The sequence below is a fragment of the Oryx dammah genome, unplaced genomic scaffold, assembly GCF_014754425.2.
Source record: "Oryx dammah isolate SB20612 unplaced genomic scaffold, SCBI_Odam_1.1 HiC_scaffold_29, whole genome shotgun sequence".
Classification (NCBI taxonomy): Eukaryota; Metazoa; Chordata; class Mammalia; order Artiodactyla; family Bovidae; genus Oryx; species Oryx dammah.
In genome coordinates, this window is record NW_024070213.1 from 88,498,448 (window position 1) to 88,570,226 (window position 71,779).

Here is a 71,779-nt window from a genome sequence, read left to right on the forward strand (position 1 = left end):
TTCTATGGCAGTAAAAACTTGATCACCCAAAGCCTTGCTTTCTATAGGCACCCAATTAAGGGTCTCTGCAAAGTTTTGCTAACGCATGCCATGGACTGCCAGCATACTCTTTGCCACTGGAGTTGGGGGAAAGGCCATTAACACCTTATATCAGATCAAGAGAACCAACCCCAGATAACCCAGAATCCTAAGAGTTATGTTCCTCTGGAAGCTTCTAATACCAAATTTTGTTTCAGTCTGTTCAATCAGATAAGCAAAACTACTAGTTGTTTTGGTTGTTGTTTAGTTGTTAAGTTGTGTCCAATTCTTTTGCAATTCCATGGACTGTAGCCAGGTTTCTCCCTCCATGGGATTTCCCAGGCAAGAATACTGAAGTGGGTTGCCATTTCCTTCTAAAACTACTAGTAATGATATATAAAAAGAGATTTATTAAAAAGACAATACCTCAAGCAATTTGGGGAGCTGGTTAAACAGTCCGTGTTAGGCTGTTGGTTATATTTCTAATCCTGGTACCCAAAGTTAACAAGGCAGCAACTGAGAAGGAAAGAGAAACTAGAATCTGCAAGGATGAACTAGAACCACAAAGACAGGTGGAAACTTGAGTCAGAGTCTTGCTGACTCTAACCTTGATGGCATGACCTTTAGGAAAAGCTGGCAGCCTCTATCATGGAGCTAATTCACACCTGGCCCACGAGCCGTGGAAGAGATCCACAAGCAACTGAAGGATCTATGGGCCTGACTGCTGCCCAACAACAGTGCAGTGAGCCAGCAGATAAACAACACACACAAACTGTAACAGCATCTGGTGCTCTGTACCAAGCCTTCCAAGTGCAAAAATAATCTGGCAGCTGCTGCTTCACCTTTCACCTTCAAATCTCAAGCAAAATGCCACTCATGGCCAAGCTAACCCATAACTCTGCAGAGAAGGCAATTCTGGAAAACATAGTAACAGGTTAGCTAAACTGATATAAAACAAAGCCCCAATAGATTAACATGGTTGCTAGTTGAGGAGTAACAAGATGAAGTAAGCCACTGAAGAGTTTAAACAGGGGAGTGAAATAGAGTAGCAGTTGAGAAAGGTGCCTGCCTGGGGGATTTCCTTGGCAGTTCAGTGGTTAAACTCCCAATGCAGGGGGCACGGGTTCAGTTCCTGGTCAGTGGGAATTAAGATCCTGCATACCACACTGCAGAGCCAAAACCAAATCTAAAAATCTTTACCAGTAATAGACTGACTATAGCATATTTACGTGGTTTATAACTGCACATTTTGAGGGGCATGTTCAACACTTTTTTTAAATTACTTTACAATATTGTGGTGGTTTTTGCCATACATTCACATGAATCAACCATGGGTGTACATGTGTTCCCCATCCTGAACCTCCCTTCCACCTCCCTCCCCATCCCATCCCTCAGGGTCATCCCAGTGCACCAGCCCTGAGCATCGAACCTGGACTGACGATCTATTTCACACATGATAATATACATGTTTCAGTGCTATTCTCTCAAATCATCCCACCCTTGCCTTCTCCCAGAGTCCAAAAGTCTGTTCTTTACATCTGCGTCTCTTTTGCTGTCTTGCATATAGGGTCATCGTAACCATCTTTCTAAATTCCATATATATGGGTTAATATACTGTATTGGTGTTTTTCTTTCTGACTTACTCCGTTCTGTATAATAGGCTCGTTTCATCCACCTCATGACTGATTCAAATGCATTCTTTTTAATAGCTGAGTAACATTCCATTGTATATATGTACCACAGCTTTCTTATCCATTCGTCTACCGATGGACATCTAGGTTGCGTCTATGTCCTGGCTATTATTGTAAATAGCCACACACTTATTTATATACACCTACCTATGGGAGGCAGAAACGTCACATATAATATAATCTATATATAGGTCTCACACTCAGAAGACAGATCTAACTTGCTTACCAGTGAAGCAACAGGTGTGAGCGAGCTGAGAAAAGGGTTGGGAGAGCTCTGGGAAACACCTACATTTAAGAAGTAGTGTGAGTGTGGAGTCAGTCGTATCCAACTTTTTGCAACCCCGTGGACTGTAGCCCACCAGAAATTTTTGTCTGTGGAATTTTCCAGGCAAGAATACTGGGTTGGTCCAAGGGGGTTGCCATTTCCTACTCCAGGGGATCTTCCTGAATTAGGGATTGAACCTGAGTCTCCTACGTCTCCTGCATTGGAAGGCAGATTCTTTACCACTGTGCCACCTATAAAGCCTTAAGAGGTAGGCAAAAGGTTAATAACTGTGTCTAATAAGCACAGGCAAATGAGTCACATAATTCTCTTTGAACCTGAGAATGCTGTTTCCATAGATACCACGATTCAAGTTTAAACATGTTTTGGCTTGAATTTTATGCATCTTATGATAGTTACAGTACTATTTCATTAGAAAATGATGCAGACATCTGCCTCATTTTGCTATCTGATTGGGATGAGAACAATGAACTTACTGACACTATAGACTCTGTAGTTATTAACAAGAAGTGTCATAAATAAAGCAGAAAAAAAATGAAGCAAAGGCTTAGTTTAGACAACCTAAGATAGCTGATGCCTTGACAACTGTTATGGAATGCAGTTTAAATCTGCTGCTCCCTATCTTGCTTTGCGTATGAACATTTGCTGACTTCCCTGGAATTCACTGAATCAGCTCTTCCTCATGCAATTTTTCCAGGCCCTCCCCCATTTCTGCAGGGCCCTAGGACCTCATCCTTGGGGAAGATGTACACCTGTCTCATCTGCCTCAACACAGCTAATTCATCCACTGAATGGTAAATTCCTAGAAGCAGGGATTACAATCCATTCACTTTTCTTTTTATCAGAATACTAAGTACAATACTAAGAACAATAATGAATAGATGTTTGCTAAGTAGAAGTGTTTATTGTTTTTAATCTCAAGATCTTGCCAAATCTTCCCACTTCCCCTTCTAATATTTTAAAATTCAAACTTTAGGGTGGCATAATAACATCATAAACTCAGATTTATACTTATCCTAAAGGGCTCTTACATTTTTTTACCCCCAGTTCTGGAGTCAGCTGTATGATCCAAGCCAAAAAATAATAAGATAGAGGGTGTTTGCTTTCAATTGTTATAGAAAAAATACAAGTGATGAAATTCAGTGTTTGTTTCCTATCAATATTCTATTGATATACAACTTTTTGCTTATAGGTGTTCTCTACTCTATAAGAATTACCAAAAACTGAAGCCATATACAAGAAAAATAAGAAGTCTTCTGAAAAGTACTTAAGAAAAATGAATTTTCAATATGTAGCAAATTATACTGCAGAAATTTAAGTCAGAATTCTCACAGCCTTCAATTTTTTAAGATGTTGATTTCCAAATCAACTACCATAAATAGTCAACTCAAAAATACCTTTGTTGATGTCCTTTAGAACCTAGGACATGATTTTCTGACTTTTAAAATTTTTATTTTCTAGTTAGCAGCAGAAAACAATCTATATTATGCCAAATCAATCTGAAAATCAGGAGTTATATAATGGCTACAGAAAAACTTTCACTATCCATATTAGACATGACGCTCTATTCATCACTTAATTCTCTCCAAACAGGGCAAGGTAATTAAGGCTTTCATAAACTCCTTTTTAGAATGGGCAAAAATCACATCAGAGGCGAATGAACGGCCACATTGTTATTTAAATTTGGTTCAGCCGGGAGGCGGCATGTGGGAGTGTACCAGACAAGCACAGTGACACACGCAGGTTAGCACACTGCCTGAGGCTCAGTGAAGTTTCTTTTAAAAATTGGTTCATCGCTGTGCACCTCACTCTTATACAGAAACCTAATTTACCACAAACATAAATGTCTAATATTTAAATATTTGTGTATTCATCTTTATACTTCTCAAAAGTATTTCTGGGAATACAAAGGTAAATTCCAAAAAAAAAACCAAATCCCTTTCCCTTCAAATGGCAGTATTGTGGGAGTGGAAAGATTTAGTCCATTTGTGCTACTGCTAATCTGGCATGACACTGCAGAAAACACAAAAAACAAAGAAGATAATAAATGTGAAGTATACCTGAGGCCTCAAGCTCCTCTGTAAGCCTAGGGTTCTAGAAACTAGTTCCACCTTGTTGAAGTCATAACTGCTATACATCAGATTTATTCTGACTCCAGGCCTGGGAAAGAAATGTGCTTAGTGACTCAGTTGTGTTCAACTCATTGCAACCCCATGGAAGTATAGCCTGCCAGGCACTTCTGGGAAAGAAAACCAAAGGAAAAAAAAAGTACCCACTGAGATAAAATCAAGAATGCAAGGTAAAAAACAAAAAGTGCACTAAAATGCATGTAATATGATCTGTGGTAATGATTTCCTCTTCTTTATGTTTTCTGTAGTGCAGAAATACTCTGACTGGAAGGTCAAGTCTAGTATTTGGAAAAGGGAAAGATGCAACAATATTGAAAATATATCTGCATTCTAAACATTAACTCGTTGTTCTGTGTATTATATACTCTTCTCTACTGCTGCTGCTGCTAAGTCGCTTCAGTCATGTCCGACTCTGTGCAACCCCATAGACGGCAGCCCACCACGCTCCCCCGTCCCTGGGATTCTCCAGGCAAGAACACTGGAGTGGGTTGCCATTTCCTTCTCCAATGCATGAAAGTGAAAAGTGAAAGTGAAGTCACTCAGTCATGTCCAACTCTTCGCAATCCCGTGGACTGCAGCCCACCAGGCTCCTCCATCCATGGGATTTTCCAGGCAAGAGTACTGGAATGGGGTGCCACTGCCTTCTCTGCTTCTCTACTGGCTCAGGGTAATTATTTTTAAAGTTGCCATCTGCACGTACTAAGAGGCTCTTCAAGTGCCACCAACAAACAGACATGTTTCAATCAACACTGTCCTCTTTAGAAAACAGGCGAAGAAAGAATGCAACTACTCTACTACTCTACAGTAAACATTCCAGCAGTTGGCTATAATATTTTCCATGAAATCAGGAAATTTTAAGACCTCTGGCATAGAAATGTCATCCTTCATGTTGATTACACAATGAAGATACTTCTAATCAGGCTACCAGAAAGATCCCCCTCTCCCAAAACATGTTCAGCATTAAAAATAGATGAACTGAAGTGTTAACTCAGAAATGGGCTCTTCTCAAAACCCAAAAGATTCCAGAATTTTGTGATACCCTTACTCTGAAAGTACTAATGTATTCATTGCTCAGAAAAAAGCAATGAAAAATATTAAAAGTAGCTATACATAAGAGCTCAAAAATTATGCTTAAATTAAAACATAAAATCATTTATGGAGAAAAGTATGCAGGAAGCCCATTTACCCACATTAGCTTGGACAAAGGGAGGTCACTGAGAGAAGACCCTATAAACAGACACAAACCTGAATGTGCACAATACTTCTGGGGCAAAGGCTCGCTGCTTAATATCATGTTTAAAATTCAGGAACAGCAGCACTGGGCTCCTCTGCTGTCACCTCATCTTCATCAATGCCCAGGCCAAGCTTTATCATGCAGTAGATGCGCTTGGAGTGGGTCTGGGGATCCTCAAGTGAGAAGCCAGAGGAGAGCACAGTGCTGCTGTTCCTGATGAGATTCCCCCCCTTGAGGGTGACGAGGACGCCTCTCGCATGGAAGAAGTAGACTAGGAGTTTATACCTGCAGACTGCTCCCTCTGTATAGCGTCCCCATGAGTCCTGCCGCAGCAGCAGCCCCAGTGGCCCTGGCCCATGTGGTTCCCTCTGCTGATGTCTAGTGGTTTTATTTCTGTCCTTCTAAGGCAGGATACATGGGCCTCAAGCCCTATTCCTCTCCACGTTTGACATGGGGTTTAAATGTTGTGTGTTGTGTTTTTTCTGTTTATTTTGTTCTGAAATTAAAGTATTGAAAATAAAGAAGATGCAGGTTTTTTTACACGGTTAAAAAAAATAATAATAAAATAAAATAAAATTCAGAAGTCTATTTTTACCGGCTGCTATAACCTCTGATGCCTCTCTGACTATTGGGTATGCTCTGACTACTTTTTTATTAGGCCAGCACACAGTTATATAGCAGCAGCTGTTCAGTAACAACTATTTAATTGCATTTTTCTGATATCCTGGATATGTACTATCAGAGTACCCTTTTACAAACTGACTCCATAGTGTTAAACCTCAGAAACTGAGTGGGTATATGAATCGAGGTTAATCTTAAGATTGACTATATTGGGACTTCCCCTTGTGGTCCAGCGGTTAAGACTCTGCACTTCCACTGCAGGAGTGGTGGGGCACAAGTTCAATCCCTGATGGAGAATCCCACATTCCACACAGTGGGGTCAAAAAAAGTGGGGAGACTGAGTATATTATTTTCTATATAAACACGTATCATGAAATCCAGACTGTAAATCATAAGGAATGATTAAATATTAACTTAGCAAAAAAGTCTGTCCAAGACTTACTGTTAGACATCAGTCTCCTCCACTGGTTTTAGCATGATTCGGCTTGCTTTATTATAAAGTTTTCTGATTACAGGAGTTGTATGACCTGAGAGGTATACTTATAAATTTTTGCTGTAAACTCTAGTCTGTTCCTAATAAGATACAATTTAAGAATGGAGAAAAGCTACAGAAACCCCTCAAGTACTTAATCTCTATTTAACCAACCACCTTATCTTTTTATGAGCTGTAAAACAGGATTCTTTCTCCTTTTTTTTTTTTCTTTTCCCAAACATCCTCTGGTAATGAAACTACTGAGAAATGGAACTGCCCAGGGAGGGAGAAAAAAATGCAACAAACTGATTCATATAGAGTTGCTGTCTCTGTATAAAGAACCAAAACACTGAAACTCTTATTTTTGAAGTCTCTTTTTCAAATAAAAGCTGATAAATGATGTTAATTCAGTTTTACTTATAAGATCAGAAGGTCTCTAACCTGAGTTGCAAGGCTATTGTTCTTATCAGAAGTTTCAAGGGTCACAAATTAGAAATGAGGGAATTTTAAGAATCATCTTAGAAAAAAATCCGTGCCACTTACAGGATCATTATAAATGACCAAGGCAATGTAAAGTCTTACTGAAATGTGCAAAGTTTTAGAGTAAGGCAGTGAGGTTTATGCTCAAAGAGGAAAATGATGCTCAAACACAAAGGCTGCAGGGTTTGCAAACTCAAAGCCTTTGGGGCTGGAAGGAAATGAGAGAAGGCACAGACTGTATTCCATTAAAAATGGATAGCTGCCATTCAGTGTAGGTCAACTGCACTTCCATGAAGGGCTGTGAGCCTGGTGTTGAAAATGTTCTGACTTTTCAATCAGATCAATATGCAGAAACTTTCTGCAGAAAGTTTTAAGTATTAAATGTTTTATTATAAAAATGTTATAGAAAAAAATTCTGCTTAGGAAGAAGAGTCAAAATATCTATAATCCATACGTGGGCAGGCAGTTTATAACATGTGGACCAATCTTCCAAGTCCCAGTGTGGGTCTAATCTCATACTACTTGGTAGAAATAAACTTAAAATGCTTAGCATTCCCTTGGAGAGTCAGCATTAGAAACATCAGCCACTCCAGGAAACAGACTTTGGCCTAGAAATGGTGTCTGGAGTATTAATGGGAAAAGGGGGAAGACAAGACATGGTGGGACTATACACACATTAGAAAGAAAACTAATACCTCCATTATCTTCTGTTGGGCTTTATAAAGTTCAGTGTTAGAATTCTTTTTATACCTAAAATGCTAGAATGGGCTGAGTTACAATGCAGCATGGAAAACTGATTATTGGTTAAAGTATGATTTCTGGATATTGTTACTACGTAGTAAGCTCTTTGGAAAATACCATCATATCTCTGAAAAAAAAACTCAAGAAAAACAACAACAGAGAAAAATAATAATCACAGAGCACACCGACAACCAAGATGAAGTAAGACTGCCAAAGAAAAGAAATGTCTTCTTTTGGAAATGATGTGCTAGTACCAGTAGTTACCAAGGGTTGGTTGATTAAATCCAAGTCAAGTTTAACTGGCCACAGTCAAGTATCACTTTAAAAATCAGTCTATTTGACCAGTTCATTCTGAAAAAGAGCAGTGCTCTTTTTCCTTTGTTACATGTGATTTAGACAAAATAAATATGATTTATCTGAACAAATTTGTTTAAAAAATACAAAATATCATTTTTATATAAAACTCTACCCAAACCAGTAAGTTCAGGTTTACATAAACATACACACATATATATTTTTAAAATTCCCAAAGTCCAGACACAAGCCCATAGGGGTGTGTGGCCATCATAGGCTAATCATTTAACTCTGGCAGTTGTAGGGCTGTTGTGAGGTGGGTGGGTCTCTGACCTACACTTAACAGCTGTCAGCTTCAACACCCTTCCCATGAGGAAATTTTTACCTTTTGTTCAAAATGTTTGAACAAAACTCACCACTGAACAAACAAGAGAAATGTTAACAGGACACTTGGCACAAAAGGACTAAGACAAAGTGGGTCTTATATAGTCCCTCCGGCTGTCAGTCATCTAGACACAAGTGAGTCAGCATCCACGGTGTTCAGAAGGTAGAGTTCAGGTTGAACTGTCAATCCCAGATGGTACTGAGGACAAAAAGATGGAAAAGGGTTAGACTGATTTATAAGTATTTAAAATTGGCATTCAAGTATCTATAATCAGCATATAAAAGTAGCTCTTACTGCAGTTCTGCTATACTGGTTTTCTTTCAGAAAATAAATGGCTTATAAATACATGAATGGTTTACTATATATATAAGATAACTGACAGCAGCTGAAATAGTTAAGGATTTGTTAGTGCCAAATACAAAATTTGCACTTTAACTATTCTTGTGACATTACCTCTGCATGGGTGTTTCTGATCAGGATATTAAGAGCAAACGTACTGCGAGCTTTTATACCTTAATACTAAGTGTGTTAGAACTCAAATTTCAGGGAGTTCCCTGGCGGTCCAGTGATTAGGACTCTGTGCTTTCCCTGCAGAGGGTTCAGGTTCAATCCCAGGTCAGGGAACTAAGATCCCATTAGCTGCACAGAACGGCCCCCCCCCACCAAAAAAGAAAAGAAATCAAATTTCAAATAGTCTAAATTCTGAGCCCTATTGTCTGGGCCCTAATTATCCTTTGGCACCTGAGCAGAAAAAGCCTTTCATTAAACAAAAGAAAGAAACATAAAACGGCATGTGCTAAGAGAAAAGGATCCCAGACGTTTATCAGACTTTATAAGAATTACTTTAGCTGCCTTTAAAACACATTGCCAGGAACTTCCCTGGTGGTCCAGTGGTTAAGAATCCAACTTGCCAGGCAGAAGGTTTGACCCCTGGACAGGGAACTGTGATTGCAGATTCCTGGGGGCAACTAAGCAAGCTCTGGCTCTGGAACCCACAAGCAGCAACTAGAGAGAAGTCTGCATGTGGCAATGAAAGATCCCACAAGACGCAACCGAGACCCAAGGTGGACAAAAAATAAATATGAAAACAAAGCAAAAAAAATATTTGCCAGACTCACTCCAGGAGGCCTAATCCAGATGATTTTTATCAGCATTTGTGAAGTTGTAGCTTACTCTTTTCCTCTCCTTTGCATTCACCATGGGACCATCACTGAGTCTCCTTTTAGCCCTACTGGTACCAGGGGTTTTAAGAATGTTGCCCCTTGGTACCAACAGCCTCTTTTGGGCCTTTCAGTTGTCTCATCTCTATAGAGACTGAACCTTCTGTTGTAAGAATCAAATGAGATCATATGAGTGCTCAAGATGCCAAATGCACACTATAAATTCACAGAAATATTTCTAGTAGAATATAGTGCAAAAGGCACTGGGACTGGGATCAAGCTCCAACTCTTGCCATTTCCTATGACCTTGAGCAAGTTATGTATCCTTCTTGAGCCTTATCCTACTCATTTGTAAAACGGGAATAAATGCTGCACTTTAAAATGCCAAGGACATTAATAAACTATCTCATTTTGTGCGTGTGTGGGTGGGTGTGATGTCACGACCGACTCTGATCCCATGGACTGTATAGCCAGCTAGGTTCTTCTGTTCATGGAATTTTCCAGGCAGTAATACTGGAATGGGTTGCCATTTCCTAGTCCAGGGAATTTTCATGACCCAGGGATTGCACCACATCTCTTGCGTCTCCTGCACTGGCCGACCAATTCTTGACCACTGCGCCACCTGGGAAACCTATCTCATTTTAGTCTTCAGCAATTTTTTTAGACATTAAAAATGCCCATCAGAGGTTTACGATGACTGTGTGAAGATGAGGACAAAACAGGGCCCATGATAAAACTATTCTCAACTAGAAGGCTAGGAATTACTGAGTCACACTGGCCTTAGGGCAGAAGCACAGCACTTCAGATTTCAGCCTTTATACTCACTTCAGGGTTTTGTGACTCCAGTTTTAGTAACCAAGAGCAATTGTCAGATACACTGACAATCCACTGCGGCCTTTTCTTAAGTGAACTAAGGTGGTGGGGTGGGCGTGTAGTAAGCAAGGGCTGCATTTTTAGCTCCATGACCTCCAGGTTGTATCACTTCATGGCTTAGTAGAGAAAATTCCTTCATTGGAAAAGTTTGTTGTTATTGCTCAGGGACACTGAGAAATGGAGCTAAATAGCAGAGGAACTGGCTAAACCTTTCAAGGGCAGAGAGGTACGCAAATGAATAAACTATCGGTTCTTACTTATTGCTGGCCCTGCCCATTTTCCACACCCACCAGAAAAAGCATTCAGGTACTTTTGAAAATTTAGCACAGACCAAACAAAATTAGTCTATGAACTGGCAACTTTTGACCTAAAACATATTCTAGCACTCATCAGAGTATTAAGAGAAGTATCTTTGATATGGTACTATTCTTGGTGCTGCTTAACACCAAAGCTTGGTGTCTAAAGTGTACTATTAAGCGTATACTACGTATTGTATCGGATGATTAGTAAAAATAACATGGGTTCTGGAATTAAGCTAGTCAGGCACAAATGCCAAATGCCTGCTGCTCAGTGATGCGTTATTTTAGTTTCTGGCCCTTCAGTTGCCTTATATATATATATCCTTTTGCTGTAAGAATGACGTGAGATCATGTGCGCGCTGAGGGCTTCCCAGGCGGCTCAGAGGTAACGAATCTGCCGGTCAATGCAGGAGGCCCAAGAGATGTGGGTCCAATTCCTGGGTTGGGAAGATCTCCTGGAGTAGAAAATGGCAACCCACTTCCGTATTCTTGCCTGTAAAATCTCATGGACACAGGAGCCCGGTGGGATATAGTTTATGGGGTTGAAAAGAGTCAGACACAACTAAACCTGCACGCACACACACATACACACACACACACACACACACACACACACACACAGTGTGCTTAGACCCCAACTACCATAATAATGTGTTTTTAATGTTCCCAAGCTAAGGTGTCAAAAGGTGGCACATCTGGATTCACGGGCCCTGCCCAAGGAAAGAACACAGAGCACCGCGGAGGGCAGAGCTAGAGGAAGTCTCAAACCAGGACCTTCAAACTGTGACGTGCCCTATGTTAGCTATGAAATTACACCCAAATAGAGTCTTAGTGGTTAGAATTCTAAGCTTTTATGCCATGAGCCCCATTCCTGCCATGGGGTCAATCCCTGGGCAGGAGCTAAGATCCCCGAAGGCATATGGCAGAGCCAAAAAAAGATTTAACAAAACAAAACAAAACCAAGGTAAGAAGGGTGAGTTAAATGAGAAGGACAGCATGGAAAAGAAAATTCTCAGATGACGTCTGTGGTGTTATTCACAGGATTTAGTTCCTGTAAGACAGACAGGGAAGGCTTGCAACAGAGTGACAATCCTGAAACAAATTAAGGGCTGACTTAGTTTTTCATGCCATGTGTTTGGTGACAAGACTAGCAGTTTACTGTGTCTGAGTTTTGTATTTCTATCCGGTCTTTGTATTTATATGCTTTCATTTCTAAGTTAAACAATTTTCCTTTCACCTTTCAAATACTCATACTTTTTATTGGCAGCATATACAGAATATAAACGCCTACCTCAATGGTGAAACAAGACTACAGACAGAAAAATGTTCAGCTTAGAGTAGAAAAAGGCAGAATGACAGTTTTTTTCTCAATTTTAAATATTTTAATGATGTAACATTTAGCAATGGCAAAACTAATTAAATCAGTGATAGAAATTAGTGCTTGGTGTTTATAATTCATCAAGCCTTCTGGGAACTAAACCTATGTTGAACCTTGAACAAATTGAATTTGAACCTCAAGAGTCTCCTCATATACATATTTTTTCAAAGGTAAATAAGACAGAAATACATGATCCCAGGCAGGATGAATCTGAGAACATGAAATCACACATTTGGAGGAACACTGGACATGAAAGGCTGAGTATACACATGAAGAGCTGATATAAATTACATGCAGAATTTTTATTTCATGCCTCCATGAAACACCCCTAACACCTAGATGTCCAGGGAGGTCAAATGTATTCCTCTATCCCTTCTAAAGAGAAAAATCATGAACAGTGTGAATCTAGTATGTCAATCCAGGTAGTAGTCGATGTTTCAGTATTTCAAAGTTGTTGAGATCCCAATCATAGAGTATTTTCAAGGTTTTAAAAAAAATATCCAGGAAACCAAATTGGAAAAAGGAAAAAAAAACTTTTTAATTACAAACCAAGTTTACATATTGTTAAATGGCCCCTAAAAGCTCATTGTAACCACTCCTAAAATCACTAGCAGGACCTCACAGGAGCCAAACTGCAGTTCTTCCCCATTGCTGATAATTCCCAGTATGCTATAGCAGCAGTTATTTCATGCCACATTTATAAAGAACAAGGACCAACTTACATAAAGTACAATTGTGTATCCTTAAACATTTCACACAAGCAGCGTGCACATGCTGGCACTGGGAGCTGTCAGCTCTAAGCATTGTTTACTGCACCCAGAGTAGTGGCTGGATAGAAAGTGCACTTTCCATCTGAAAGCATTAGGTGGAACACAGTATGGGAGTGCTTTTAACACTGTAAAATACTACACACAGAGTGACATAAACTGACATTTAACTGGGAAAAAATTTTCATCACTGCAAGACACATACATAACTTTGAAAAGAAAACTAGCAGCTTTTACCTGGGCTTCTAAATATTTGTGAATCTGAGACTGACTGGACCCAGCCAGACTCCAGGCAAAGGTAAATGATGTTAGTGTACAATCTTTTACAAAGAACTTTGTCAACATGGCCCTCACCTACCGAGGCCAGACGAGAACTTAAGAGGTCAGTCCCCGATATCTCCAGAATGCCCTTGTGAACAGCTTAGGGGATGATGGTAGGGGAGAGGGAGGAACGGTTGGGGAGTTTGTCTCTCGTGATTCTGTGCTACGTCACTGGAGGGGCTGAGGTAAAGGTACGGTCAGTGGAACACAGAAGTTTACCCTTAAAGCCATGTAAACGACAGTCCATTCAGTCTGCACTTTAGACTGTGTACAGAGCACAGGAAACAATGCCTTTAGGGGCTCAGGTGAACAGAGAACATCAATCAACAGGAATTACACCAAAAATGAAAGGTCCTTTGATTGCATTCCCATTACTGTTCTCACCAAGTCAGTGGCTACAAAAGACCTGATTATTTATCTCCACCGGACAATGTGACTTGGTTTGAGATAATCACATGGTCCCAGGCTCCACATGTAAAAATGTCAGAAGTGGCTGAAGAGCAGCAGCTCCACGCTGAAGGGACCCATTTCCTCTGACTCCAGAGCTCCACCATCTGGTCTCAACGTTTTTCCCTCTGAGGGAATGGCTGAAGAGAGGTAGCCCAGTGCAACCCTGCAGAGAGAACTTGGCAACCAGTGACACCAAAGCACTCGCTGAGAGGGAGCGGGCTTTCCAACGCTTACATCCAGAGCTCCTGAGATTGCCTGGCAAGTCGTCTTGGGCATGCTTCAGAAAAACATGACGATTCTGGTAGAAGGTGTTTTTCAGGAATAAAACAGATGGTTCCTCTTCTTTCAAGTTTTTTCTCCTCACCCCAAAGTCTCTTGAGAACATCAGTTCATACATGCTACCATCTTTTTCTATCACTACCCTCCTGGAGGAGGAAGGGGAAGGTTTCTCTACTCCAAGTGCTCAAAAAGAAATACCATCAAGAGAGCTCTGTACTAACATGAGAGTTATTAAAATTGGGACTCCCAAGAACATTTCAGTAAGCTCTCAATCTCTGAGGGAAATCATCAGAGTGATTTTCAGAAGAGATTAGTATTAGTCACCATGACCACAAGTGAGTTTTACCATCTGTCCATTTATCATCTTCTTTAATGCTTTCTTACCCCTCTTAACATTCAATGAAATTAAAGTGAAAATAAGTTAAAAGAATCCTGAACCTGATGGAGGTAGACTATCTCGTAAGTTTATATTTAATATGAATCAAACCACCCTAATTGAGGTTTTATTTTTTATAATTAATTCAAAGGGTATGCATAAGGAAAGTACTTCTCAGACTTTTAAATCCATTATCTTTTGATAAATAAAACTTGCATACCTATTCTATAATTTGTATTATGAAAACTGTATTGCATTCTCCAAATATGTTTTTTTAACATATAGTCAGTCTTGTTAAGAATCATGCATTAAGAACTATCTCACATAAAAATAAAACAACTGACCCTGGGACAGTGAAAGAATTCAGTGCTGTTTGAGAACAGGTATCAAGCTGTCAAAGATCCTAAATCCAGTTACCAGGTTAGGAGTTCAGGAGGAAAAATAATGCTATCTTTCAAACAAATATGCAACAATGTCTTTCCCAACAAACAGCCGAGTCCTAAATGCAGTCTGTGCAACAGCACATACCTTTGGCTATGTTCACACAGTAAACCATAGAAACACACTGGCTCTGATGGCTGCCTGTGAACAGTGTTTACTTAGGATAGCCAGTGGTGGCTTCTTCGGTCAGCAGGACCTTAGAGATGCTTACCGTGTGCCCACAGTCCAGGAAGGACATGCCCAGTGCAATCAAACATTGCCAACCCTAAAAGAGAAAATATGGTCATCATTCGCTGACCCGTCTGGAGAGCCCACTTAGCCCCCTCACCGCCCACAAATGCACTGCTCAGATGCAAACCTCTTTGCTGCACTAATTTCAATTCTCAGCTCCCTCTGTTCCTACTGCTTTGTATTTGTGGTGTGTTTATCTAACTCTCAGGCAGAATTCCTTGAAGACCACTACCCCATTTCAGTCCTACTCCACTCCTCACAATGCAGGGCAATGACCAACTGGCTAACACAACTGCAATAGTCTCCTGAACTAAACAGCAGGAATTCATCTAGAATCAGTCCCCAGCCTTGAAAATGGGTCTTCAACATTTTCTACAGCCTCAGGGTGACTAAGAATGACTCAGCACTGTCATAACTGATCTGCATGAAGGAAGGATCCCCTTAAGTTCTACAGCACTTTTTTGGGGGGCCGGGGTGGGGGTCTGTTGCAGAGCTCAGTTCCCTTACCAGGGACTGAATCTGGGATTTTGAAGTGAAAGCCAGAAATTCTAACCACTACGCCACCAAGGGTCACCATACAGCAAATTATTAAAACAATTTCTGTCAAGGCCATACTGAGTTACTTGGGTTTCCTGGGAGTAAGTCCTTATATTGGAGGGTCAGTATAATCTTAGTGTGGAGGAAAAAAGCAGAGATATATCTATCTAAAACATAATTTCTCAACATTCATTAAAATGATATTCCCAATCAAGTATCTACCCTCTGGCAGACCCTGACATGGGGGCTAGGTGTTGTCAGGATGAGCAGGGGTTTCTATCATCCAGTCTTCCCATTTTTTGCAGTAGACATGGTATAAACTCGGCTGTCCCCAGTCCTCACCCACTGTGATTTTTAGAGAAACCTGTCTAGAATAATGAGGGAGATGTGTTGCTGGCATAGCTGCTTTTCCTTGATATAAGTAATGTTACAGAAGAAGGTGAAAATAGAGAAAAGAATATATCCATAATCCCACCATCCAAAGGCAACTACTATTACCATTTTACATAATTTACTCTAGACTCTTGACAATTTTTTTTATTATCTAGGTATTTATAATTCTGCATTCTTTTTCTTTTTATTATTATTTATTTTGCATTCCTTTTCTATATAGCTTGTTTTATAACCATCATTCTTTAGTAATTCTAGAATAATTCAACGAGAGATTATAACTATTTACTTGAGTCGTCATTGGACAGCTATTAAGCAGTAGAGCTGGGCAGTGCTGTGAACCCACATGTGTCCCCTCCAGAGATTTGAAATCACAAGACACACCTCCATTCTCCAACCCCATCTCATACCACTCTACTTTCTACACAGCTGATCTTTAAGTTCTTCAAACATACTACACTCTCTTTTAGGAATTTTTAGGAATGGAAACCAGACAGAGTGACAGATTTAGAAAAATGATAGCTCTTAGGAACCGAGGGAAAATTTATGGTTAAAAATATTCTTTAGTCACAGCTGGTTTAACGATTTCATATAAATTGTGTCAATAAACTAAAGACAGATAACCATATGCTCTTTTGGGTCCTTTCTCTTCTGAGTGTTAGCCCCCCTTGACCACCCCTGCCCCTTCCAACTGGACTTACCAAGTAAAACACAAAGCTCAGATAAGCTACGCTGACCACTGCAGCCACCACGTACAATACCACATGCCCTAGATCCTGCACATAAACCACGACAAAGTACATGTTGATGGAACAGATGATAAGGACCAAGATACCGCCTGCAATCCTCCAGCCTCTGTCAAAAGAATCAGCACAGTTATTGGTAAAATAGTCCAACCTGTCCACAAACAGAAAAAGACACTGTGTCTTTTAGGGTCACAGGACAGGAGTAAGTGGCATTTTAAAATAAACCGAAAAATGCTTATGTCCCAGATTAGGTTAAATGAGCCAAAGTTACACAATGATAGGGAGAAAGAGGAAGAAGAAGAAGAAAAAAAAAAAAACACTATCAAATAATCCCTATTATTTAAGCCCCTAAAAATGCAACAAGCCTTACAAGTGAAAAAGTCATGAGTCCCTAGAGATGCAACATGTCATTTAAATACCCCATGTACTTTAGAGATGTATATAAAAGGTATTAGCTTATGCCTCCCTCATTAAGATCATTTAGGATGGATTTAAGATACTTTAACCTTCAGTGGCGGAAGTTGAATAGTTAAAGCCCTAAAAGCTAAAAAATTTCCCACCAGAAACAAAAAATGTGCTTGCCCTCCATTGTTAAATTCATGGTCTCCATTTTCTTTAATTTTTTTTATACTGAAATATAGTTGGTTCACAATGTTGTGCTTATTTATTTTTAACTTTTGGCCACACCCTGTGGCATGTAGGACCTTAGTTCCCTGACCTGGGATGGAAATCGCACCTCCTGCACTAGAAGGCAGTCTCAACCACTGGACCACCAGGAAGTCCCCAACAGTCTCTATTTTCTAAGTCAGAGATTGAGGGGGCAGCTCTAGCAATCATGTCTTAAAGCACATAGTCTCCTTATGACTTAATTTCTGACTGGTCAGTTTGATGAAGATACCCTCCCCCCCCCACATCTTGGGGAACTAACAGAAGTACACTCACAGTCCATTGGCAAATTCACTCATCACGGGCCGCAAGCTCGTAAACGTGAGGATGGGTATGAGAGCAAAGGGAAGCTGCAAAAGAAAAAACTAAGATCAGACGGGGCTACAGGGGTTCCTGTAACACCCCAGAGAGCAGCACTGTTAGCAAAAGGGAAGCACAGGCCCTGCCTGACCTACTCTGTGAGAAATTGTTCCTGTCATCGCAGCAGGCTGCAGGGTTATGTGGAAATCTATAGCATGAACCCAGCATCAGTTATGCTCATAGTGTCTACAAAATTTCTATCTGCCTTGTCTTATTAATCTCCATTATCTCCCAACAGTCTCCTTTACATTATTTAATGTTTGCTTCAGTTAATGAATAATTTTGTGTTCTATGTGTAATTACAGCTTATAATTCCCATTCAACAGGCTTAGAAAAAAACAAGCCACTTCTAAAAACCTTTTAGATTCCAGAGATTTCATATGCCTTCACCATAGACCAAGACTGTGCCTCTTTCTTCCTCTGAATTTTCCCCACACCCACACTAGGCTTGGTACCTAAGGGCAATACAGAATGCCTCCTGACTCAATGGGATGTGAGTTTCCCCAGCTCCCTCCTCACTTGTAAGCTCTGAAGAACATTCAGGAAGTCATTCATTCCTGTTAGATGCTCCACGTCTTGGAAGACGGCCACAAGCAGAGTGGGGATGATGGCAATAGAGCGGGTAAGAATCACTCGGGCAAAGCGTGACCACTTTAGGTTCAGGAATCCCTGGAAGAAAACACAGAAGGTGGATGAATGTCTGAAACAGGAAACAGAAAAAGGTCTGGGGAGGTTTGGGAAGACCTTAGAGGCACAGAATTAAGAAGGGACAAAAGTACAACGTCCTCTTCCTCTTGTCTATCCCAGTCACAGCAGCACGTACCTCCATGACAAACTGGCCGGAATAGGTTCCTGTCATGGTAGAGCTCTGCCCCGCAGCCAGGATCCCCACCGCCCAGATGTAGAGAGCGGCAGGCCCAAAGTAACAGCCCAGCACAACACCCTGGAGAGGCAAGGGAGAGAGATCACCTGAGACAACACCCCAAACATATCCTTGATGTCACTTCTCCCCATTCCTGGCTACGCACCCACCTCTACCAAGCAATGTGCTGGCACTGTCCCAGGAGCTAGACTCGGGTCCTGACCTCATTCTAGAGGCTTTCAACCTAAATTCTGCTGGATGGGCCCCCATTCCTCCTCAGCCTAGTCCCTTCTCTTCTCTAGGCTCCTAAAGCCTTTATCCTCAACTCACATGCTAAGTATCAAAAAGAAAAATGACTATAACACACTTCCCAAATTATATTCCTAAATACACTATTCTGGAAGATGGTAATAGGAATGGAAAGAAACCTCCAATAAATTTCAGAAGTGTTAAATACTATGTATTGTGTACTGTTGGAGGTTCACAATGTAATCAGCATAAAAGGGACAGAGAGGCCCCAGTAAAGACCACTTTACTGGAACTTCCCTGGCAGTCCAGTAGTTAAGACTCTGTGATCCCATGCAGGGGGCAGAAATTTCACCCCTGGTCCAGGAACTGAGACCCTGCATGCCACACAGTGCAATTTAAATAAATAAATAGTCTTCAGCCACACACACAAAAAAGACCACTTTACCAGGGATACTTCTTTAGTCTCCCCAGTTAACACCTAGAAAACAATATGCTATCAACATAAGTTTGGGAATTGCTGATACAATGAAATCATCTTGTAAGCTGATCTCCTATTCTCTTCCATGTAATCCAAAAGGCTTGTCTGGCATCTGGACCTCTGAAAAAAAAAGACACTACACAGAAGATATGCTGAGCTCTGAAGTGAACCCACTGAAAAGACCAGATACTATGCTGAGAATCTTGATTCAGGGGCAGAGATCAGAAATCCGAACACGTTTACCCCTTTGTAGATGTCCACAGCCAGTGTTGAGTTATCCTCTGGGAAAAGGTGAGTGTGGGGACTGCTGCTGTTTCTACAGACCGCAACCTGGAACCAAAGCAATTTAGGAACAACTTTTAATTTTGAGTCCAGAACTCAGAGAAGAAGACCTCTCCAACAGCTCACAGACAGACGGCTCATCTAAGAAATGAGTCCTGCAGGTGAGACACTGGACACAGGCTGATGACAGCAGAGGCTGGTGGCAGGTCCTTGAGCTCTGCCTCCTCACTTTTCCTACACCCCCAGGTCACCAAAAGCTTTTCCTGGAGTTAGAGTGTGCATGGTAATACCCGAATGCTGGGTCATTTTAAATGATAATAGGAGGTGAGGGCCCTTAAACAGACTTCAAATATGAGAGGACACCCAGAACAGGGTGGCCTTATTCAAAGCAGAGCCAGGAGTCAGAAGTCCTATGGGTGGGAAACAAAGGAGTTATCAAAACTAGATTGGCAAAAAAAAAAAAAAAAAACTAGACTGGCAATCAGGAGTCAAGAGGACAGAGAATTCAGTGTGATAAAATAGCCTGTCTAGCCACAGCTTCTATTTTTTGTTGGTTGACTCCTCCTGCCTGTAATCACCAAATGGCAGGACTGGCAAGCAGCCAGTAGTTGGTAAACAGGAAGCAAAAGGGGATGATAAAGAGTCAAACAGACACGAAGCCGCCAACAACAGCATGAGGCAACCTTGGTCTAAGGCACACTTCCTTACCTGTTTAAAGCTGCGAAGGAGGGCCTGGGCTTGGTCACAGCCCCAGACTGTAAACCTGAGTAGTGCCATGACTTAGGGGCAGCACTGAGATCTATGTCCCCTGAGCTTGAAGTCACTGTCACATTTTCCTGCCCCAATGCAGCCTCCTCCTTACCCTCATATCCACTACTACGCAGGACTCGGGCTTACTTACCACCTGCTCGTTGGTTTTCCCAAAAAATGCTTCGGCAAACACTGAGACAACAAAGACGTTGATGATAAAGGAAACAAAGAGAGCGATGCAGGATTCAATGAAGAAGTACTTATTTGCTTCTCGAACTTCCTGCTTGCTGGCCCGGTCTACCTGTCTGGACTAGAGAGGTTACAGCAACAGTCACTTTTTGACGAGCTGGAACAAGTTTCCTTGTGATATTTCACAAGTCTGTAGTCAGCTGAAAGGCCTAGGGGGCAAACAACTGACCACATGAAATGTGAGACTCCACTTACATCCTGGTTAACTGAGTGAGTAAGAAGTCATGGCCCTTTGATAAATCACACATCCCAAAGAGGAAAAAGTGAACGAGTGACTGCTGAACCCTCAGTTATATGACTGGAAGAACTGCTGACCTACGAGAACAATCTGATTTCAGACCTAATGTGGACACCACCTTAATTACAAAGGTCTCTGAAATCTTCCAACAAACGATTGTGATGGATTAACTGGTAAAAGCCAGATTAGGCTCTTTCCTCCTGACCTCCATGAGGCCATTCAGGCTTCTGAGATTTAAACACAAGAGACACGGTGCCCCTTCAGATCTTTTAAGGATGACTCTAGTCCCTTCTCTATGTCATCCTGGTGCCATCTCTGGTCACCTTGATGATACAAGAGTGTGCAGTCCAACTGTGGAAAAACACGTGCTCCTTCAGGGCTCCAACAGCTGTGAACCAAGTGTGTGTCCCTTGCAACGAAAGGAAAAGATGCCATGAAACTACACAGGCCACTGAGATAAGAAAGGTCTTGCTCACCTTGACTAAGGCAGAATGCAGGTACATGTTGTGTGGCATGATAACAGCACCCACGATGCCCACAGCCTGCTCAATCTGTGGGGTACGACAGCCTGAACAGGATGGTAGGAACATGCCTTTGAGGACCTGGGTCTGGCTGGGTTTCACTGTAACATACTATATACAAACAGAACAGCTATTAGTCTTTTCTGGAACATGAGACTAGGGAGTAACACAGTACTAGAAAACACTGCATCTTTACTCCTTAAACTCCTTCATCAACAACTACATAGGAAATGAGGAACATAGAACCACCCCAAAACCCAAGCAGCACAAGGTCAGAGAGTTTAGGACTGGGGTGTCAGACAGTTCACACTGTATTTTAGATACACGAAATCGACGTGCAGTGCTGTCGCTCAGTCCTGTCCGACTCTGCAATCCCATGGACTGCAGCCTGCCAGGCTCCTCTGCCCATGGAATTTCCCAGGCAAGACTACTGGAGAGGGGCGCCATTTCCTCCTCCAGGGGATCTTCCCCACCAAAGACAGAATCCAAGTCTCTGGGTCTCCTGCACTGGCAGGCCGAGTCTTTAACACCAGCACCACCTGGGAAGCCTGGATGTGCTGAGAATCTAATTAATATTCTAAAGAAATAAAACAGCTGCTAGGGCCTTATTGATATTATTATCACAATAACTCCTGGGAGACACACCTTAGAATAGTCGATTCTTGATTATCCACACTAATCATGCTTCCATGTTCACCTCTGTATAGAAAAATCACTAACACTTGCCACTAGCATCTGCTGAGACTCACTCAGAAACACTTTTTCCTGGTTCAGCATTTCTCTTGACGCCTCAGACCAAGCTCTATCATCTACTCATAGAGTAGACACATTTTCAAAAGCTTAGCTAGGCCAATAAGCAGAAATCAGTTTATAATAACTGGACACAGACAGGGGCATTACTGAATATAATGGTAGGGTTAGGGTTACTTTTAACCCAACGGAATGTCCGGATTGGGGCACAAACTGGGAAACATGTACTGTATCTCCTATAGTTCATTAATTGTTACAGTACAGAGAAAGTCCAAGTTGCAACTACTGTCAACTAGGATAAGCAAAAACAAACCCCTCTAATGTTAACAGCCAAGAATAACCCTGTAACCCCTTTCCTAACCCTCTCCAATGCTGTTCTGTTGCTGAGAATAACTTGGGACCAGAAATTCTAGTACAGTTTTAAACTAGGAGTCCCTGAAGGTCTTCCTGGACACTAGTCTCTGCCATATCCTTATTCCTTTAAAACTGGCCAGTGCTGAATTCAGCTTTTTGTTAGCATGCACTGTCTTTCATAATAAAAGGACAAACGCCTTGTTTTAAAAAGCTAAGAATAATAATAATAAAGCTAATGAATAAGCCTGTAATACTTGCCTCATAGCCAAATGTGAGGGCCATGATAGTGATGAGAAAACCAAAAAATGCTTCCAGCTTCCTCAAGCCTAAAGGAGAAAAATGCAGTAGTGAGTTCACAGAAGGCAGATTACCTCATAAGCCACATGATGAAAAGCAGTTCGAGTGACCCCTCCATTCCCACTGTCCTTACCATATTTATCCAAAAAGAGAAATACAAAAGTATCTGCAATGGTGATGAGAACTCCACCCCATAGAGGAATCCTAGGTCAGAGATTAAAAAGGGAGATTAAAGGAAAGAAACATTGAGAAAGACCCAGTTTCCCAACAGCTCTCCAGACACATGACACCTGGAGGACTAAGGACTTGGGAAACAGGAACAGCAGCAAGGGGGCCAGACCTTGGGTAGTTCAGGATCTCAGTACTAAGTGAAGTAACACATTCATTCAAATTTTATCTATAATTTCAGACATTCAGGACACAAAGCTAAAAAGCAGGGGTCTTACCTCTCAAGGGACTCACTTATCAAGTGGGATAAACTGAGATACAAATTATAACATACACTGCCACACACTGGGTAACAACAGGTCTGCATAACCTGCCATGAGAACATGGAAGACAGAGAGCCTACATCTGGCAGGAGAGAAGGTGGTTCCAGAAAGGTTCCACAGGAAAAACAATACTTGAGCTGAATCCTAAAAATTGAAGATGACTTGGCATTTTCTTTTTACACTTGCTTTGAAATCTGGCAAAACAACAATTATTTGTAGAGGAAAAACCCCTCACCTTCCTACAGAGAGGAGATTGATGGCAATAGCAGAGCCAATAACTTCCTGCATGTCTGAGCCAATGATAGCCAGCTCCACCATCAGCCACAGGATGATTCGTGGAACCTAAACATCAAACAGCAGAAAGATATGGTTCTTAATTAATCACTTCTAAGAACTTCTTCCATAGTTTGGAATACATATTTTGGCAGTGATCCAATAACAGTCCTTTATTAAGCCTTAGGTCTAGAGATGAAGGACCAGAACTCAAGCTTTACTCGGTCCCTTGCTGGAGAGGGCCAGGTTGCTCTTTGTGGTAGAGCCTGAGTCAAGGTCAGGGCAGAGGTGATGCCGATTTCTTCTTCTGTTTTACTTGACAGAAGAATGGAGTTCCCATTCATTATTTCCACTTAATTTTTTGCCTAAAAACAATCCTGAAAGTGTTAGGGGGAAATGAGGATGCTAAGATGGTCAAAATACTGTTCAGGAGAGAATAAAATACTACAGAAGAAAATATCTATTCTGACCACAGCTAAGAGACAAAACAAACATGAAAAGGTTGGAGTCATCCTTAGTGTAAGAATGCACAAGCAAGTAAAAAAAGACAGATAGACAAAGGGACTCGGGGCAAAGTGTTGGGATTGGGTGTCCCGTAATAAAATCTGGGAACTAATCTGGTCAAATAATCGAACAGAAAGAAATTTAGTAGTGCTAGCTCACTGAGGCCAGAAAAAAAAACAAACTAAGAAACATGAAGTGTAAGAAATGTAAGAAGAAAGAGAAGCTAAAACAAACAAGTTACCAATTTTTTTTTTTTTTGAGAGGCATGTAAGAAAAAAAAGCAGGTAAGGATACTCTCTCACAGCCAGGAAAGGAGATTAAACATTTAGGATGAACCAGAGATAGACTAGTACTTATCTAACAATCAAGTCTCTCAAGAGTCTTCTCCAACATCACAGTTCAAAAGCATCAATTCTTTGGCACTCAGCTTTCTTCATAGTCCAACTCTCACATCCATACATGACTACTGGAAAAACCATAGCCTTGACTAGACAGACCTTTGTTGGCAAAGTAATGTCTCTGCTTTTGAATTAGACTGAAAGGAAATCCAAACAGTCCATTCTAAAGGAGATCAGTCCTGGGTGTTCTTTGGAAGGACTGATGCTAAAGCCGAAACTCCAGTACTTTGGCCACCTCATGCGAAGAGTTGATTCATTGGCAAAGACTCTGATGCTGGGAGGGATTGGGAGCAGGAGGAGAAGGGGACAACAGAGGATGAGATGGCTGAACAGCATCACCGACTCGATGGACGTGAGTCTGAGTCAACTCCGGGAGTTGGTGATGGACAGGGAGGCCTGGCGTGCTGCAATTCATGGGGTCGCAAAGAGTCAGACACGACTGAGCGACTGAACTAACTGAACAATCAAGTCAGTTTAAAGCTATCCTACAGACACTGGGTCTACCCATTCCTGCCTTAGGCAACAAGTCCCAAATGTCTAGACACACAGTTACCTATGAGATGGGTGACAAACACTGCTTACCCTGGGATACTGGCGGTGACACACTTCAGCCAGATGCAGCCCAGTGACCACTCCCAGTCGAGCTGCAAGGCGCTGGAGCAGGAGCCCCACGATGGTGGCCAACAGAAGAACCCAGAGCAGCTAGAGAAGAACAAAACCCCACCATTACACTCATGAGATAACTGGTGGTTTAAGTTCAGTTGTTTGGCAATGCCAATGGGAAATAGTACACTCAAAGAGCTCTGCTCAGGAATCCAATGATCTGAGTTCTGTATCACATTCTGCACAGAACTTGCTAGGTCACCTCGCACCTTTCTGAGCCTTAGTTTTTCCCATCTGCAGTTGTGCTTTTGTTCAAGGAAACTACCTGGGTAAAACAAAACTAAAAACCAACTACACAATAACATTTAAAAAACAGATGGAAAGGGCTTCCCTGGTGGCTCAGTGGTAAAAAATTCATCTGCTGATGCAGAAGAATGGGTTCAGTCTCTCGTCCAGGAAAATCGCACATGCCACGGAGCAACTAAACCCGTATGCCACAGCCCCGGGGCCTGTGCTCTGGAGCTTGGGAAACACAGCTATTGAAACCGGCACGTCTAGAGCCTCTGCTCTGTGACAAGAGAAGCCACTGCAATGAGAACTCTGTGCACCCCAACTAGAGAGTAGCCCCCACTCTCGCTGCAACTAGAGAAAAGCCTGCACAAAGCAACAAAGACCCAGCAGAGCTAGGAATAAATAAACAAATAAATTCTCATTCCTAGTTGGGATTAAAAAAAAAAGATGGAAAAGCACTTTTCATCTAAGTGTCAGAGCTGATACAGAATCAGCACATAGCCCACAAGGTTGATATCCAACAGGCGGAGCAGAGGAGAAGTATGCTGTGAGTGTTTAAAAAGGGAAGCGGGGAAGACTCCATGTTCACCTTAAATCCAGCCACTGCTCCAGACTGCAAATCAGACTCAATGTTTCCCGGATCCAGGTAAGCAATGCTCATAAGAAATCCTGGTCCCGTGAAGGCCCAGAGTTTACGAAAGCTAAAACAAGAGTACTGTACAAGAGAGGAATACAGAACAAAATGATTATCACCTCCAGGGGAAGAATGGATATATGCATATGTATGGCTGACTCCCTTCACTTTCCACCCGATACTAGCACAATATTGTTAACTGGCTATACTCCAATACAGAATAAAATATTTAAAAATAATAATATAAATAAATAAAATTTATCTTGGAGAAGAAAAAGGATTACCACCTCCAAACTCCTGGTCTAACTTATATATTATTTTATCACATAAAAAGCAACAATATCAGCCTCATAAGAGAAAAGGATTTCAGAAGTTGGACGTGGGTGTGTCCAAGTTTCTTTTCCATTTTATCCATTCCTCATCAGCAACCTGGTTAGCTCTCTGTACAAATAAGAGCCCTTCTCTTACCTGCCCTTCCAACAGCCTTTCATTCTAAAACCCCAGCAATAATAACCCCTACCTCTGTGCTCAAACACGACTCAAATGGGACAAAAGGCACCGTAAAAAAGGGAACATGAAAATCATGTTTTCTGGATCAAAAAATGCTCACCAATAAAACTTGGCAATGGTTTTTCAAGGACCTTGATTTCCTTAACAGTTTCTCTGACTACAAAAATTCAGTCTTCAGAGACTGCCTGCCAGAATTGACTCTGAGGTTGCTGATCTTCAGTTGTCTAGCAGACACTGTACACAGGTTTTCCCTAGATAATAATATTTTCCTCCAAGGACCTGTCACTAACCTCCTCCTCAGGAATGGCAATCTTCTCATCAAAGTAGGTGGTGAAGGGGTCCTCTGAGCCTGCCCCGGGGGACTGCGGAATTGAGGAGTTATTGTATGCAGGGTTGATGGCACCAAGACTGGCAGAGTCTCCATGGTCTCCAGAAGCATCTTCTGAGTTAAAACAATCGAGAAGAAATGAATTAAAATGAATAAAATACACTAATATTAAGGTGCTCGGTCGTGTCCGACTCTTTGCAACCCCAGGGACTATAGTCTGCCAGGCTCCTCTGTCCGTGGAATTTTCCAGGCAAGAATACTGGAGCAGGTTGTCATTTCCTACTCCAGGGGATCTTCCTGACCCAGCGATTGAACCCACATCTCCGGTGTCTTCTGCATTGGCAGGAAGATTCTTTACCCACTACTACCTGGGAAGACCAGTGCAGTTGGTAATATCAATAATCATCTTTAGAAGTGCTAAAGTTAAATCTTTTTAATACCTCAATAAATGCACAAGATCTACCTAACTCCATCTCAATTTCCAGTACTATATTTTTAAATTAATTTTTGAATTGGCAATACATTCAAATGGCTGAAAATTTGAGAAACACAAAAATGCTCCCAGTAAAAATGCTCCCTCTCAACCCTCTTCTCCAGTCACCAAGCTCTGTATCGGTTTTCAACACTAGTCTCACAACCGGCCTCCCCGTAGTTTCACGCTTCTATTGTCACTTGCCAATTTTTAGAATTATTTCATTTTCTTCCAAAATCATTGATGTCCAGAGCTCAATATGTAACATCCTCAGACTAGCCTCATTGATAACCTAAATCTTAACTTTCAGAAGGAAACAGGCTAATGGGACACTCTCTCCACCTCCCACCCATTATTTGGTAGGATTTACTCAAAGGATCATCCTTGGACATTGTATCTCCATCAGGCTTCCCCAGAAATGGCTAACTTACAAAACACTATCATATTTCAGGCTAAAATCTGTAGCCGCAGAGAAACGACCAAACAGGAACCCTTTGCCACCTGACAAAGGGTTCCTGTTTGGTGAAGGCCTTCAGTGAAGAGCCTGAGGAGGGGGAGGTGTCACCCTTGCAACTGAAGGGCTCACCGCAGACTAATCACCAGTGTGATTAGTCTTCCTCTTTACGTTTAGCTGCTAATTTTAAATCTGGCCAGCAGGGGAGCGGGGCGAGGGTCTGACAGAAAAGGGCTAACTCATCAGAAAGTTAGGAAACCCAGTCTGCTGAGACCATCAAATGGCTATTTTTAACCACAAAGCTCTAATCTCAGGGTTTCCAAGAACCCCTTGCAACCGCCAATTAGAAAAACAAAAGCTTTCTTTTTATAGGGAACTGACCCACTTCACCTTAAGTGACACTGAATTGAGGAGTAAATTTACAGAAAAGGAATGGAAATTCTAAAGGAGAAATTTAGAATCAGGAAGGATTAGTCAAAGCATAACGTCTCATGAAATACTCTACAAGGTGCTAGCTCAGTATTTTCCTGTTCCACTCTTATCTGAAGTGCCTTCAGCAGCTAAAGCACCCCAGAGGTTTTTATACCAGGTCTGCAAGTTAGACTGCCTTTACAAGCACTACTGCTATAGAAACCAGACTTGCAGCTAATCTTGGCTCATCTCAGAACTGGAAATAAAATTGAGGCAGGTCTCTGTGGTTATAAATCCATTTTCATTTACAGCCTAGGTCACCAGGTCACCTAAGTCACCTCTGAATGGAGCAAGTCTCCATATAGTTGGCTGGGGGACAGGAGATGGTGACAATTTTTGATGGAACAGAGGACAAGAAGGACAATATGGTCATTCTCTTAATGGCTTAAGCCTAATTTCAAACAAAAATGAGTCAATAACACAAAGCTGTAAATTACCATCTGGTATCTTCTGTTCAGGACCCAACACCATGGTGGATACCTGAGTGCCTGAGTTCTTAGAAAAGGATTCTGGAAAAGAGAGAAGAGGAGAATTAGCAAGAACAAATTAAAACAAGTTCACAACCAGTATTCTGTGACACTGTATGACTGAACCCTTACTATGCGAAAAGAATAATCATTCTACTGAATTAGATAACCTTGAAAACAATCACAGTTTTCAGAATATGATTAAGAGATATTTAAGGGAAAAAATGAAATACTGGCAACACTTGGAAACCAAAGTGAAGCAAAAGGTATTTCAGGCAAGTGGGCAAGTAGTTTTTAATAAGTATCCATGGCAGACAGTGAAGGGCAGGGAAAGCTGCCATGCTGCAGTCCAAGGGGTCGCAAAGAATCAGACACGACTTAGCCACTGAACAACACAAAGAAGGCCTCCACACAGAGGCTTCCAGGCAATCAGTCACCCAGTCTCCCACCCTTTACCTGCAATTAACCCAAATATTTAAAAGACTGACTTCCCACCGTTTTGATGAGCTTTTAAGGACAAAGATCTATAACTCTCTTTGATCTAACTAACAATTTAAATTCATGTTTCAAGTTTCTGGAGGGTGGAGAGGAAGGGGGAAAGACCTCACCAGCACACTGATAGGAGAGGACCACTATTTCCCAGTCTCATCTTTCCCTGAGAGAGACTTTAGCTTTAAGATTTCAGGTCTCATTCCCCAACACTTCAACAATGGAGAGAAGAGTGAATGGCCAGGCTCCCCTCAAGGAGAGCTGAGGCACCAGGAGAAAACACCGACAGTAGCCCGCCTGCACCTCTCTCCATCAGCAGTAAGCAACCTACCAGGGGGGACGAGGAGTGAGGGATGCTAGGGGTGAGGGGGTGTGGTAGTGAGGGGGTATCCCAGATGTCCAGCCTCCTACTGGGTTAGGGTTAACTGGGGTAGAGGGCTTAAGTTTAAGTGGGCTAAGTTTAACAGGGGGTAGAGGGAGTATTAGTAAGCCCACTGGGCCACGGATCTATGGCATATTCTCCAGTCAACTCCACCAATAAGGTTGTTTAAAAATTCTGATCTACTGATTAAGGAATCTACTTAGTTAATTCTAAACTTAGAAATTATGGGAAAGGTAAACAATATTGTTAACCACCACCCCTTGAATCTCAATAACAACTATCCTGAAAAACTAGGGAAGCCTCCCCTTATCTATCCTTTACTAGTCTTTTTCTACTCTGGTACCATTATTGCTCTTATGTGAACAGTGCTCTACTTTCTTTTTTAGATAATCTATCGACATATTCTAGGACTTCCCTGGTAGCTCAACAGTAAAAAATCCTCACGCCAATGCAGGAGACTTGGGTTCAAGCCCTGGTAGGGAAGATCCCCTGGAAAGGGAAATGGCAATCCACTCTAGTATCTTGTATGGAAAATCCCATGGACAGTGGAGCTTGATAGGCTACAGGCCATGGGGGTCGCAAGAGTCAGACATGACTTAGTGACTAAAACAACAAATCAACATATTCTATATCTGTTTTGCCATATTACAGAATTAAGACCTGAAAGGGGTATTAGATTTCATCTATTTTCTGGAGTATACAACATAGCAACATCTAAATCTTGCTAATTTAGAAAATATAAACTTTCAACTCTATAGTCACCAATAAGGAGACTCTTATAATAAACAGTAGCCATGTCCTTCCTATCATTTTGTGCTATGAGATGGTTTCACCAGCAGACCTCAATACTGCTAGCTAAATCCCAGCCCTCTTTCAGCCAGCACCTCAACTAAATGGGACTTACACATCTGACCACTCAGCAGCAGTACCACTTGGATTCCAATCACAACACAGATACTTTTACTTAATCCTAAGAAGCCAGGATAACACCCAATAAACTAGAAACCACAAATCCGATCTGGGACTACGGCTCTTACACGGGAAATTGTGGGCTATTTATATGAGACAACTTCTTTATACTTCAATCAGCTCTGAGAACATTATTATTAAGATTATCGGGAATTTCCTGGTGGTCCAGTGGTTAGGACTCCATGCTTTCCCTGCAAAGGGCAAGTTTAATCACTGGTCAGGGAATCAAGATCCCACAAGTCACAAAGCACAGGCCCCTCACTCCACTCCCCCCAAAAAGAGTATTATTATTGGGAGTTCCCTGGTGGCATAGTGATGAGGATTCTAGCCTTTCATTGCTGTGGCCTGGGATTCAGTTCAATCCCTGAATGGGGAACTGAGATCTGCAAGCCACACAGCACAGCCAAAAAATAAATCAAATAAATAAAATGGAAAGACATGCCAAAAATTGTTAAGAGTGGTTATTTTTTAAAGAATAGTATTATTAATGTTATATTATTATTAAGAATAACTCAAGTTTCTAACTGCTGCCCTACTCATGAAGAATCAATAAACTTCAACTACTTTTGCGTGCTGACTGACACTTGGTGTCAGAAGGCACAGAAGCATTCAGTGTATTTGAGGACGATCCCTATCCAAAAGGAGCCTTTAAACCTTGCATCTTTAAAAAGACAAACGGTTGAGATAGTAGTGTGCTTTTTCCCAATATGAAGTGTGAAAAGGTGACAGTTAAGTAATTTTAAACAGAAATATCTCAAGATAAAAATTTTAATAATTACTATTAATAGTCTAAGTGATTGTTCCCATAATTACTTACAGAACTTGTAAAACACAAGAAGTCTGACCTTCTCTGTGAAGTCTCTTTCCAAGAAAGAAAATGGGTTCTAGATTCCAACCTGTTTCCTGGTGTGTGTTTGTTTGTTTTGCTGCAACATGCAGCTTGTAGGATCTTAGTTCCTAGACCAGGGATCAAACTGGGCCCCAGCAGTGAAAGCACCGAGTCCCATCCAGTGGGCCCTATTCCAAATTTCTCATCAAAACACTGAGTCAACAAACTATAAGCTCCAATGCTTGCAGTGTCTAGAGAACATAATTAGGGCAAGGCATGGAGAGTCAGTACACTCTGGGTGCTGCCCAGTGTTAAGGTCTCCACGAAAATCCAACACCCATATAGAAGCAGTAAGTTAATCTAAGACCACTTTGCTCTCTAGGACCATACCACCAGGTCACTTCAGTCATTAAATTATGTTAAGAAAAAAGATCAAGTGGAGATACAAGCAACAAGAATCAACCCTGCAGTACTCAGACAGTTATGATTAACAATGTGCCTTGACATTCTAGCTCACCCCCAACCACTAAGTGTCACCTTCTCTTAGAGCCAGTAAGTTTCCTCCTATCAAACAGCCATCAACAGCAGGGGGAAAAAGGGCACTCACGGGTCAATGTAATATAACTATTTCATCCCATTCCTTATCAAAAAAGTTGAAAGACTGTTTTACAAGATAAGAATGCTAATTACATTTTCTGTCTAAATGTCAAAAGTCTACATATCCTTTGACCCAGCAATTCCATTTCTAAGAACGCATACTAAAGAAACACTTGTATAGGAAGTATCAGCATATGCAAGAATATTTCCCACAGCACTGTGTGTCGTGTCAAAAGACCAAAACACCCTAGGACACTCATAGAATGGAATACCATAAACAAGGCAGATCTAAACGGATTGACAGGAAGCAGTCTCCAAGATACACTGTGAAGTTAAAGATATAGTTTATAGAACACTATGCTATCATTTATGTAACAAAAGAGAAATATTGAGAAAATACATTTACAGAGGAAATCCAAAGGAGATGCCCAAAACTGGTAATGCCGACTCCAAGAGGAAGGAGTGGAGGAGCCCAGACGACGTCAGGCAAAAGGAGGATCTCTCGTGAAAATACACTGTGTGCAGTTTTACAATTTAAAAAAAAAAAAAAATTGCCAAGTAAATGCATCGTTTATTTTTTAAAAACATAAAGATCATGCAGATTTACTCAGTTCCCCAACAAATACCTCAGGAACCTTCCGTTTCTCAATGAACACTTCAGGGACCAATTCTCTCTGATGGAGCTTCTGCAGTGGATACCCAGAGAGCTGAAGCCTCTAGCTTAACCTACTACTACTTGGACTTAGTGCACAAACAGCCATGCTCTGAAACTGTGATGTGGAAGTTTCTCCTGAATCCAAAGAAATAAAAAAATCCTCCTCTTCACTCCCTAATATGGGTTAAATGGCCCTCTTTCATGTACCCCAAAGCATGTACTGCTTACTACTATCATATCATGTTATTCTGAAAGCACTTATTCCCTCATACTACTCCTGCAACTTCTCTGCAAGTTTGAAATTACATCAAAATAAAAAATTATATCCTCCAACACTTACTAGTTATAATAACTTATGAAAATTTAGTTCACAGTACTTCCAGGTGTTCTCTTGGCATTTACAAGAACTCTAGAAGAACAATGTGAATAGCCCAAAACTGGTTTAAAAATTGCCACCAAGAAAGCGTGAAATACTGAGTATTAAATACATACAACTTCAATTTTTCCCCCCATGGCTAAAAAAATGCTTGAATTTAAACTAATATTTTTCTTAGAAAACTCTCTTATAGAGAGCAAGGGTACCCCAAACCATTTCATTGATTTTAGGAGCTGTTGCAAAGGTCTCCCTAAAATTAATTTTAAGTTTTGGAGAGGAACGTTTCTTGAACAGTCCTCTAATTCTTCTCCTCGTCTTTTCCCCATTATATAAATAAAATCAGAGACAGCATTAGTAGGAAAAGAAGTTTCGTAGAGGCAACCATAAAAGTGTGCATGGAATCAGTTGATTAGAGAAATATGAACAGGAATGTTTAAAGCTGACTGGCAAACCCCCTCTTCTTCCTCAGCCAATACTCAGTGCTCAACATGCTGGTGACAAGGTGGAAACTGCCAGAAACAGGCGTTAAAAGTCATACTCAAGTTGTTTATTAGAGAATAAAAAGGAGTTGTGATTAAAAATAAAATTAAAAAAAGAATTCCATTTGCTTGAAGAAAACATAAAGATTTCCAGATCCTTCTAAAATTCCCTTTTCTCTAAAGGTCTACTTTAAGGCTAAAGTACTTGATAATCTTACTAAACCATTATTATTAATCTAGCTTTTATATTATATAAGATGTTCTTCATGAAGGTGAGCTCCTGCCCCCGTATGATTGGGAGTCAACAAAACTGAAATATTCCATGGTTCACACAGAGCTCACTGCTGTCTGAACCTATGTTTTTTAAAAAAATATCTATTTACTTATTTGGCTGCTTTGGGTCTTAGTTGAAGTGCACGGATCTTTAGTTGTGGCATGTGGCATCTAGTTCCCTGACCAGGGATCAAACCCTGCCCCCTCTATTAGGAGCACACAGCCTTTGCCACTGGACCACCAAGGAAGTCCCTGAACCTATGGATTTTAATAAGGAATACTACTGGCCATTTTTCAAAATAAGAAATGGTAATTTCCTCTGTTTTTCCACTCCAGGTCAATAAAGCACCCATTTCTCAGTCTTTCCATCAGGATATCCACCTAATTGATTCCAAAAATCTCCCACAGAGTGGATGATGGGAGAGAAAACAGCTTAGAAAAGTCATGTGAATTTCTAAATTATAATTGAGGACGTCAAGTTTGGAATTGCTTTTTAAATTTCGATTTTAAAAAATCCTATTTTTCTCTCATAAAAATGAACTTGATATAAAATCAACATATTGAAAAAAAAAGACAGGTTGCAAAGAGATTACATCTACTTCCTGACAGAATAACAAAGCGAAAAGCCCCTCTGGTGTTAGCGTAACAAAAAGGCCTTGAAACTCTAATCCTCTCCACCCTAGTGGGTGATATTTCAGTAAGCTGAAAGTCACACAAGCACAGCCAGTCCATTAAGTACAAACAGTGCTGCCACTGTTCAAGGGGCTTCACTTACATCACAGCCTCTCTCTCTGGCACAAGGTCCACAGACTGTGTTACTTTTTTTTTTTCCTCCATGTTACTGACTTTTTATGTCATAGTAATGATCTGAAAATTGGACACATCTCATTTAGTCTATCAGAGTACCACAATTTCAACTCACCAAGTTTGCTGTTTGCCACCTGACTTAGACTTTTGAAAATCTGTTTTATGGTTGAAAGGAAAACCTAACATGGAGAACATCTAATGATTAAGAAAGAAGAGAAAGGTTAGGCAGCAATTAGAGGAGAGAGGGGGCAAGATACTGGGAGGAAGAGTACAGTTGATAACAACATTAGCTGCCTGGGTGTCAAAGATGATAACAGTGGGGAGAAATGTGGCCAGGCTGTCAAGAAGTACTGTGCTTTTAGACAAAAATATCACTCATCAGCCAGAGACTTCAGAATTAGAAGGGCCCAATTAGTATCTGTTAAACTGGGCTCTTCACTTTCCCTGCTCAGCCCTCTGAGGCTTAGCCAGGTTCCAAACCTCCTTGCCTGCTTTTGACAGGGCTGCTAACATCTTACTTCCAGAAACTACAGCTTGGTCTTTGTTCCTTCCAACTCTCACTGTAAGCTTCCCCTGATTTCCTCCCAATCGACCGACATTTACAGCACTATTTCCCTTTAACAGCCCAACCTGGCCTTCTGCGCCTGACACAACTATCTCAGAACACAACTCCAAGCATTGTAAAAATTTCAGAGACAGCTTTACCCTCAAGTAAGAAAGTCTATTAAACTAACTATACCCACTTCTTGCCTCAGGAAAAAAAAAAACGTTTTGCCCTTATACTTAAGGTAGATTTTCTCTGGCAGAAGTGAGGAATGATTACCATTAGATTACATTCAACTTATTTATTCCAATGAAAGATACTGGCTTCCTCGATGCAGACTGACCTTAACAATATTAAGTACATATTTTCCTCAAAGTTTCTTTGCTTAAAGCAAAGAAAAATTACCTGTAAAAACAGACAATATATATAAGATTCTCTAGGCCTCCTACTCTTTGGAACCTGCTGAAATTTCAATAGTTAACTTGCAGCTTCCTTTCATTACCTAGGAATTTTATAGACACTCTATTATTAGTAATAAATGGAACCAAAGCAAATAAAAATACCCACACAGAATGACCTACTAGCAATAAGAACAAAGACAAGACTGAGAACCCTAATTTCCCAATCTAAGTTTTTACTGGGAACTGATCTTACATTAACAAATCTAAGTTACTCTGATCTTAAATTAAAAGTGGAAGAGGAATTAGACAATAAATATATTTTTATCATTCCTGGCCAACTCTTTGACATTCCATTCTGATATTACAGTTTATAATTCATATTTATTGTTTTACTATATCCATGATATTCCTGATGATACCTGGAGGGCTCTTCATGTATCTAGGGGCCAAAAAACGTTAACTGTTCAACATACGTTTGTTAAATTATCAAAAGACTAAATGGCATTGGATGGCTGAGACAACAAGGATCTCAGTCTCCCAACTCCTCATATTCTGCACATTCAAATGCTCCCTGTCCTCTTTTCGAAAATATTCAAACCAGATTCACATGATAAAGATGACAACAATATTAAAGAAAAAGGCTTCCCTCTCTGCCTCAAGCACTCAACTCTTTAAATATATCACTCCCTGTCCTCCTTATTAAAGCACAAAGGTTTCACAATGTTCTCCACTTGCACAAAGCCAACATTAAACTTTCAACACTATATAAATACTAAATTGTCTTAATAAAAAGCTAGCAAACAGGCCAGCATACTTTATGCAGTAAGCCATGTTCTTTTTTTGTAAATCCAAAGTTTCTCATTTAGTGATTAGTTCCCAATTCCACTACCTATGTAAACAGCAGTTTTCTTGGAAGGGGAGAACTGCAAGACAAATGTCTTCTATTAAACCCTTCCAGATAGTATCAAGGGAACCTCAGAGAAACTTTTAAACTCACAGAAAGAGCCTAAGTCTCTCAGCAGACATTTCTATCTACATACACAATAAGGAGAAGTGGCTAAAGATGTCTTTGATTTCACAGCACTCACCCAAACTCTTAGAACTAAAAGTCAATTATTAATAGAAAAGATGCTGCTTTGTAAACACCAGTATGTAACCTCTAACCATCACTTCATTGAGTCAAAACTGAACCAAGGACTTCCTGGGTGGTCCAGTGGTTAAGAGTTCACTCTCCAATGCAGGGAATGTGGGTTTGACCCCCGTTGGGTAACTAAGATCTCACGTGCAGCGGGGCAACTATTGAGCCCATGCCACAGACTCAGCGCATCTCAGCTCAGCGCATCTCAGCTGAGACCCGATGTAGCCAAATAAATAATAAACAAAAGAAATAAATATTTTTTTTAAAAAATGAACCAAAGCTGATTAGCTCTGTGGCGTATTCCAAGGGATCACCGCTGATTTCCTAACAGTAGAGTAAGACTTGTGTCAAGCTTCCCCATTCACTAATAAGAAGTGCAGCCAGGCTGCCCAGAAATTCCCCGCCCAAGTGCCATGGCCCATCCCGGAAATTTGAGGAACCAAGTGTGCTGCAATCATGGCCTTTTTGGTAGTGGGTCCAAAAAAAACAGTCTGTAGGCCAAGACTGTAAATGAAATATTAGTCAATGAAAAACTAAACAGCCAAAGAAGTTTTCATTTACCCAACACAGCTATCATGGACAGACAGTACTGCAGAGCTGGAGTTTCCAACCTGACTTAATGATAAACACCCAGCAGAGAGTACAGTCACAAGAACGTGAATGGAAAACAGGCCTAAGGGTTCATTGGCAATAGGCTCAGGGGATTCTGAACAAAGAATAAGTAATAAGGTCAGAATTCTTTTAGTGTGGACTCTTTTAGGGGAAAGAAGGCACTTACTTACAGGTAATATTAATAACATTAATAACAAAAGCTCCTACATGCTAGGAACTGTTCTAAGCACCTTATGCGTATTAATTCATTTAATACTCACCACCATTTAATACTCTTTAAGATACTATCAATTCCCATTTTAAATATGTGGAAACAAAAGAATAAAGAGCCTAAGAACCCTGCTCGAAGGTTTACAGAGCCAAGAAGTGCTGCAAACTAGTTGGGGTTCAGATTCCACAAGAGTCAAGGGAGAATCACAAGGTCCCCCTAGTTGCAGCAATATTCGCTAGAACTATGGCCAGCAAAAGTTTCTGGAAACCTGTCTCCTCTTGCCTCGCATTCCATAAAATTTTTGCTTTTGCTTTTTTCTTTAAAGAGGGGTCACATTCCCTTAACTCCATCACACTTCTTTTGAAAGCACGGTATGAGAATATCTTCACTTTACACATAGGAAAACTCAAGTTCAGATTACTCAACTTCTTCAATGATGCTCTTTGAAATAGCCTGATATATGAAGAGAACTGGGGTAAACCAACTGAAAACAAAACAAACAAAAACCAAAAACAGAACATCCAAAAGTAAACATAGCTGTAACAGCAGGAACCTGTGAAACCGAACAGATGTCGAGCAGCCAGCCACCCTTCTCACACACGCAGTGCGACAACGCTCCTACAAAAGTTCCTGAGCCTGGAGGCTGCACAAACGGCCCTAAAACCGATCTACACACCAGGACTCTGCGGTCTGTCCAGGCCCTTCACACAAAGAGGCGCTTCTCGGATGTCGCCCGTAGTAAAATGAATTCTTTCGCTGAAGTGCGGCGGCGGGAGGCCCAGGGAGCGGACGGGGCATCAGAGCTCCGAAGATAAGGAGGCCGAGGGGACCTTGCCCCGCGTCCGTCGGCCTCTCCCGCGGCGTGAAGCGGGGTCGGCAGACCTTCGACCACGGGTCCCGGGACCGCGGCAGGTCCGCCCAGGGGTTCAGCCATTTTCTCTTGAGGTCTCTTTAGGCCGCGGCGGGGAAGGGGCGAGGCCCCTGCGACCTCCGGCGTTCGCTTCCCGCTCCCCCTCCCGGCGCCCTCCTCTCGCTCTTCCTTTGAAGAATGCGGCTCCATCTGGAACCCGCGTCCAGGCCCTCCCAGCCCGCGCCGCCCCTCGCAAACCCGCCTGGCGCCCAGCACGCCAAATACTGGCCGCGGCGCCTGCTCCCAGGCTGGCCCTCGAGCCGCCCGGAGCCCGGGAAAGCGGGGCGCCCGCGTGACCCCTGACCTGGCCCGCTCCCCACCTTACCGGCTCCGCAACCACCTGACAATCGGTCCCCGCTCCAGCGGCTCCATATCCCTGGAGCCAGCGCCACGCCAGCCTACCCCCTACACGCCCCGCGATTGGCTGACAGGATCGCAGCCGCACGTTCCTATTGGCTGGACTCTCCATATTCGCCGTAGCGGCCAACGCGCGTGGCAGGCTGACCAGGGATCCCGAGTCTCCGCCCACTCCAGGCTGACTGGGGGCGGGGCCACGGAGACCTGGGCGGGAGCTGTCTGCGGCTGAGCTAGTGCTGGAGCTCGTCCAACCCACGCTGTGTTGTGGAGTCTCCCACCCCGCTAGCAACCTGCGGACGAGTACGTTTCCTGCTGTAGTTCGCCGTGGCCTCGTTAAGCCCTGGAAGACAAGATCATTGCTTCTGAGACACGGCTCTATGAGAGTCCAGCTCCACCTCCCGCCCCCAGAGCCACACCATAGTATCTGCTGCTCCACCAAGAGCACCCCACACCTGGGAGGAACCGCGAAGCCTCAGCTAGTGCAGCCAGTTCGACTGCATCAGATGCCCTACTCCCAAGTCTTGGCATTGAATTGTTTTCCTCTCTCCTACTCAGCTGCCTCGCTTCTTCTCCCAAACTTCATTTTCCACCTACCCCAAAGCAGTCCCGCTCCATTCCCCGTTTCAATCGCACATCCCAGAGTCTTCTCTGAAGATGAGGACCAGGCTAGTGTTGCTTCAGAAAGGAGAAAATAGTCTGACTAACCACCCTAATTTTCTACAAAGTCCTTTACAGCTGCCAGAAACATTCTTAGACCCCTCTCTCTCCCGGTCCCCACATCGCCCCCATAACCGCTTTCCTTAAAGGTAACCAAGCTTATCTAACCAAGTCATAGACCTAGAGAAGAAAAGCATAAAACCCTCCAACATCTTTCTTCGTGTAAAAACTGCTAGGAGAAATTTTTATTAGTTGATAAAAAGAGTCCAAGAGAAGAGAAAAGGAGAGTAAACTGCAAAAAGGAAAATCCAAGTAAAATACAAACAAATTCAGGGACCAAAAAAAAAAAACTGATCTGAGCATCATCAGTGATCCGATGCAGGCTGGTTTCCATACCGAATTTCTCCTAGGGAGAAAAGAAAATGTACAAATTAGTTCTGAGAATCTCTCTGCAACACGTATGGGGTGTTTCAGAAAGGCTTGATGAAGTCCCTCCGGAGCAGAACCTTTCCTTTGGGAACTTCTACTGCAACTAGAAAATAAAATGGCTGGAGCCTCCTTATCGCGTTCCAGATCTGCTCTGGTGGACAGATTCCCTGGGCTATTATATGCTTACTGCTGGCTACTTACTTAGCTCACACTGTGGGGCTGCCTCCTCCTTAAGCTGTTTCTTCATTGTGCAGGCTCGGTCTGACTCCCAGCGGCGCTCCTGTCTCTTGCCTCTATATATGGAGACAAGTGCGCCTCCCCTTGGTTAGACAGGCCCCTTACCTTGCTCTGGGCAACACATTGTTAAAAACACTGCAGGGAATTTCGAGAAGCAAACCACACCCTTCAAAGCATAATCAAATTTCATCTTTGACCTGCCATGAAAAGGAAAGCATCATATATCTGCCACTTCTGGATATTAAGGAACAATTAATTGCATGTGAAAACTTTAATTCTAAGATTTCATCTTTGTCTTATTTCACGGGGGCTCAAGGCAAGCCTGTGTGTCCCAGTGGTGGAAAGGGGTGGAGTAAGAGGAATTGCTTTTCTTCCCAGATGCCACCCCCACTTGGAGTGAAGCTGGTTTGGGCACTTGAACCAGGATTGCATGTGCACTAGGACTCTGCACCCCTGAGACGTAAACTGAAACCACTTAACCCCAAGCCTGACAGTCCGTGAGTATTTTCCACATAGGTACGTGCAGTGCCAGTGTAATTATAGGGAGTCTCAGAGTATGGGTGAAAACGCCACCCAGTCCATCCCTTGAGATCTGAAGAACCCGCTGGCATCAGCCAGGTCAATCAGTAATAAACAGGGGGACAACAAAGCCACACAAACCCAAGACTCAGTGTCTGATGTTAAAGAAAAAACAAAAAACACCTGAGGCTGCTATGTATATGTGTGTGATATGTATATCCAGAGAAAGCCAGGATTGCTCAATCTGGGGGGAAAAAATGGTGGAGAAACTTGCCTCAGGCAAATATCCTAGGTGAGTCAGCCAGCCGGAGGCAAAGCTGGAAAGGAGAGGCACTGGAGGGGAGTGAGGAGAATAAGGGGGTTACTGGAAGGAAGAACTGGCTGCCTTCAGGAAGTTTTCTGGCAGTTTTATGGGAAATCTGCTTAGTACCATAAAAACATGCAATAAGCCTAAAAGATATAAACACCATAGAATGGAAAAGAAAGAAAAGAGCAATCAATTCATATCCATCTTCCAGCAAGAGGCTCTAGTTCCTACACAGAATAGCCGTAGCATCACAAGATGAAGATCCTTTCATTCCAGAACTAAAAGTCATCTCATTATTATTTGACCTATCTCTTTGTCCCTGTTCTACAGCAGACAAGTTTCCTAAGGCAAAACTACCTTAGACTGGGTTGGGCTCAATTTATCCCCCTTCATGGGAAAATAGAAGAAAAAAAGAAGAAATATGAAATTACCCAAGAACTAACCTGTTGTAGGAAAAGACCCTGTTTTGGTTTAGGACTTCCAAAATAGAAATGCCTTTTACAAGGAGACTCTACCATAGTCCTCCTGTGGCTTTTACTCTGGAACTGCTTCCAACATACACGCTCCAGTCTTGCCTGCTAGGTCCCCAATGCACTTATAGTAACTGACAACATTATGGAATTCTTATTATGTCTCGAACAATATATTTGATATGCTATAATCAAGAATTAATCTTCACAGTAAATTTGTGAGGCAAGAACTGTATCTTTTATTTTGCATATTAGGAACCTAAGTCTGAGAGAGCGAGAGTAATTTGTTAGTTAAGGAGGTTAACTAATTAAAGTTAATTAAGCGATCAGGAGGTGGCAATAGAAGTAACACGTTCCAAAACAAAGGCCAGAAGCGGAGGTTTAATAAAGGATTTGGACATTAATTTGAAGTAGAGGACTTATTTGGCAAAAACAGACCTATGTTCAGCAACATGCAACTGAACATTATTTTTCATACAAAATCAAAAGCACATTATATTTCCTTCCTGACTACTTGCCAGCCCCCATCTCTTTGAGAGAGAGAAGCTTCATCTAAATTATTTCATCTTAGTGTTGATTGTCATTTATAACTTTATTGCTGCTCTGTCTCCAGTATTCCTTTGGAAAAGGAATATGGATTCACCACACATTCTACTGTATTGTCTATAGATTATAAGATAAAGTCAAGCATGTATTTGCTGACACTTTTTAAGTTAACCTGTCTTTATACTTAGAAATGTCTCTTAATAGTAGGCTTCCCTAGTGGCTCAGATGGTAAAGAATCTGCCTGCAATATAGGAGACCCGTGTTCAATCCCTGGGTGTCAGGAAGATCCCCTGGAGAAGGAAATGGCAACCTACTCCAGTTTTCTTGCCTGGAGAATTCCATGGATAGAGGATGTGGCAGGCTACAGTCCATGGGGTCGCAAAGAGTCAGACACGACTGAATGACTGTAACTCACTCAGTTTTAACAGCAAGTTAGTGGTAGAGCCAGGCTTTGAATAACAGTTTGTTAGATCCCAGAGCCAGCATCCCAACTACCATACCATAATACCTCCATCTTACACACCTGAAACAATTTCCTTCCATTCAGATCTCAAGTTCAGAAATGATATGTTTTGTAAAAGTCTATTCATGTAAATTCACTGAACATTTCACATTACCACAATAGCCAACCGATTTCTGTGTAGATGTTAATCTGTATCCGTATGATGTGTGCTTTTTATTTGAATAGGAGACTTTTTTCCTTCCATGCTCACCTCTCGTCCCCGCTCCCACTATTCTTGTTCATGCTTTTGTAGTCCCTGAACAACTGGCCGATATTAACTCCTCCCGTGCATATTTGCTCAGTCACTTAGTTGTGTCCGACTGTTTGGGGCCCTATGGACTATAGCCTGCCAAGCTTTTCTGTCAATGGAATTTTCCAGGCAAGAATACTGGAGTGGGTTGCCATTTCCTCTTCCAGGAGATCCTTTCGACCCAGGGATGGAAACCACATCTCCTGTGTCTCCTGCGTTGACAGGCAGGTTCTTTACCATTGAGCCACCCAGGAAGCCCCCTCCTAAGTCCTTCCACAACTACCTTTTCGTTGAAGGACAGAGGGAACAAAAAGCACCCATCAAACTGAGATGGCATCTTGAGACAGGAAAGCAAGACAGGCAGTTCCATATAATCATATTTCCGTTTATTATATGGTAACTTACTCACAGGGTGGGATTGGGTAAACAATGATCCAGAAGCCTTTAAAACTACATTCCACACCACAATGTCCATTGGGACAATTTTACTGTTAAACTAGAGTATGGGGGTAGGTGCTCAAAACAGGACCTGCATTCCCAAGGCAAGATTTATGAATGGGTAACTAGTCTCGTGGGAATACCTCAGCAAAGGCTGCATTGTTTGAGGATCAACAGAGCATAGGGGCCACCTGATCCTAACAATTATTAAACAGTACCTATTAACTACAAAACACTTGACAACAGAGAAGTGATTCACAGCACAGTACAGTCCTGGGTTGGGTCAGTGAAAGACATCTTGGGCATGATGGCGTCAGTTACGTTAATAGTCATATACCTTCCTTACCTGGAAAACTCATTATTGCTGTTGTTGTTTTTATTGTCACTATTATTGTGTATGTGTTAGGTCGCTTCAGTCGTGTCCAACTCTTTGTGAGCCTATAGAGCGTAGCTTGCCAGTCTCCTCTGTCCGTGGGATTTTCCAGGCAAGAATACTGGAATGGATCGTGATGCTCTCCTCCAGGGGGTCTTCCTAATCCAGGGATGGAACCGATGTCTCTTCTGCCTCCTGCACTGGTAGGCGGGTTCTTTACCACTAGTGCCACCTGGGAAGCCCATTACTATTATTCCATTAAGATATCCCCCTCTGTTGAAGCATTCCCTGATGCCCTCCTCCAGGCAGCATTAGCCCTATATTCTGTCTGCTACCCAAACACTTCTTACTCTACTCTAGCACTAAGTCATTCTGAATATATTTATTGAAAATCAATTATATATCAGGCAGAATATGGGTGGTACAGATACAGTACAAATAAGATAAGCACAGCTCCTATGGATTAATGTTTTCGTGCTTTCTTCTCCCACTAAAATGTAAGCTTCTCAATAGGGGCAATTATTTTATCTTGTACACCTGGTGCTAACAAAGGCCAGATATATAGAAGGTGTTCCATAAATGTATCATCCCATTGTTTTAATATGTTATGGCTGTCCAGCAATGAAGAATAATTATACTATATCTGTTTATATTTGTGTATCTATTTCCAAAATGGAGTTTTTTTATGTGTGCTCAATTGCTAAATCATGTCCAGCTCTTTGAGATCCTGTAGACTGTAGCCTGCCAGGTTCCTCTGTCCATGGGATTTTCCAAGCAAGAATACTAGAGTGGGTTGCTATTTCCTCCTCCAGGGGATCTTCCCAACCCAGGGATCAAACCCACATTGGCTGGCAGATTATTTACCACTGAGCCACCTGGTAAGAGAGATAAAATGAAGTATTTATCCTAAAAATATTTCTCCTTCTGATGACACTGGAATGCACAGAAAGTCTCCCCTTTGAGAATGAAGGACTTAACATTTCTGTTTGGAATGAGAATGCTACTGGCCTCGAGAGTCACGTCTTACCCCTTTCTCAGGCAGCCCACATCAAATGACTGATCTCTGTGGGAAGGTGAAGATTCACCCCTCTCACCCCAACCAGGGACAGCTCTGATGATCTGCTCAGCCTTTATCCTACATCACAGCTCAACTTCTCTACTGCAGACTGCTTCCTTCCCTTCCCTTAGTGTCTATCCCAAGATCACTTCCTAATAACAGACTGCCTCTATCTCGAAGTTGGCTTCCCTTCTTTTTACTTATTTATTTTCTTCAATTAGTGATAATTGTGCCTCGGATAAACCTCATTGGTTACAATACTGCCCCTGCAAAAAGCTTGGCTGTGCTTCTTAGGACTTCCTGTATCCAGAAATTAACGTATCTGCAAAAGTGGCCTTCACTCCTCTGCTTCCTTAATGCTCATTTTTTTCCATCCTTTTGTAATTCTCCCCTAGAAATTACGTTCTCATTAGCTAAATGAGATCATTGCCAAGTAGGGTCAGAAACCACTACTCTACAACTCTCTCCATCTTTGAAATGTGATACCATTCCTCTTACAACTCTCTCTTTGGCTTCCATCACACTGTACTGTTTGAGTAGTTCTGTTTGAATTGTCTTTCTCTCCTACCTTCACCGGGACTTTTCTTCCTCCTACTTCTTACATGTAGGCATTCCTTAGATTCACTCCTTTCGTCCTCTTCTAATTCTAAGCAATCTGTCCGGAGTTTCAGTGTGATAATACTGGGGACCCCCTCAGCATTAGAGACACTCATGGGGCAGTGAGAGTAAGAACAGCCTCTTAAGGGTAAAATAGACCAGGATACTGTTGTCAAGCCAACTGAGAAATCGTGGGTAAATTATTAAAACTTTGTTTCATTTCTTTGTCTGAACTGAGTATGATACCACCCTCACAAGGATACTCCCTGTAATTTTTGCTCCCCAAATGCACTGACGCTCTCTTTTACCTCCCTGTCTTTTCACATATTGTGCCTATGCTACAGCATTCTGGCTCTGCCCATCCTCTGACTAACTCCTACGCACCATTCATGTCTCACTTTACTTTTTTAAAACATATTTTTTCTATTTGTTTTATTTTTAGCTGTGCTGGGTCTTCGTTGCTGCATGGCCCTTTCTCTGGTTGTGGAGGGTGGGGGCTACCCTCCAGCTGCGGTGCACAGGCTTCTCATTGCTGTGGCTTCTCTTGTTGCAGAGCACAGCCTCTAGGGTTTGCAGCTCCTGGGTTCCAGTGCTCAATAGTTGTGGTACATGGCCTTAGTTGCTCCGTGGCACATGGGATCTTCCCAGACCAGGGATCAAACCCGTGCCTCCTGCATTGGCAGGCAGATTCTTTACCACTGAGCCACCAGGAAAGCCCATTCACTCTTTTTGTGTGTTTGTTTACATGGGTCTTCATTACTGTGCATGGGCTTTCTCTAGCTGTGTGGAGCAGAGGCTACTCTTCATTGCAGTGCTTGGGTTTCTCACTGTGGTAGCTTCTCTTGTTGCAGAGCACAGACTCTAGGCCCACAGTCTTCAGTAGCTGCATCACGTGGGCTCAGTAGCTGCGACTCTCTGGCTCTAGAGCTCGGTCTCAGAAGTTGTGCTACACGGACTTAGTTGCTCAGCAGCATGTAGAATCTTCCGGGACCAGGGCTCGAACCTGTGTCCCCTGCATTGGCAGGTGGATTATTATTCACTGAACCACTAGGGAAGTTTCTGATGCCTCACTTTAGATATTCCTTCCTCTAGCAGGGATTTCCCTGGTAGTCCAGCGGCTGGGCCTCTATGCTCCCAATGCAGGGAACCCAGGTTCCATCTCTGGTCAGGGAACTAGTTTCCACACGCCACAGCTAAAGATCCCACATGCTGCAATAAGGCTTGGCACAGCCAAATAAATAAATAGGTGTTCCTTCCTCCAGAACGCCCTCTGTAATTCCAGTCTCTGAGTGAAGTGTGTCTTCTGTGTCACCCTATACTATATTCTTCCCTTTCCTGTAGCATTAGCCCATGGAGTTGCTTTGGCTATTTCTTTATCTAGAATCCTCTGTCAGGGCCAGGACTTTGTCCTGGGCACTCTCAGTGCCTTAGGGAAGACTCCAAGCCTGGCAGCATTGCTTCAAAGCCCCAGAAGCATTTCAGCCTCCTGAGGATGACTCCCGAGGGTTAGTCTCTGTAGCCTCCTTCCCCAAGCTACAGCCGCCTCTGTCTCTTTCCCTGGACATCCAGCTGGAAACTCAACGTTGCTGCACCCCAAGCTATCCTCCTTTCTCCTCACACCATCTTGTTCCAACAATTTCCCTGTATTTGCAGCTTCTGGAATTTTGGCAATGAAAAGCTCTCTTGATTCCTCATCATCTCTCTCATCACACAATGCTCATGACTATACCCTATCTGCCCAGGTCAGGTGTTCCTGTCTTTCTATTTCAGCTGTCACCTTCCTGCTTAGGCCTCCACTGCTCTGACCTCAATGACCTCATATCCTCCTGGTCAATCTGATCATTTCTCTTCCCCACTTAGAAACTACCAAAGGCTCCCTACTGCCTACGGAGTAAAGGAGAAGGAAGGGGAAGGGAACACAGACTGACTGAGTGCCATGTGGAAGATGTTTTGCCCACATTATCAAACTTAAATAAAGAATAGACTTTTCATCTGACATTAAAGGTTTCCCATGCCATGGTTCCAGCCTTCTTTCCACTCCACCTCTCACCTCTCCACTGTGCAAACCTTTCATTCCAGTTGCATATCATATTCTCTCCATCCCGAACACATCCTGAGCTTGCCTGACCCTGCAGCTTGACTCCTATTGTTACTTCCACCTGTGCTTCTAGTACTGAAATCTTGTCCATTTTTCAAGATATAACTCAAATGCCACCCACCCTTTAAACCCTTTCCTGACTCTCATGGGATGTGAACTTTAGCTTGGATTTGACTTTATACGTATATGACCTATAATAATGCTTTTCAAACTCAGTCTCAATACATTATTGGATTATGAAATCAATTCAGTGTGTCACAATTAGAATTTGTAAAAAAAAAATGGAATAGGAAATATCAGAGAATGTCACAAGCACTAAAGTAGGTATTATTTTGTGAAACTTTATTTTAATAATATGTGTGTGTATACTGGGTTAATGTAAAATATTTTTCTTACTGTAGCAGTCAAAAAAAAGTGGAAAAACACCATTGTGATCCATATGCATTATTTCAGCAGCTGATTACAAACTCCTTGATGAGAGAACAGACCTAGCAAACTCTACCCTTGCATTCAGTGAGAATGAACCCTCCACTCTGAGCCCCACTTATTCCAGGGAGACTCAAGGTGAAGAGTAATGTCCTATCTCTAAGAGAGCTTCTCTTCTATTAAGAGAGACAAAAAAAAGGGGGGATGTTCCCTGGTGGTCCAGAGGTTAGGACTTGGTGCTTTCAGTGCCAAAGGTGTGGGTTCAATCCTTGGTTGGGAAGCTAAGATACCACAAGCTACGCAACGTGGTTAAAAAAAAATTTTTTTTTTAAATTTTTCAAAATAGAGAAACAAAGAAGAAATTCAGAAAGAAAGTTCACAGTTACTTAAGTAGCTGAGAAGCCATAGAATAGGCCTTGGATTTAGAGCCAAAGACCTACTTAGAGTTCTTGCTCTGACATTTATTAGCTGTTTGTTATTGGATAAATTGCTTGATTTCTCTGAGCTTCAGTCTAGCCAACCAAAAGAATAATCTATACCCAACCTCACATACTTGTGCTAAAATTAAGTGATACATATATACAAGATGATTTTGTAAGCTATAGACATGTTCAAAAGTTTTAGGTAAAAACCTGCATGTGCCATTTAGTAAACAAATGAAAATTGATGTAATATAAATTATACAGCAAAATGGGCATTAGATTTTTTTTTTTTTTGGCTTCACCTTGAGTTTTGCAGAAATCTTAGTGTCCCGACCAGGGATCGCACCCAGGCCCCAGTAGTGACAGCACTGAGTCTTAACCACTGCACCACGAGCAAAGTCCCTTGTTTTGGATTCTGCTTGCTCATGATAGAAACCCAATTCAGACCATGCTCAAAGAGAAGTGAATCATACACATAACCCAATGGTACAGTGAACTTGGACAGGGCTTCATCTGGGGATTCAGATAATATCAACCAAGCCACCACCATCTGGACTTCCCTGGTGGTTCAGATAGTAAAGCATCTGTCTACGATGCGGGAGACCCAGGTTCGATCCCTGGGTTGGGAAGATCCCTTGGAGAAGGAAATGGCAATCCACTCCAGTACTGTTGCCTGGAAAATCCCATGGACAGAGGAGCCTAGTAGGCTACAGTCCATGGGGACTCACAAAGAGTCGGACGCGACTGAACGACTTCACATTCACCTTCGCCATCCACTAGTCTCTTTCTTTCTAACTCCCTCTCACTCTGGGCTCTACTTCAGTCCCAGCATGGTTTATTCTCAGACAGGTTCTGCCTGCATGGTGGAAGGGCAGCTCTCGGCTGATGGAATCCTCACCACTAGCGGATAGATATCTTTTCCCTTGTCATTCCAGCAAAAATCTCAGGGAGGGCTCTGTCTGACACCTAACTTGGGTTATGAGCCACATCTTAAACCGAAAATAGTGGTCAGGGGTACCTAGGATATAAGCTGACCCTTGGAGTTAGAGGGTGAGTCACCTGTACTCAAGAGAGGTTGGGGAGGAGTCTTCTCAAGAGGTAGGGTCAGAGGTTCAAAATGACCAAGTTTCCAAAGCCGAATAGGATTAGTTTAGAAAGACATCCCAGTCTCTTCTGTTTAATGTCACCAAACGACATTAGAATGAGGACACACAAACATGTTTGTTCCATTTTATTTCATTCATATAACATAGCATTGAGGATCTACTCTATGCCAGATACTGTTCTGGACACTGGAAAATAGTAGCAGTTAAGACATACAGGGACTTCTCTGGTGGTTCAGTGGTTAAGACTTTGTCTTCCAATGCAGGCTGTGTGGGTTCAATCCCTGGTCGGGGAGCTAAGATTCCACACGCCGTATGGCCAAAAAAAAAAAAAAAAAACATAAAACAGAAGCAGGAGGAAAAGAGGGCAGCAGAGGATGAAATGGTTAGATAGCATCACCAGACATGAATTTGAGCACACTCTGGGAGATACTAGAGGACAGAGGAGCCTGGTGTGCTAGCCCGTTCGCAAAGCGTGGGACAGGACACAACAACAGAAGCCACATTGTAACAAATTCAATCAAGACTTTAAAATTGGTCCATGTCAAAAAAATCTTAAACAAAAAAGACATACAAAATTCCTGCTCTCAGGGAACTTACATTCTGGGACATGGGTAAAGACAATAAGTCAGTAAGTATATGTCAGGCAGTGATAAATTCTATTTCAGAAATAAATTTAAAGAGCACAGTAAGAAGCAGGAAGAGCCAGAGGTGGGAGATAAGGGCTATTTTAGAGGGACTGGTTAGGGAAGACCTCACTTTGAAGGATAAACCTGACAAGTGAGAGAGCAAGTCACAGGAATAACTATCTGGAGGAGAACTTCCAGGCAGAGGGAAAAGAGAGTGTGAAGACCCTGAGACAGAGCCAACGACTTTCGCCTGAGCAATGCATGTACATTTAGTAACACATATATTTGCATGTATATGTGAACATATTAGTCCTTTATTTTCCCACATTAGAACATTTGACAGTAATATTCTGAGAGTAATATTAAACTGCGAAATCCCTGGAGTCTTTCTAATATTGATTCAGCTATGTGAGACACCGACGAATCTTGCTGAATGTGCAGAGGTGCCTGCCCTGAGAGTACCTTGGAACAAGGGCTTCCATTTTCCCACAGAAACCAAAGGCAGGAGAAGCTCAGCAAATGGGGCAGGTAGAGTAATGAGCCATGTGCCACAGTGAGTATCAAGGCTGACGGTAGAGATCCCGGGTGACCCTGCCAAAGCTGGGTGGGGAGACCTTCCCTCCAGGAGTGTCCTTACCTCTGTCCTTTTGCTCTAATTGCTGTGGACGTGCCAGGGAGCACAAAGTGGCTCCTGAGGGTGGTTCCTACTGATGCTGGGTAAAGGTCCCTAATTCAGAATCAAAGACTAACACAAAGTAAAACTTCTTCTGATCTTGAGCCTTGGCAAGGGTTATGTTGCCTAGAAGAGGAAAGGCTTGGGGTGGGGCATGTGTGTGATGGGTAGAAGGGAGGGGAAGAAGTCAGAAGGCAAGAGACCTGCCCTCCCTAATTGGTCGGTAATAGTTTCCCTGAACTTGAACCCTCATCACCTACCAGGCTCCGCTCTTCTCCCAGAAAGGTTCTTTTCCTTGAATTGCAGTGACTTCTGACATGTTTAATGTTAATACTTTACTGTCCATTGGTCCACATCTTCTTTATTGTCATATAGGTATGTCTTTTGCTTATCTGCTTATATTGATTTTCATAGAGTGTGAATTCTTAGAATATGTTCGTGAGCAATATGTTCTAAATTTATTTCAGTGTCTACCTGAATTGCTCATTGCAAGGAGGCCCCAATAAAGGCTTTTTGATGATTTTGACTGCCAAGATTACACTAGAAATCAAAGGTTACTTCTTGTAATTTTGGGATACTGCTCCTCTCTTACAAGTCTTCTCTCACAACTTGGTTTCAAGCTGGGCTTGCCTGAAACCTTCTAGTTTGATGATAGGAGACCTGGCTCTTCCTTAAATTCACCAAAAACTTCTATGTGACTCTATATGCTTCACTTTCACAGTCTTCCAGTCCAAGACAAAAAAAAAATCTCACAGGGTTTGAAGGTAGGGGAGAGAGATAAAATAAGAAAGTAGATGTAGAAGGACTTTAGGACATAACTAGAGGAGAATGGATATATATATATATATACATATGTATGTATGTATGTATGTATGTATGTATAGCTGAGTCCCTTTATTGTTCACCTAAAACTATCACAACACTGTTAATCGGCTATGTGAAAGTCGCTCAATCCTGTCTGACTCTGTGACCCCATGTACTCCAAGGTCCATGAATTCTCCAAGCCAGAATACTGGAGTGGGTAGCCTTTCCCTTCTCCAGGGGATCTTCCCAAACCAGAGACAGAACCCAGGTCTCCCGCACTGCAGGCAGATTCTTTACCAGCTGAGCCACATGGAAAGCCTTAATTGGCTATATCCCAATACAAAACAAAAAGTTTTTTAAAAAAGTCATAGGACATAGGATCCTGTCTCAAGTCTGCACATCCTTTCTTTCAGGGCCCCTCCTCTGAAACACTTCTTTCTCCCCATAAGCATAATTCTTCTTGCAGGAATCTGGGGTTCCTAGTCCTGGTGTGAAGGATGAAGAAGGGGCCACCCAGTGTAAGTCAGTGTACCATCTTTTGCAGGGATGCCTCTTGATGTCTCCTTTTACCTCAGGTTTGCCCCTTCTTCTTTACAGGCTTTCAAAGAGCTAGTTTTCTAAAGCTGGATCCTTACTTATGTCCCCATTCTGTTGTTTCTAAGAGAAAGACTCAGAGGGAGGAGGTAAGATGGCTAGAGTGTCAGAGACTTCACACTAGAGAGAACTGTGGTGAAGAAGCAAACGGTGAGCACTAAAAGTTTCAGAAGACAGAAAAAGCACAGGCAAAATAAACTCCAGGTGAGTGAAAGACCTAAAGTTGTAAAACAAAACTTTCAAAATTATCGGAAAAAAAAAAAAAGAGTATACTCATGATCTAATTTCTTAAATCAAATTATAAAAAATGGGCAATTTTGATAAAATTTACTATAACAAATTTAAAACCTCCTACCTAAAAGACATCTTAAGGTAAAAATATAAGTGAAGGGGAAATGGGGAGAAGTTATCTGCAACATACAAGTATATTAGAAAAAGATGGATATATGTAAAGGATTCCTACAAACCAGCAACAACAATAATAAAGATGATAAACAACCCAATAGAAAAATGGACAAAGGTATGAATAGATAATTTCCAGAAGAAGAATTCCAAATAACCAATAATATATAGAAAAACTTACTCTACCTCTCTAGTAATTGGGAAAATGCAAAATCAACAATGAGATTCATTTCACATCTATTGGATTCACAATAACTTAAAAGTCTGATCATTTTAACTGTTAGCGATGACGTGAAGAAACTAGGAGTCTCGTATCCTATAAAACAGACACAATCACTTTGGAGAGCAACTTGACAATACATATTTACTGAAGTTGAAAATGCACATATCTTTGGAACCAGAAAATCTGCAGCCTTACAGCAGTATTTTTCAATCCATTAGTAGGTCATGAATAAATTTATTGGGTACATTCAGCATTTTACAAAAAAGGAATAGAACAGAAAATAGAGTGCATGTAGCAAAAGTAGGTATCATCTTATTAAACATTTATTTCATACATGACCAGGGTCTTGATATCAAAGATGTTTCTCACTATGAGTTACAGTTACATAGAAAAACATTCTGAAACACTGTTTAAGAGAAACTCTCATTAATAAAAACAAGAAGACATGTTAGAGCCTGTTCCCTGTAATGTAGAGTTTGTAATAATGAAACATTGAAAATGAAGTACATGTCTATCAGCAGCAAATAAACAAATTGGAGTGTATTCCAGTGATGGAACACCACACAGCAGCTACAATTAATGAACTTGGTCTATGTGGATGAATTTTGAAAACAGAATTGAGGGGAACAAAACAAAAATGTCACACTAAATGAATTATATGAATTTTACAAACATTTAAAAATACTATATAGTATATATCCCCAAGTATATATGTATATATACATATACACACACACACACCCCCCAAGTAGTATATAGTACATGTATTTTTTTTAAAGCATTAGAAGTAGACCAATATAAAAGGGATACCTAAAGGAAGGAAAACAAGTAGGACTTGGAAGGAAAAAACAGATATGATACCATTTATTCATTCTGGGTGGATATGTGGATGTTATAATATTCTTTGTTCTTTTCCTTGAAAAAATTTTAACACATAAGAAAAAATAAATGGAATTATGAAGTTTTTAATCTTGCTCTGAGTATCATAAAGTTGCATTAACCACTGGTTATTAAAATTCTTTCATCCTGCGATTCTTTTTTTTAGTGCCTGAAGAATAATCTGCCTGAAATTAGCCTGTCAAACTCAATAAACTAGTATCTAGAGGCGACAAATCACTGTGTCTATCATCTGTACTAGTGTTGCCAAAATATTGTCTCCCTGTCCACTGATGCTGAATAGGAATACAGAGACAGCGTTTGGAGTTTGGAGACGGCGCCCCCTTCTCTTGATAACAGGGAGAGGATTTTTTTATCCTCATGAAGGTCTTGCTTCTTTTCTTTTCTTGGCAAAGTTTCAAAATAGCCACAGCTGGCATCCGGCAACTCAGCAGCTGGGGTCTGGTGTCACTAAAGCTACCAGCTTGTAATCTTTTTTGAAATGTAGAATGCTACAAGAGAGTATAGGGGAGAGAAGAAAGCCAGGTGCAGAGTACAATTCATACGTCGTCAAGAGAGCAATTAGCTTTGTTTTAGCTTTTTGAGGGACAAGTCCAGCTACGAGTGTTTGTTGGTAGTAATAGCTCAAAAATAACCAAGATTGCTTAACTCTTGCAGGCCTCTTGGGCTGGTATTATGGAGTCCCATACCAGAGTCACACCAAGGGCACAGAAGCAAAGCCCAGTACTAAGGTCCCTGGAACTGACTGAGCCCCATTGTAACCATTGCCAAAAGCCCCCTTGCTTTTTACAGATCAGCTTCCTGATCTTAAATTAGGCAAAAATACCCACCCCTGTACTTACCGTATAGCACTCTAACCAATTACCTAATGCCACCCTTCCAGCAGGAATTTTCTCTGTCTTGAAACTATAAAAATTGGCTACTAACCCATGAAAAGTGTCAGCTCTCCCTTGGGCTGGCTTGCTGTTCTAACAGTATCTCCCAGAAATGAACTCTGTTCTCCCTTTGGTCAGCTCTCCCTTGAGATGACCCACTGTTCTAACAGCACGGCGTCGGCTCTTCCTGGCCTGTCAGGAGGTCGGCCTGCAGTTCTTGCAGCACCCACATTATCTCTGCTCTTTGTTCTTAATAAACTCAGTCCTTTCTGCAATACGCTATGTCTGGAAATTCTTTTCCAACCTGAGTTTGGACTGCCACAACAGGTATGTGGTGACAAAGGCCACTCACTCATTCCTGAATGAGGCCACTCACTCATTCCTGAATGAGGCCACTCACTCACTCATTTTGCTGTAACACTAGCAAAAGAGATTTTTCTTTCCCTGAAGCTTCGGCCTTTGGTCTTCACATAATCTATTCCCTCTTCTCAAAGTCCTTCCTCCATTGTCTGCCAGTCAATCTTCAATTTATCCTCCACTATGTAGTTCAAATCTTCCTCTCTTCATGGTGAGACCAGAGGACAAGACGTATCTTTGGCTGTTGATGTCAGACCACACCACACACCTTCCCAGGCCTCTCCTGGATACTCTCAGAGTAACCCCTACCCCCAACCCCTAATGCAGGAAAGTCTGAGTTGGGCACTGTATTGGATATCTTTGTGCAACAGGAGTTAAGCATTTTGGGACATAGAGATTAACAGCTAGAATGAAAGGGGTGGGTCAGAGGCTAATGGTATTTACTATATATAGTTTTCAAAACTGTTCTATAAATATATATGGTGGTGGTTTAGTTACTAAGTCATGTCTGATTCTTGCAACTCCATGGACTGTATCCTGCCAGGCTCATCTGTCCATGGGATTTCCCAGGCAGGAATGCTGGAATGGGTTGCCATTTCCTTCTCCAGGGGATCTTCCCAACCCAGGGATTGAACCTGGGTCTCCTGCTTGGCAGGCGAATTCTTTACCAACTGAGCCACCAGGGAAGTCCCATAAATATATATAAACATATAAAATTTAGTAGATGCCTTTCTTTTCTCTCCTTCCCTTCATCAACCACTGAGAATGAGCTTCTCCTGTTCCCCAAAAAAGATAGCCTTCATGGATGACCTTGTCACCACCAGAATTTAGCAATTTACTACTCCTTCCTTTAACTTTCACTGTACCTTGACGTTTCTCTGTTACAACATCTATTACATGAGAACATAATTATTTTTGAATGTCAATCATCTCCAATAATCCTGAGCTTTCTTAGAAAAATTTTACTAATTTTTTTTGGCAGAGTCTTTGCTGCTTTGCATGAGTTTTCTCTAGTTGTGGTGAGTGGGGGCTACTCCCTAGTTACAGTGCATGGGCTCCTCACTGAAGGGGCTTCTCTTATTGCAGAGCATGGGCTCTAGCTCACGTGGACTCAGTAGTTGCAGTTTGCAGGCCTGAGGGCTTAAGTTTCCCCATGGCACGTGGAATCTTCCCAGACCTGGGATTGAATGCATGTACTCTACATTGCCAGGCGGATTCTCAACCACTGGACCACAAGGGAAGTCCTACTGCTTTTTATTTCTTTATATTGCTTTTAAAGACTTATTAGCAACATCTAAAACTTAAAACTGTGAGGTCCTAACCCCAGGATAATTCATTAAGTCTGTGTTAAATTTTTTGGCTTTTTTTTTTTTTTTTTTTTTTTTGTGACACTGCCCCACTTGCAGCTTGCATGAATCTTAGTTCCCTGATTAGGGACTGAACCTAGGCCACAGCAGTGAAAGTGCCAAGTCCTAACTACTGGACCACCAGGGAACTCCCACTCCTGTCTTTTTAAGTGATTCCATCCAATGACCTCTATAAGCTTGCAGAAGTAGCACTGACTGAGGTTGTATCAGGCTGCATCCTCCCAAGCAATATTTTGATTCAAAACAAAATATCATATATATATATACACATATAAATTGGAGATCATGGACCTACAATAGGACACTTTGTAAGAACAAGAAATATAAGGAAACTTCCTTTCAGAGGAATTATTATATTTTAAATTATTTATTTGTTTACATTTTTTACTATGCTGGGTCTGTGGACATGGAACAACAGACTGGTTCCAATTTGGGAAAGGAGTTTGTCAAGGCTGTATATTGTCACCAGGCTTATTTAACTTTTATGCAGAGTACATCATGCCAAGCTGGATGAAGCATAAGCTGGAATCAAGATTGATGGGAGAATATCAATAACCTCAGATATGCAGATGATACCACACTTATGGCAGAAAGTGAAGGGGAACTGAAGAGCCTCTTGATGAAAGTAAAAAAGGAGTGAAAAAGCTGGCTTAAAACTCAACATTCAAAAAACGAAGATCATGGCATCCGGTCCCATCACTCCATGGAAAATAGATGGAGAAACAATGGAAACAGTGACAGATTTTATTTTATTGTGCTCCAAAATCACTGCAGATGGTGACTGCAGATATGAAATTAAAAGACACTTGCTCCTTGGGAAAAAGTTATGACCAACCTAGGCAGCATATTAAAAAACAGAGACATTACTTTGCTGACAAAGATCCATCTAGTCAAAGCTATGGTTTTTCCAGTAGTCATGTCTGGATATGCGAGTTAGACTATAAAAAAACTCCAAGGAATTGATGCTTTTGAACTGCAGTGTTGGCAAATACTCTTGAGAGTGCCTTGGACTGCAAGGAGATCCAACCAGTCCATCCTAAAGGAAGTCAGTCCTGAATATTCACTGGAAGGACTGACGCTGAAGCTCCAAACTCTATATGATGGGAAGAGCTGACTCATTGGAAAAGACCCTGATGCTGGGAAAGATTGAAAGCAGGAGGAGAAGGGGATGACAGAGAATGAGATGGTTGAATGGCATCTTCAACTTGATGGACATGAGTTTGAGCAAGCTCCGAGGTTGGTGATGGACAGGGAGGCCTGGTGTGCTGCACACCATGGGGTTGCAGAGTTGGACAGGACTGAGCAACTGAACTGAGCTGGGTCTTTGCTGCTTCTTGCATGCTTTCTCTAGTTGCAGCAAGTGGGGGATACTCTCTTGTTGCAGAGCACGGGAGCATGGTCTCCAGGCATGCGGGCTTTGGTAGCTGTGGCTCAAGGGCACTAGAGTGCAAGATCAGCGAGGGCTTAGTTGCTCTGTGGCATGTGGGATCTGCCCAGATCAGGGATTGAACTGGTGTCCCCTGCCTTGCAAGGCAGATTCTTAACCATTGGAAGACCAGGGAAGCCCCCCTGAGGAATTAATCTGAGAGGAAAAATATTACCTTATGTTCAGGTACTTGTTCAGTTGCTAAGTCATGTCCAACTCTTTGCGACCCCATAGGCTGCAGTGCACCAGGCTTCCCTATCCTTCACTATCTCCCCAAGTTTGCTCAAACTCATGTACATTGAATAAGTCATGCCATCCAGCCATCTCATCCTCTGTTGTCCCCTTCTCCTCTTGCCCTCAATCTTTCCCAGCACTGGGGTCATTTTCAATGAGTTAGCTCTTCCCATCAGCTAGCCAAAGTATTGGAGTTTCAGCTTCAGCATCAGTCCTTCCAATGAATATTCAGGGTTGATTTCCTTTAGGATTAACTGGTTTGATCTCCTTGCTGTCCAAGGGACTCTCAAGAGCCTTCTCCAACACCACAGTTCAAAAGCAGAAGTTCTTCAGTCCTCAGTCTTCTTTATGATCCAACTCTCACATCCACACATGACTACTGGAAAAACCATACCTTTGACTACACGGCCCTTTGTTCACAAAGTAACGTCTCTGCTTTTGAATACGCTGTCTAGGTTTGTCATAGCTTTTCTTCCAAGGAACAAACATCTTTTAATTTCATGGCTGCAGTCACTACAGTGATTTTGGATCCTAAGAAAATAAAATCTGTCACTGTTTCCAATTTTTCCTCATCTATTTGCCATGAAGTGATGGGACAAGGTGCCATGATCTTAGTTTTTTGAATGCTGAGTTTCAAGTCAGCTTTTTCATTCTCCTCTTTCACCTTCATCAAGAGGCTCTTTAGTTAAGGTATCTATTCGTTTAATATTTAATGAGCACTGCTTGTGTGCAAGGCACTGTGCTAGGAACTGGAAATATAGTGAGTTTAGAATCTCACAGGGAGGAATCATTAAGTGTATAATGCCACCACTAATTAATTGATTATTTAAGTACTATGAAGGATAAGTTTAGTTAGCTACAAGATGAATAACTGGGAATCTAAGTCTGTGGGGTTAAAAGTCTCCTATAATCATGCTGCTTATGTACAGGGCAGCAGTAATTCATGTGCCCAATTGGTCTGGGTTTAAATTTTAACTCAAATACTGAGTAGGTTATTTAACCTCTCTTTCCTTATTTATAAGGGGCTTCCCTGGTGGCTCAATGGTAAAGAATCTGCCTGCCAATGCAGGAAACAAGGGTTCTATCCCTGGGTTGGGAAGATCCCCTGGAGAAGGAAATGGCAACCCACTTCAGTACTCTTGCCTGTGAAATCCCATGGACAGAAGATCCTGGTGGGCTATAGTTCATGGGGTAAGAAACGAATCAGACACAACTTAGCAACTAACAACAACAACAATAGTATCTACCTTTTGAAGTTATAGTGGAGATTAAATGAGTTTATACACTAAGAACAACCATGACACACAGTACCTACCCAAATTCAACTGAAACCTGAAAGACAAGCCAAGAGGAAAAAGGAAGGAAGAAATGCTAAGCAGAGAGCTACATTTGTAAATCCTAAATGAAATCAGTCCTGAATATTCATGGAAGGACTGATGCTGAAGCTCCAATACTTTGGCCACCTGATACAAAGAACTGACTCATTGGGAAAGACCCTGATGCTGGGAAAGACTGAAGGTGGCAGGAAGAGAAGAGGACGACAGAGGATGAGATGATTGGATGGCATCACCGACTTGATGGACATGAGTTTGAACAAGTTCCGGGATTTGGTGATAGGCTGGGAAGCCTGGCGTGATGCAGTCCATGGGGTCGCAAAGAGTCGGACACCACTGAGGGACTGAACTGACTGAACTGACATGTGCAAAAGCCCAGAGGCATAAAGTTGTCTGGCCTATTCTAGAACTGAAAGGTCAGTGGTTCTTAGCATAGAAAGCTAAGGGGAAAGAGATACCATGAGATATGAGATGAGGCCGAGAAGGTAGGCTGAGATCAGTAATGCAAGACCTTGTAGGCCAGGTTAAGGAGTCTGAACTTTATCCTTGGAGTCAGAGGAAACTTGAAAGGTTTTACAAAAGGGTGCGACAATCTTAGATTTGCAACTTCAAAGGCATTCTCTGGCTACAGCATGGAGAGCGAATTGGAAGCAGGCCAAAACAGATGAAAGGGAAACTGGTAAGGAGGCTCCTCTGGCAATTTAGATTAGAGGCTTGTCACTTAGAAGGAAGCTGGATTACTGAAGAAAGAGAAGACAGAGCTGACAAGACTTAGTGTGTGCATGTTAAGGTGAGGGGGTATGGAGGGAGAGGCACTATATAGTAAATAAATATTTGAGGAAGGAATGAATGAATTCCTGTGTGCGCCTGTCATATTGTATTACCACATGAAACACCTTTTCTCTAGTCCATCCTTCTAGGTAAAATTCCTTCTCGTTTCCTCCACAAACCTGTCTCTGATCTTAGCCCCATCTTTCTGGGATATTCTAGAATTTTAGAGCTGAACAATGTTTTGTTTTGTCACAACATAACGGCATGCAGAACTTCTGTGATCAGGGATCAAATACATGCCCCCTGCATTGAAAGTGCAGAGTCTTAACCACTGGACCACCAGGGAAGTCTTAGAGCTGAACATTCTTGAGAAATACATTGAGGGCTGTTGAGAGGACTTAGGAATTGTCTGAAGATGGAAATCATGCGTTCGTCAACTTTCTGCCCCACCCATCCCCACCTTGCAGAAATACGCTCATTTATAGAAAATTTCCTCTCATTACATGAGTGGTTCAAGCATAAACAACCTACGCAACTATAATGCTCTGTGACCCATAAAGCAATACATACTGTGGGAACGTTCACAACAGTCTTCTTCTTGGGTCTTCAAAGAAGTCTTATAAAAATAGGTACCATGGTAGAGGAAATAAACTTATAACTAAAGTGACGTGTCCAAAGTCACACACGCGCTAAAGGGAACGGCAGGGCTCAGACCTGAACCTAGACCCCTGGTCCAAATGGGATGGACTTGAGTCCATGGTGTGAGGCTGCTCTGCCCTGGGCGAGACTTGCCCAGACTTGCCTCGCTGCTAGTGTTACTGCCCAGGAAGGAGCATGCTGCCCCAGGCTGGGAGACGCCACTGGCACCTTTCTGGCCTCAGCTCCTCTCCTGCCTTGCCTTTGCACCTAGGGCCCAGGCATCCTTGGGGAGGGTTTAGGGGCCGGTGGCTTTCACACTGCCAAGGGCTCCAGCAGTTAGCACTGTGTCAGACGGAAGGGAAGCCCAACTGGAAGGCTTCTCCAGCTGGTGTTTGGCCGCACGGACTCAGCGCAGCATGGAGAGCACAGGGTGGGGATGCAGCCCCACAAGCCGGAGGCTGAGTCCGTGGTCGCCTGCAAGTGCTTGACAGACGTAGTTTCCCTAGGGCTCTCCTCCCCAGCACAGACGTGTGCAAGTGGTTTGGGCCTGCCCCTGCGTGTCTGAGCTCCTGCCCACAGCCCCAGCTCAGGGAAGCAGCCTCTGAGCCAAGACCTCCAGGAGGCGCGTGGCGCCCCCGCATGGAAGCCGAGTGCACAGCATGGGGGAAAGCGAGCCTCCTGGGGGAAGACCAGGCAGCCCAGCTGCGTGCGCCTGCAAGGCCTGCTTGGGAATTCCCAAGTGCGCCTCCAGAACGGCAGAGCTCCAGCTCTGCTTGTGCACAGCAACATGACTTCAGAAGCAACAGTTAAGAGAAACATGGGCCAACCCTCTCATGGTAGGTGAATATTCCTATGTACTCAGGGGGATTATTAACTCTTGGAAGCAGCTGAATGCCACTGTTAGGGGAACCACGGACCAAAACAGCTCAGTCAATGGCCCCTGTGGCCACTGACCTTCAACAGCCCCTGAAAGGAGTTCAGGGTGGAGACCAGGAATGAGGCACTCTGTGCTGTGAGAAAAACTGGCAAAACAGACCTTGAGATAACTATTTTTAGAAGATTTTATGAGCCCAAGTTCTTGCATCTTCTGTATCTAGAAAGGCACAGAGACTGTTAACAGTGACATCTGATTTGACATCCATTGAGGAGGGAAATGTTAATACATTCGAAAGTCAAAACAGAGTAACTGGTTCAGACATTCAAGGTAAAATTAGGTGACCGTTGGACCGTTGTGGATGTCAGACACGTTCCTGTATAGCTGAGAACAGCTATGTCAGACTAGCTTAGAATGGCATTAGCCATTCTCAAATCAGTGTCCACTAGTAGCTTCAATCTTATGGTTTCAAGGTCAGGCAAGTGTAATCTCCTCAGTTCTGTCTCATCTCAACAAAAATTTGAAGCGACGGACATTTAAGCCCTCGGTATATCACAGCTCTAAGTTCTTGAACAGACCGTGTTATAGCTCTTAGACAGATCAGTGTTATAGCTCCATGTTACAGCTCAGTTTTATTTAGAAAATAGCAGGAAAACACATCCTCAAGGTGTGAGGGAATGCTGACCCAAAGACTCCAAGAGAAGAGAGAGCCCAGCCCTTTGGCTCCTCCTTTTATATGTTTTCTTCCTCCCCCTGGGCCTGCCCTGTGTAAATTGGGCTAGCCAGGAGTGCTGTTTGTTCTACCTGAGGTCCTCACTCCGGTCCTTGGACCTAGCTTCGACCTTGCTTTGTTCTGTTTTTGCGGGCTTTTCCCTTCCTTGTCTTTTAGCCACCCCCATTTTGGACTCCTGCTTCCTAACTACCTAACAGTATCTTCTTATAACTATTAAATATTTTAGAGAATTAAACTGTTTTAGATCAGATATTAATCAAAAAGGGGAGACATAAGTAATGGCCAATAGCTCCTGTTAATACTACATCAGGAGTTAAAATTTAGATAAAATTAGATACAGGCAGGACTTCCCTGGTGGCATAGTGGATAGGAGTCCACCTGCCAATGCAGGGACATGGGTTTGATCCCTGGCCCAGGAAGATTCCACATGCCTCAGAGCTACTGGGCCTGTGTGCCACAACTAGAGCCCATGCTCCACAATAAGAGAGGCCACTGTAACGAAAAGCCCGTGAACCACAATGAAGAGTGCCCCCCCCCCGCTTGCCGCAACTAGAGCAAGTACACATGCAGCAACAAACACCCAGTGCAACCAAAAATAAATAAATAAAAATTAAAAAATAAACAACTGGCTATCTCGTTCCAAGTCTCCCTTGAAGCGCAAGTCCAGACTGAGTTTCAGGCTTAGTCTCCTAAATTCCCAAGGGATTGAGATCTTAATCATACTAAACTCAGACCCAGGACTTAGAACTCAGAAATACTTCCAATTCAGTGTCTATTCTCCAAATTGAGGTAGGACTATGCCTCATTTTAGCGGGAAATGGCCAGAGCTATCATCACCCAGTTTCCTAAAACTCAGGACTCCCTGGGGCTCCAGAATACAAATCCTTTCCGTGTCCCCTGTTTCTTATTTGTAGGATATAAACTTCATTCAGCCTCCTGGACCTTTCCTGAGCTTCAAAGGGCAAATTCACACAGTTGCTAATCAGGGAAGAGAGGTGAAGTAAAAACCAGGGAGGAATAGTCGAATAGTGGTACAGCCTTGGGGCAAGGTCCTGGTTCCTCCTCAAGGAATATGCCTAACAATACTTCTGAGTTCTTCTGCAGAACTGGAGCCCCTACCCAGGCAGAGGATGGTAAGGTCAAGCTGAGCACAAGATTCCTGAAGCACTGCCTTGTTAACTGCACCACCAATAATCAGAGGAAAAGTCACACAACCTATAGCCCTCACCCCAAATTTTGCCTTCCTTTGCTTGGCCCAGCGATGACCATCCTGTTAGACCTCATGCTTGGCCACTGTCTGCTTCAACTGTTTACACGGTTCATTTCAGACAGGGTCCAACAGCTTCAGGCTCAACTGTTACTATTAGGATGAATGCTAATTTGAGGCGCAGAATACCTTGATTTAAATCAGGTGGCAAGAGATTTCTACTAGGCAGGGCTATGCCCACTCTCAGCAGGAAGTAGTTACAGAACAAAGAGACCCGTGCCCCAGTTCCCAAAGAATATCTGGAGAATGAAGTCTCAGCATGGGGGTTTTAGGGGAACCACTGACCTGATCAGGAAAGATAGTAACCACTTGCATGAGTTATCTTAAAACAGGAGGTCCTGGTAAGGAAGTGGAACTACAAGCTACTACCAACCAGAATTTGGGAAAGGTGAAAGAGAGGAGATGCCAATCTGTATGATTTTTGCAAGGCAGCAATGGGCGGTGGTGTAAAATGATATCTTAATTCCTTGCCCAGGAATTGAACTTGAGTAGCCTGGATGAAAATCTGGAATCTAGCCACCACACCAGCAAGGGCTAGAGGTAGAGCTATTTTTCCCTGGAACTTTGCCCCCAGTGAAAAAATTTATTTCTCACGGAGGCAAAAACTAAACGCAGGTACAAAGTTTATTTTTAGAGATATAGCACAACCAAAAGTGGGAGAACACAGAGAGAAATAGTTTGTTAAGATAGAAGCAAGCCAGAGATGCATACCAGGATAGAAAGGGTGTGGGGTGTCTCCCTGAATAAGGAGGAGTGTAGTGAAGAGGTAGTTAAGTCATTTACATAGGTCAGTTCTTCCAGGTCTTTGTTTACCTTTAGCCAATTATCTGGTTTTTTTCCATATCTGACCTGCCTTAGGACCCTCCCCACTATGAGTGCACAGGTTTTTTCCAAGATAGATTTCAGTCCAGGAGCCTATGGGATCACGTATTAGCGTCACATATCATGCAGTGGCGCTCCCCCCTCCTTTTGACCCCCAAGGAGACTTTCTGCACATGTGAAACGTCTCCTTTGCCCCAAGGATGGGAGGTGTGTGATTAACTCTTATAGTCTTTTAATAGGGTTTAGTCCCACTCTGTCCCTGCCATAAAAATGCCTAATGTCTGGTTATTTACCCTATTCCTGTTGCTGAGATCTCAAAACATAGACAGGAGTCCACTTATAAATATGTAGTCCTAGAGCCCATTTGTCTTTTGCTTCAGGAAATGCATAGGCGGCTGGTAATGAATGGCGCTCATCCCAGGAAGCTGAACAATAGCCCAACTATAAATGCCTAGACTGAAGCCCATCCATTTCCTGCCTTACATAAGTCCTATCAACCTCCCCAAATCCTTCTCACTGGAATCCATCTTGGCTGGGTGATGCATGTGCCACCAGAAAGGACCCTTAGAATAATCTGCCAGAGACAACCAGAAAACTAACTCCATCATCATAAAACCTGAGGCTGAGCCAAGTGGCAGAGCAGTTCTGGGTTCCCTTACCCTGCTGCTCTCTGTCCAGACGCCCTTACCTAATAAAGTATCTTGCTTTGTCAGCATATGTATCTCCTCACACAATTCATTTCCAATTATTAGATGAAAACCCACTCTCTGGCCCTACCTGGGGTTCCCCTTTCCTGCAACATTACTTCTAGCAATCTCTCCCAATTTCACGGATTAATGAATGTAGTCAAACATGTTTATTGGGCAACTACTAATGCGGGAGACCCAGGTTCCATCCGGGTCGGGAAGCTTCTCTGGTGAAGGAAACGGCACCCCACTCCAGTACTCTTGCCTGGAAAATCGCATGGACGGAGGAGACTGGTGGGCTGCAGTCCAAGGGATCGCAGAGAGTCGGACACGACTGAGCGACTTCACTTCAGGCGACAAGCATGACATCTAGTGGTGGCGGTACAGTACAACAGTAACTAAGGCAAGAAGGTGCTTGCCCTCAGGCTGGTTCAGGCACCTGGTCCAAAGAAACAAACGTATAAACGATGTGGTTAAATGCTATAAAGAAAATACACGGGGGGGGGGGGGTGATGGGAGAAAATGTATGTCCTTCTGGTCAGAGACAGCCTCTCACAAAAGTGACATTCAGGTTGAGACCCAAGCTTGGTCTTCAGGAGGCACTTAATGAAAGACATTATTCCCACAGACCTACTTTGAAAAACGCCCACAAAAGGGAACGGCGTAAGTGGTCCACGCAGGGGCCGCTCCCAGACCGCCAACCTTCGCGGCCAGACCTTGACTGGCACTAGAGGGCGCCGGGGGTCCTCCCAGGACCAAAGAGGAGCCGTGGCCAGAGGCCATGCCTAACCGACCTCTGGCACCAAAGCCCCAAAGCCTGGCGCCACACGGACAGAAAACAAGGGCGACGGTGCCAGGAAACCTGGAGTCCCTAGAGCTTCTCCAGGGGTCCCCAGACCCTCCAAGAGCGAACTTCGCAGAACCACATCCCAACCACGGGCAGATACTCCCTCCCTCCCTCTGGGATAGCCGGGTTCCGGCGCCTCTAAACCAGGAAGTGCTGGTGGTATCCAATCCCAAACCTCCTTCCGCTCTTAGCCTTCGCGTCCACGGCTCGCCGCGGGGGCGCGCGAGGCGAGCGGCCTATGCTTACCAATGAGCTCTCAGGAAAGGCGCATGCGTTGGCGAAGGAACGCAACGTACGGGAACTTTGACCTGAAGACGACTTTCCCCTGTGTGCCCCTCCCTCGCTGTGAAGATGGCGCTGTCCAGAGTGTGTTGGGGTCGGGCTGCTTTGTGGGGTTCGGCGGTGCCCCCTGGACTATATGTCGTCCGAAGGCTGCAGTTTGTTCGCTCTGGCTTGACCTGGGGGGCCCCTCGGTGAGGGACTTGGAGAGAGAAAAACATTTTTGACGTTCAGGCCCTGCCAGTGTCTCAATATTGTTTGCATGCTGTCTTAATTCTCAGGGCTCCACGCCCTGGCCCCTGGATTTTTATTCTTCTGCTAAGAAGTCGCACCCCTATCCTTGCTAGAGACCTGGCTTCCTGACCCTCTCAGTTCTCAGCGCCACGTGTTGCCTGAATTCTCCACGTGTCCTGAGCCGACCTTTTTCGGCTCAAGATTTTTCTGCTGCTTACCTGGATCTCACCTCTCTGGCTTTAGCCTGCTGCCCAAATTGTCCCTCAGGCCTTCTGCTTTCTCCAGGCTCACCACTCCCCCGATATTCATTCTTGTCTGGCCTCTTATCTGCCTTATCTGTTTTTCTCAGTCTAATTGCTTATCTCTCCGTGATCTCAAGATCTTCCTTGGATTTCAGAAGTTTCAGGTCTTAGCATACATTCTCTGAAGCCTGTGTTTTACGTTTACGGACCCCTGCGGAGAAGCACGGAGAAGGCAATGGCACCCCACTCCAGTACTCTTGCCTGGAAAATCCCATGGATGGAGGAGCCGGGAAGGCTGCAGTCCATGGGGTCGCTGAGGGTTGGACACAACTGAGCGACTTCACTTTCACTTTTCACTTTCATGCATTGGAGAAGGAAATGGCAACCCACTCCAGTGTTCTTGCCTGGAGAATCCCAGGGACGGGGGAGCCTGGTGGGCTGCCGTCTCTGGGGTCACACAGAGTCGGACACGACTGAAGTGACTTAGCAGCAGCAGCAGCAGCGGAGAAGCAGGTTCCAGGGCTGGCTCCCAGATAGTCTCTTTCATCTTCCTTGTAGGTCTTCAAAGCTTCATCTTTCTCCAAAGGCAGATGTGAAGAGCTTGATCTCTTATGTGGTGACCAAGACAAAAGTGATTAATGGGAAATACCATCGTTTCTTGGGTCGTCATTTCCCCCGCTTCTATGTCCTGTATACAATCTTCATGAAAGGTAAAGACAAAACTAAAATAAAAATCCATTGGATCAGCTCTTGGGCAGTGTCAGAATAAGTAAGATCATTTCCGGCTCTGCATGGGGGTGTGAGCTGGTGTGTCTTGTGTTTCATAAATGCTTGAGCATTAAACTACTTCTTACAAGTTAGAGCTTTTTGAGGATGTTTCTAGAAGGGTAATATGAGAAACGGCTTCTCACAACACCTAAGAGGAATATAGGTATTTTTGCACTTAACCAGACATCTGCCTATAGTAGAAATTATTTGTCATGCACAAGGCAGAGATCCATAGCTGCACAGACCTGCCCTGTGATTTATCAGTTCACTTGGCTTGTACGAAAATGTGGTTTAATATTGTCACAGATTTCTCCTCGGTGGCATGTTGTGAAAAGAGCACTGTATGTACTTGGTTTCTGAATGTTTGAGTTAAAATCAGAGCTCTGCTAGTTACTAAGAGATGATATAATGTCAAGCATCCACTCTGAAGCCAGACTGCCTGGGTTCAAATCCCAGCTTGTCACACTACCTGAGTGATTGGACTTGTTACCTAACCTCTCTGTTCTTTGGTTTTCTCATTTGTAAAATGAGGGTAGTAGTAGAACCTACCCATCGACTGCATGGTTATGAAGATTAAATAAATTCTTACATGTAAGCTCCTTAGGACCTGATTCATAGTAAGTACTCAGTAAGTGTAGCTATAACTATTATACTCTGTACTTCTATTGTAATACCAATTGTAGTTAACTTTCACATTGTCAGCCCTGAATATTATCATAATTACTACTAGCTTCATGGACTTGTAAAAGCTCTACAGTGGAGATAAGAGTGGCTGCTTTGTCTGCTCCCCAGTTTATACTAGAATCAAACAAAAAGTCTGAAAGCATTTTGGTTGTTTGTTTTTAAGCCTTATATTCTGGAAATTTTTAAACATACACAGAAGTAGAGTAATATAATGAACTTTCATATTCTCAACCTCACTTCCACAATTATTGACTCCTGGCCACCAGTCTTATTTCATTTATACATTGGCTTTCTCCTGTATTACCTTGAAGCTAACCTAGATATTATACCATTTCATTGATAAATAGGAAAGCATTTTTAAAAACTAAAGTCCTAGATCAGTGTAAGGATTATCTTGGAATGGAGAGAAAATGCAATCTTAGACATGTGTTGAATTCTAGTAATTATAAAAGTGTTCTAGAGAGGAAATGAGTTAATATCTGGTTGAGAAATACACAGGATAAATTAGGCAAGACTTACTGATGTTAAAGGTCATTGAATTTTTATTTTAAAAAGGGAGTGAGTAATGAAGCAGAAGAGGGAGACCATTCCCTGGTAGATCACAGAACACCAGCTTGGCATGAAGAGAGGTGATACTCTGGGGGCAGAGGTTGATAGGGGGCAGAGGTTAGTAGGAGGCAGAAGGGAGAAGGATAAGAAATGAAATATAGGTCAGCCTCACAAGAGTTTCAGGTGACCTAGTTTAAAGCTTTGATTTACAGTAGTGTTAGAGAGGGAGGGACAAGTGTGTCTTGTGGATGAACATGAAGCAAAAGTTTGTGATAATCAAATTGGGATAATGTCACACTCTGTCCTCTCCTTTAATGAGGCAGGATTGCAGATGTTATGGGCCGATGCCAAAAAGGCTAGAAGAATAAAGACAAATATGTGGAAGCATAATATAAAGTTTCATCAACTTCCATACCGGGAGATGGAGCATTTGAGACAGGTACGTATGCACCAAGGACAGATACCAGAAGTTCATGGTGAGATAATTAAAGTTAACCCAGATCTCAAGTTTTTTCTTTCCTATTTTCTTCACTACTGACCAAGCTATTGCCCCTTGCCAGAAGATCAGATCATTTGGCAGAATCAGTTCATCTGTGACCACCGTACTGCCGCGCCACCTCCCCACCCCCCAGACACAGCTCCATAGAGTTTTTGGCACACTTTCTGGATAAAAGTTGTAAACAGTAAAATCCAGTTTGTTTCTGAACATACAAAAATCTACACGGAAGGATCCAAAAGACAGCAGGGAGGTAGTATTTGGTGATGACTTGTTGGTAGACTTGAAGCTGAGAATAACAATCTAGGACCCATTCTACAGGTCAGGAAGAATTTATTGAGGGATTTGGTCTAATGTCAGGCCCTGTACTAGACAGTGTTTGGAATACAAAAGTGAACAGACAGGTCAGGGCTTCTGTCCTAAAGGAACAAGGTTATTTCTATCCAGAGGCAGATAGAAATAACCTTGATCTTTATCTGGGCTAAAATAGAAGTTTACTGCATAGTGGGGTGGAGGGATTGTCCATCGTATCAAACACTTGGGTTAAAACTGCATCTGTGTTTATTTCTGCTTAGTTTCGTCGAGACGTCACCAAGTGTCTTTTCCTAGGTATTCTTTCCATTCCACCTTTTGCCAACTACCTGGTCTTCTTGCTAATGTGAGTACAGAGTTCTGTCTCCCCAGCATGTTGAAGATATGTAGATTTTTAAAAAATTACAAATTAAGAGCTTTCCATCTCAGAATCTAGGCAGAGGTTATCAAACTTCTGCTCCAGTTTCTTCATTAGGCCAAAGTTCATAAAAGCCACCTGGGTTACTAGAACGGCTGTAGGAGTAGGTGTCCTGGCCTCTTAGCTGTTCGTGTGTGATATGAAATAAGATAATGATCTTTTCCATCATCCCTAGAGACACAGCCCACTCCCTGAGAGGCATAGCAACTTAGGACATTTTTTTTTCCTTCTGGAGAAAATGCATTTCTTATTCTGATAATATCAATCTTTATTACTTTACCTTATATCCAAAGATGACAGTTTTAAACTATGACCTTACATGCTATGCTAGTTATTTATTGCTATAGAACAACCTCAAAGCTTAAAAGCTTGAAACATTCACCATTTTCATGAATTTATGGGGCAGGAATTTGGGCAGGGCTCAGGTGGGTAAATGATTTTTCTCCAATGTGGTGTTGACAGAGGTTCCTCAGTAACACCTAACTGGTGAATGGACTAGTCAGGACAGTGTAAGGTCACTCTTGGGCCTGGTGCTTTAGCAGAGATGGCTTTGGAAGACTGGGACTGTCAACTCAGGTGCCTACCTGTGACCTCTGTAGTGTGGTAGCTTCAGGATAGTGGGACTTCTGACATGGCAGCTCAGGGCTCCAAGAATGACTGTTTCAGCAAATAAGAATCTGCATGACCTTTCAAAACTTAGCCTTGAAAGTCACAAAGACTGAATTCTGCTCTGTTCTCTTGATGGATGCAGTCACTTGTATTTTAAAAGCCAGGGATACTAGACTTCACTTCTCAATGAGAAGCTTGGCAGGGAATTTGTGACCATGTTTTAAAACCACTACATTTGTAGAGAAATGAATTAAAGAAATTCCGTTTTGTATGCACACAGGGACAGTGAACAGTTTGAAGTTGTCAGCATCACAAACAGTGATGCTCTCCAGCTCTGAAGCTCTGTCCAAAATATGTTCTTCACACGCTTTGGCTCAGAAGGAGTCATTTGTCTGATTGCTGTGTGCAAGGCTAGTCTCTTACACTGTTTCCTTTTACATAAACCTCAGTAATATTGCTTGAATCGGGCTTCAGTGTATCTTTAAACCTTGATCTGACTCTCATTTTCAGGAAAGAACAGTAAGATAGGGAAAAAGTGTTTCCATCTCTTCCTCCTAGCATTCATGTCTGCTAAATGCTCTTAGCTCACTTTGAAAGATGCTAGTTTCAGCAAGTGACTTTGTGATTCCTTTTCTTTTCAGGTACCTGTTTCCTAGGCAACTGCTGATCCAACATTTCTGGACCCCAAAGCAACAAATTGATTTCTTAGATATCTATCATGCTCTCCGGAAGCAGTCCCACCCAGCAATCCTTTGTTATTTAGAAAAAGTTGTCCCTCTCATTTCTGATGCAGGACTCCAGTGGCATATGACAGAGTTGTGCACCAAGGTATTCCTCCAGTTAAGCCTTCCTGCAAACCAAGAATCTTGGTAGATGCAATGAAAGGGCTAGTCAGGACCTTCCTAACATCTTCCCATCTCTTACCTCTCCCAAGATGCAACGTGGTACCCATCCAGCAGTACATGATATCCTGGCTCTGAGAGAGTGTTTCGCTAACCATCCTCTGGGCATGGACCAGCTCCGTGCTTTGCAGATGGTGAGCACTTTGAGGCTTTCTCTCTTCCACGGCCTCACCTCGCTCCAGGTGTTACAGTAACACTGAGTTGACTTTCTCCCCCTGTATTGTGTCACAGAAAGCCTTGAGTCGAGCCATGCTTCTCACACCTTATCTGCCTTCTGTCTTATTGAGACACCGTTTAAAGACTCACACCACTGTAATCCACCAGCTGGACAAGGCTTTGGCAAAGCTGGGGGTTGGCCAGCTGACTGCTCAGGAGGTGAAGTCGGTAAGTGCTTCATTGCAGTATCAACCCGTGGTCCTTGGTGGGTTCTCGGGCTGGGAGTTTCCAGGGAGCTCCTGTCTCTCATTACATCAGAGTCCAGGCTCTTCATTCTCTCATTTCATTTCTAAGTCTTTTTTCTTGACTGAACTTAACTCGTGGGAGGGAACTCCCCGCAGTAATTTCGTTGATGTGTCTTTTCTTCTGGTCCTTCAAAAATCAAGAATGCTACATTTTAGATCTACTGATTTAGATTATATAGGCCTTTCCACTTCTCATCTTGTCCATCAGAATTCATATTGCTATGGTGAAAGGTTTCTTGTAGGGTTGAGGTTTTAACTTATTTAGAGGGGATTTTGGATTCTTTGTGGGTTCACACTTCCTTGACATACTCGCCCTGTGATAGTTAAGGATTGTTTTCTCTTCTGAGTGGTATAGGCTTGTTA

At 42.6% G+C, this 71,779-nt stretch overlaps 2 protein-coding genes and 1 long non-coding RNA gene across 10 annotated transcripts in view; 1 reads left to right on the plus strand and 2 right to left on the minus strand.

Annotated features, from left to right (window-relative positions):
• Positions 1–7,021: 7,021 nt before the first annotated feature.
• LOC120858173 (natural resistance-associated macrophage protein 2) lies at positions 7,022–39,927 on the minus strand. 5 transcript variants are annotated; one of them, XM_040234066.1, is made up of 17 exons: positions 39,865–39,927; positions 28,519–28,590; positions 26,647–26,795; positions 25,802–25,927; positions 24,901–25,020; positions 23,379–23,485; positions 22,786–22,856; positions 22,614–22,681; positions 21,207–21,362; positions 20,395–20,553; positions 19,455–19,541; positions 18,446–18,565; positions 18,142–18,291; positions 17,539–17,612; positions 16,552–16,705; positions 14,904–14,957; positions 7,022–8,546 (listed from the first exon to the last, which is right to left on the minus strand). In XM_040234066.1, the coding sequence occupies exons 1-17, from the start codon at positions 39,908–39,910 to the stop codon at positions 8,469–8,471; spliced, it is 1,791 nt and encodes a 596-aa protein (XP_040090000.1). In that variant the 5' UTR covers positions 39,911–39,927; the 3' UTR covers positions 7,022–8,468. The 5 variants fall into 5 exon arrangements, with proteins under 5 accessions (XP_040090000.1, XP_040089999.1, XP_040090003.1 ...); XM_040234065.1 differs by having other exon boundaries at positions 26,647–26,798; positions 39,865–39,926; XM_040234069.1 differs by lacking the exon at positions 39,865–39,927 and adding an exon at positions 38,546–38,652.
• A 23,785-nt stretch (positions 39,928–63,712) lies between these two features.
• Positions 63,713–65,629, minus strand: LOC120858226. The gene is made up of 2 exons (XR_005719812.1): positions 65,250–65,629; positions 63,713–65,054 (listed from the first exon to the last, which is right to left on the minus strand). It is a non-coding gene; the product is annotated as an uncharacterized LOC120858226 (long non-coding RNA).
• Positions 65,630–65,761: 132 nt separating this feature from the next.
• The window catches only part of LETMD1 (LETM1 domain containing 1), a 12,160-nt gene continuing 6,142 nt past the window's right edge, over positions 65,762–71,779 (plus strand). The window contains exons 1-8 of one of the 4 annotated variants that reach the window (XM_040234155.1): positions 65,762–65,935; positions 66,776–66,927; positions 68,542–68,657; positions 69,290–69,372; positions 70,695–70,881; positions 70,988–71,089; positions 71,187–71,339; positions 71,772–71,779. The exon at positions 71,772–71,779 is cut by the window's right edge and continues 89 nt beyond it. In XM_040234155.1, the coding sequence (XP_040090089.1) occupies positions 65,814–65,935; positions 66,776–66,927; positions 68,542–68,657; positions 69,290–69,372; positions 70,695–70,881; positions 70,988–71,089; positions 71,187–71,339; positions 71,772–71,779 (923 nt within the window). In that variant the 5' untranslated portion in view covers positions 65,762–65,813. The remainder of the gene's footprint in view (positions 65,936–66,775; positions 66,928–68,541; positions 68,658–69,289; positions 69,373–70,694; positions 70,882–70,987; positions 71,090–71,186; positions 71,340–71,771) is intronic. The other 3 variants (XM_040234154.1, XM_040234153.1, XM_040234156.1) reach the window with 3 other exon arrangements.

Excerpts from the sequence above, each read along its gene's own strand:
- LOC120858173 (XM_040234065.1), bottom strand. The coding sequence starts at position 39,910 with ATGAAGAAACAGCTTAAGGAGGAGGCAGCCCCACAGTGTGAGCTAA. Across the intron at positions 25,928-26,646 it reads TTGCCATTCCTGAGGAGGAG|TACTCTTGTTTTAGCTTTCG; the intron begins GTTAGTGACAGG and ends TCTCTTGTACAG. Across the intron at positions 22,857-23,378 it reads AATCTCCTCTCTGTAGGAAG|GATTCCTCTATGGGGTGGAG; the intron begins GTGAGGGGTTTT and ends TCTCTGACCTAG.